This window comes from Leptodactylus fuscus, chromosome 7, assembly GCF_031893055.1.
Source record: "Leptodactylus fuscus isolate aLepFus1 chromosome 7, aLepFus1.hap2, whole genome shotgun sequence".
In the NCBI taxonomy this organism is placed as follows: domain Eukaryota; kingdom Metazoa; phylum Chordata; class Amphibia; order Anura; family Leptodactylidae; genus Leptodactylus; species Leptodactylus fuscus.
In genome coordinates this window covers 131,628,994-131,701,082 of record NC_134271.1, presented here as the reverse complement: position 1 = coordinate 131,701,082, position 72,089 = coordinate 131,628,994, and the positions used below count along the sequence as shown (strand labels likewise).

At 43.3% G+C, this 72,089-nt stretch overlaps 5 protein-coding genes and 1 pseudogene across 5 annotated transcripts; all 6 read left to right on the top strand.

Annotated features, from left to right (window-relative positions):
• Positions 1–3,254: 3,254 nt before the first annotated feature.
• LOC142214499 (olfactory receptor 6N2-like) lies at positions 3,255–4,220 on the top strand. The gene has a single exon (XM_075283447.1). The coding sequence runs from the start codon at positions 3,255–3,257 to the stop codon at positions 4,218–4,220; it is 966 nt and encodes a 321-aa protein (XP_075139548.1).
• A 9,302-nt stretch (positions 4,221–13,522) lies between these two features.
• On the top strand, positions 13,523–14,482 carry LOC142214498 (olfactory receptor 6N1-like). The gene has a single exon (XM_075283446.1). It carries the CDS (start codon positions 13,523–13,525, stop codon positions 14,480–14,482), a length of 960 nt encoding a protein of 319 aa, XP_075139547.1.
• Positions 14,483–32,717: 18,235 nt separating this feature from the next.
• Positions 32,718–33,665, top strand: LOC142214497 (olfactory receptor 6N1-like). The gene has a single exon (XM_075283444.1). The coding sequence runs from the start codon at positions 32,718–32,720 to the stop codon at positions 33,663–33,665; it is 948 nt and encodes a 315-aa protein (XP_075139545.1).
• Positions 33,666–40,907: 7,242 nt separating this feature from the next.
• LOC142214496 (olfactory receptor 6N2-like) lies at positions 40,908–41,855 on the top strand. Its single transcript, XM_075283443.1, has one exon. The coding sequence runs from the start codon at positions 40,908–40,910 to the stop codon at positions 41,853–41,855; it is 948 nt and encodes a 315-aa protein (XP_075139544.1).
• A 5,639-nt stretch (positions 41,856–47,494) lies between these two features.
• On the top strand, positions 47,495–53,857 carry LOC142214495 (olfactory receptor 6N2-like; annotated as a pseudogene).
• A 37-nt stretch (positions 53,858–53,894) lies between these two features.
• On the top strand, positions 53,895–54,842 carry LOC142214494 (olfactory receptor 6N2-like). Its single transcript, XM_075283442.1, has one exon. The coding sequence runs from the start codon at positions 53,895–53,897 to the stop codon at positions 54,840–54,842; it is 948 nt and encodes a 315-aa protein (XP_075139543.1).
• The last annotated feature ends 17,247 nt before the right edge of the window (positions 54,843–72,089 follow it).

Sequence of the window (72,089 nt, the reverse complement as noted above, 5' to 3'; positions counted from 1 at the left end):
CAGCACAGGTCGGGACCCTCCCACTAGGGGGAGAGGTCGAAATCCCGTTCGGCGGCACAGCCGTAACCCGGGTGTCTGTGCATGCATGGAGCGCATCACTTCACGCCGGCCGAGACGGCCAGAAAGAAGATGGAGAAGACACAGGAGCCCGGAGCAGCCCAGCCTCAAAACAGGAGCGAGGAGACAGGTAAGACAAAACGCTTCCTGCCCCCCAAAAAATAAACTAAGGAGGTAAGAGAAACCTCCTGCCACCTGTCCTGCACACAGGACAGAAAAAAACACAAGGGGAGGAGGTTCCTTTTTCCTTCTTATAGGTAGGGGGGGGGGGGTCAGTGTCAATTGATTAATTAAAATTCCACCTGTCCTAAACCACGCACAGGGGTAAGAATACCCCATCTGTTGTGCCGTGGTTTGGACGTGGGGGAATCATCTGTTGTTTTTGTTTTATTTTGTAACCCATTTGGTTAAAGGTAGTATGTGAGCTGGAAAATGGACATGAAGCTAATGACAGCAACTTTTTTTTTTTTTCAATGCAGATTGTGAGCCCATATAGGGATCACAATGTACTTTTTTTTTTCCTCCTATCAGTATGTCTTTGTAGAATACAAAATCCACACAAACACGAGGAGAACATACAAACTCCTTGCAGATGTTGTTCCTGGCAGGATTCGAGCTCAGGACCCCAGCGCTGCAGTGCTAACCACTGAGCCACCGTGTTGCCCCCGCTAATGACAGTAACTTGTGGAGATGCCCGCACTATTTCCAAATATACCTTTCATATTGTGGACTACTGTTCTGTTGGAGAATTTCTGTACAACGGAGCAGCAATCCACAATATGAAAGATATATTTGGAAATAGTGCGGGCATTTCCACAAGTTACTGTCATTAGCTTCATGTCCATGTTATCGCTGAAAATGTCAATTAAATTCATCAATAATGTCCCTGATTCACAATTTTTCTGTATTGCCTTTTGATAATACATTATATAAATACTATACTCCTAAGTAGTCAATGGGGATTAATTATGAAAAATTGTGAGAGAATCATCTCCCTGGAGACACTGGAGAGTATATTATAAAGCCCTAGAACATACACAGCAGATCATCGACGAGGTGACAGATGTATTCGACCCATAGAAGATATACTGGACTATATACGAGACTTCAATTCCAATGAGGTGAGAAAAATTTTGTATTGGATTCTCACACATGCTACTGTACGTGTTTGGAACTGCTATATCGGGGGCCACAACAGGGCGCAACATATTCTAAACTAGAGGAAAATATATTTTATGGATTTATAGCAATATGATATACAATAAATACTCCCCACTGAGGCCTTTCAATTTTGCCAATATCAAACATTTTCATTTTGAATTGGAATAACCATTTACAGCCTTTGTTTTGTTTGTTTTTTTCATTTTTTACAGGACATTTTTTCTTTTAATGCCATCGTTTTTTGTACATACGATGCATTGAAAAGCTTTCGCATATTTTTTGGGGTAGCGGTATTGAAAAAAAAACAGCAATTTGGATAATATTTACCAAGTGGTGTTAATTTAATTCTGCATATCAGTGCTATTACGGTTTAATACGCTGTTTTTTTTTTAGTTTTTTGGTACTATGTGAAACAAAAATACTTTGAGAGTAATAACTTTTAAGTTTTTCATCAAGAGAACATTATAAAGGCTTGTTTTTTTGTGGGATGAGCTGCGGTTTTCACTGGTTCCATTTTGGCATCCACATGAGAATAATAATGTAATAATAATAACTATGTAATCTTTGTTGTTATCGTATGTGGGTACGTATGTGGGCCACACCATCAATAAGGTATAATACTATATTTTTGAATAAGCTCATAGGAAATAAGCCTTGGTGGCAGATTAATGACTCCAAAATCAGCAACAAATGGCATTAAGGCTACAAGGTAGGAGAGGGCTTTCAAGTGGACACGCAACAATACTCGTTGTCAACAGTTTAAGAAAAAACACCATCACAAATAAATTCAATGTAAAATTATCTGATAAGCAATAAAATATTTATATTACTTTGTACAGCCTATAGGCTCTTATGATTACTAGAGATGAGCGAGTAGTACTCGATCGAGTAGGTATTCGATCGAATACTACGGTATTCGAAATACTCATACTCGATCGAGTACTACTAGCTGTTTGAATGTAAAAGTTCAATGCAGGAACAGCATTGATTGGCCGAATGCTATACAGTCGGCCAATCAACGCTGGTTCTTCTCCTACCTTTAGAAGTCTTCTCCGTGCAGCTTCCCTGCGGTGTCTTCTGCCTCTCAATTCACTCTGCCAGGCATCGGGCCTGGGCAGAGCCGACTGAGCATGTCCGCTTGTAGTGCGGACATGCGCCGATGCCTGGCAGAGTGAATTCAGAACCGGAAGACGCCGCGGGGACGCTGCAAGGAGAAGACTGCTCGGAGGATCCAGCCCAACCAGTTCGACCCTCACTCGTGGACTTGGTAAGTATAATTTGATTGAATGTTGCCTACCTCTAAAACGAGCATTTTCCCCCATAGACTATAATAGGGTTCGATATTCGATTCGAGTAGTCGAATTTTGAGGGGCTACTCGAAACGAATATCGAACCTTGAACATTTTACTGTTTGCTCATCTCTCGCTCATGATTACATATCTTATCTTAAGAAAAGAGGTCGTTGAGTTTAGAAAATCCCATCGTCTGGTACACCAATAGGGTTTTATGGAGGATGCTCTGTTCAGGAGCCACAAAGACATATTACATCAATTAGTTGGTTCCTATACGTTCCTCTATTTTTGATCTCATTCAATGCACGGCAAGCACACGGACCCCATTATAGTCTATGGGGTCCATGTGCTTTTACAGAACATTGCTTCCAATTGCGATTGTATTCCATCCAGGGAGACTCCATGCAGACTCTAACCAGACAGAATACATACGCTAATGTGAACCAGGGGTCAGTATGGTGGTTTCACTCCAGTCCATTTTGTAGCTGATAAATATATCCAAACATAAAAGTTCATATTATTGTACATATAAACTAAAAAAAGTAATATAGACATAGCAAGTATACATCAAGATCCTAGAGTAGTAAATAAACATCAAGGTCTTGCCAAAGTGGCTTAAGTTTGTGTTATTTTCTACTACGATTACAAAATGCCATAGGCTCTTGTGTTTTTTCTAATCCCTACAGATTTATAATATAAAATATATAATAGTAACAAAGGGCAGAGATTTGTACCCATTTATTAATGTGGGCTCTATATTTGAACAAGAGGAACGAGACTCAGTTCGATGACTTTCATCTTCAAGGATTTGCTAATGTGGAGGACTACAGCATTGGTCTGTTCTTCATATTTCTCTTTACCTATTTGCTCACTCTTTCGGGTAACATAATCATCATCTTGGTAGTCCGTCTTCACAAGCAGCTTCATACTCCAATGTATTTCTTCATTGTCAATCTGTCCTTACTGGAGATCTGGTATATATCAACTACGGTCCCAAAACTGTTGACTATTCTCGTGACCCATGATAAAAGAGTGTCGTTTCATTGGTGCTTTGCTCAGCTTTACATGTTCCATGGACTTGGCATGACGGAGTGTGCTCTGTTAGCTGTCATGTCCTTCGATCGATATTTGGCTATATGTAACCCTCTCCGATATACCAGCATCATGAATAATAAATTGTGTAGCTATCTAGCCCTGCTTTGTTGGACTTATGGGTTCATGGCGGCAACTCTACCACTTGGTTTTACCATAACGGTGCCATTCTGTGGCCGACGGTACATAGACCATTATTTCTGTGACCTTGCTCCCCTGTTGAGCTTGGCCTGTATCAATACCTCCCTAAATAATACAGTTAATGGCTGCGTTATTGGATTTGCTACTATGTTTAACTTTATTATTATCCTAATCATGTACATTAATATCATATATTCTATAGTCAGGATGAAGACGAACACAGGAAGAATTAGGGCCTTCTCCACCTGTTCATCTCATATCACAGTGGTCATGCTATTTTACAGCACTGCGTTTACTGTCTATGCTAGCCCCAAAGGCTTACACTCCGCCAACTATGACAAGATGTTTGCTCTGGTATATGCCATGTTCACCCCTTTACTTAACCCAATTATTTACAGCCTGAGAAATAAAGAAGTGAAAAAAGCAGTAAAAAGAATTTTTACATTAATATACAAAAAGCATACGGTAGTATCATAATTGTGGGAGACAGACCAAGAAATCTAAATGACTGCGAAGGAAAGTACTATGTTGTTCTTGAACTGTATGTATTTCCCAACAGCAAACCCTGTGGTTATGTGTGGTATTGCAACGAAATGAAAAGCAAAATAAAAAATGAAATGTATAGAAACGGTTAAGGTTAAAAAAATAAATAAAAGTCTATTTTTTAGATAAACATTATTAACATTCTAAATTTTAATTAATAGGCCTCTCTTGTTTTGGTCATTTCCTTTTTTGTTAGAATGGTCTCTTGATAAGCAGATGGCAAGAGTTTTAACTGGACTCTCTAAAAATGGCAGAAATCTGGAGAGGGGGGAATTCAGAAATAAATAAGTGCTGTAATTCTCCTGCAGCACCACCACAGGAGAAATGAGGTATTACACAGCTCTCCTTAATTTCAATGAACAGACCATAGATAGGTCAGATTACCAGGCCAGGTAATTGGCTTTGTCATCATCATGATATCTGCCCACAATGAGTATCAACCTCGTTCCTTAGCTGTGCCTGTGTCCTTTCCACCACCAACCTCTTTTCATCCTCTCTTCTCAAGTCCTGGCTCCTCATCCTCTTCCAGTTCCTTCTGCACACAACATTGTTAATGCAGGTCTTCAATAGTTTTCTGCCGTAGAAAGATGATATTGTGGTGCACATTTAGTGCGAGATCGTTTCTTGTGCCAAATGTTCTGCCAACCCTCGATCTCTGCCTCTGAATAATAATTATAACTCATCCCAGTTTTACACCTCATTTACTTTGGGTTTTAGACACCTCTAACAGCTTGGAGGTCTTGTATAATGCAGGGGTGTTGGTTAATATGCTGAACTGTGAGCCATAAATTTTGGAAGTTTACACCAAAATTTGGTCAGAAATGAAACCAGCTAAAAAGTGGTGTAAAACTAGTCTATAATAGTCTAAGGCTGAGTGCACATGGGTTTTTTGGTCCGGAAATTGAGGTGGAGGCTGCCTCAGATCCCGGACCAAAAAGCGAGTAGCCGCAACTGGATGCCGGTGCACTGCATTGGCATCTAGTCACATACTCCACTCTAGATTAGGTGAATCCGCCTGAAGAATGAGCATGTCCGTTCTTTTTTTCAATGGGATTTCAATGGGAGCCGTCTTTTTGGTCAGGATTTTGAGGCAGATTTGGCCTCAAAAACCTGACCAAAAACTACATGTGAAATCAGCCTATGGCCCCTTGGTGTGGGATTGAGAGCTATCCATGTATTTCCCAGACCCATTCTTTTCCATGGGCTCAAACATATGACCATGATTTTCATGGTCCCATGTGCAGACCGACAGTCCGAGCCGCATAAAATAGGACATGTCCTATTTCTGTCCTATTTTGCGGCCTGTGATTCGGTGGCTTCTATTAATTTATTGAAAGAAGCCGCATAAGAATGACCCATACATGGGCAGTACACAGAGACGTGTCTGTTGCGTGCAGCCTGTGCTTTTAATTCACGGCAGACTGGTTACAGCATGGTCGTCTGCAACTGGCCTAAGGCTAAGGCCCTATGATGCAAAAATACAGCTTTTTTGTTGCAGATTTTGCTACAGTTTTCTTTAGCCAAAGCGAAGAATGGCTACAGGAGCAATGGGAAATATATAGGAAGTTCTTATACTTCTACCTTCTGCTCAATCCACTCCTGGCACACAAAAAAAAACAAGAAAAAACTGCAATAAAAAAAAGCTCCGATTCATGAGGTCTTAGCCTCAAACAGTCTAAAAGTGTGCAAGATTTTCAAGATTTTTTTGGAAAACCTGGTGTAGACTGTTTTGTTAAACTTTGCGCTGTCTAAAAAGTGAAACACTTTGGCCCAATAATCCTATTATTGTCGCTAATTATATTGCCCTGTTCAGTTGTAGTTAATAGGGAGCAAAAAAAGTCAAAGGTATCGCACACACTAAGATTATATGTGGTACTAGCGAAAACAGGTCCTTCGACCCAAATATACTAGTGAAAATAGATTTTGCTGTACACACTTTTTTTTAATCAAAGGAATGTAGAGATTTATTTTACAATATAGTTAACGCCTATTGGTATAGAAAGACAGGCTAGATCAATTGGATATGACGTTTCAGTCCTTAGACCTTCATCAGAAGCGATCTAGTGTGGTAGCAGGATCAGTATAAGTGTCAAGGCTATCACCGGGCCCCCTAATGGCCCGGGCCCTGTAGCAGCTGCCTCCACTGCCTCTGCGGTAGTTACGCCACTGAGAGGGACCCACCTTCTCTACTACCCACTGTCCAAAATGTATCTACCTGGAACACACAGGTATAGGGTAGCATATATAGGTATAGATTATCCTGCCTGATATACAGAGCAGGAAGGAGCAGTGGGCCCCCTTACTTCTGTTGGGCCCGGCACCTGCTCAACTTTGCTGGGAGCTGACACCAACCAACTTGGTCCATGTGTAAGAGAAAGTACAAGTTTTAACCCCCTTACATACAGTATATTTTACTAGCTCAAGAATTATGGTGAAACATTTCAAAACATTGTGAGTAGAGATGAGCGAGTAGTGTTCGATCGAGTAGGTGTTCGATCAAATACTACGGTATTCGAAATACTCGTACTCAATCAAACACTACTAGCTGTTCGAAGTTTAAGGTTCGATGCAGAACCAGCGTTGACAGGCAGAATGCTATACATTCTGCCAATCAACGCTGGTTCTTCTCTTACCTTTAGAAGTCTTCTCCGTGCAGCTCCCCCGCGGCGTCTTCTGGCTGGAATTCACTCTGGCTAGGCATCCGGCCTAGGCAGAGCCGACTGTGCATGCATGGGCATGCCCTCGCATGCGCAGTCGGCTCTGTTCAGGCGTCGGGCTGGGCAGAACCGACTGCTCATGTCCGCGCATGACCACGCATGCGCAGTCGGCTCTGCCTAGGCCCCGATGCCTAGGCAGAGTGAATTCCAGCCGGAAGAAGACGCGGGGACGCTGCGCCGGGAGAAGACTTCAAGGAGAATCCAGCCCAACCGTCACTTGTGGACTTGGTAAGTATAATTTTATCGAATTTTGCGTACCCCTCAAACGAGCATTTCCCCCCATAGACTAAAATGGGGTTCGAAATCCATTCGATCAGTCGAACAGTGTGCGGCAGTTCGAATCGGATTTCAAACCTCGGACATTTTAGTGTTCGCTCATCTCTAATTGTGAGTTTTCTATAATAATTCTGACATATTCCGCAATTATTATTATTATTTCTCAATTACATATTTAACAAGAGCGCAAGGATTCATTAAATTAGGTTACTGTTATCATGTCATTATCACCTATACCCATAAGACACCAGATAACAAACAGCATAATGGCCTTGTGCTGTGGCTTTGGGACATATTTATCCTACAATAGTATATAAATGACAATACAAACCTCCCTTGGAAAGATTTGGTACCGCAGCTACAGGTGGGTACAGTCATTTACGATGTATATTTTAATTCATTACTGTGTTAGTTATTCTTTTGGGGGAAAAATGAAATTCACAAGAATTGAAAAAAATGACAAATTAAAGGCAAAGATTCTTCATCTACCATTAACTTGGAAGTGTAGTACATGCTGATATAGCTTCAATAAGAGATCTGATGAAGGGGTGGCACTCATAGAGTACCAAAAATACCCCGAAACGCGTCATCTTTTACAATAAATCTTCTCTTGTCTACATATCCGTGTATCAATATTTGTCTACACCGAGGGAGCGCGTGGCTGGTTTATACATTGATTAATTCTTTCCCCATTATATTTTGCATCATATATTCCGACCCAAGAGTCGTGGCCGTTGGTCGCTGCCTATTATACTCAGTCAATATTCTTATTTTGCGCCCTACCAGGCGTAACAATTGGAATTTCCTGAGGTTTCAAGGTCTCCTAATAAGTGCGGCCATACTTGATCAATTGCGTTATACGATGATACTATAATCAATTTTTCATCATTGGGGACACGGTTACCTATTTTGCCTACCTCATTGAGATTCCCACAACTCCAGTTCTGTTCTTTTAAAAATATGAATATGATATAAAAATATTAAATATTCACTGAAATGGTAACAATAAAAACTATGTCTTGCCCTGCAAAAAAAGAGCCCTAACACAACGCCATACATGGACATGTATAAACAAAGTTACAAATGGAAAAATAAAAATAAAGACATTAGATACTCATGTCTGAACACAGCTGTAATTGCAACACTAATGTATGTCAGCACTGTTCAAAGTTATGTGTCTCAGTGGTTCGAAGACCAACAAGGAGCTGGAAAGAAGGCAAGAGGGTTGCAGAGGCGAAGGATTGTCTAAGAATGTTGCAAAGTGATCCATTCTGTACTGCAGGTAAAACTGGATGTCACATCCCAAGTCTATGGGAGCAAACAGCGTTGATAAATCATCAGAAGGTGTCTTCATGACATACAAGCCTGCTGACCAGCTTCAGGTGATCCATTGACCTTGTACCACCACTCTGAAAGGCTATCATAGTGACCAGTAAGATGGCAATGGAGACGGGAATGGAGGCCCATCCTTTTCAACAATGAGCCCTGCCTCTTCCTTAGATACTATGATATCCAGATATTGGTCCATGGACCACAAGGGCAACGTCATGAGGACTTTCTTGAAGGGAAAGTGACACTGGTCCTATTCCTGGATTATGGCATTGTTAGACATAATCCTCCATTTTGCATCTATAATCCATTTTGTATTCTGTGAAACAATGAAATGGCAAAAAATCGGGTGAAAAGAAGCCCCGCTGGGTGAACAAAAGCTCTTTTCACCTGTTTTTTTTTACCATTTCATTGTTTCACGTATTATCACCACCCTCTGGGTTGGTGTGCGGGTTCAGCTGCAACTGAAGACTCAACAGCACATTCACCAGGGCGCCGGTCTTTTATTTAATTTTTATGTATTCCCATTTTGTATTCTAATATATATACTAACTATTAGATCAGAGCAGTATACGGATGCATAATCCGCCAAGTATAGAACCAGCGGGAAGCTACCGCTGCAACAGCAAGAAGTGCAAATGTTGCACAAGTATTAAGAATGACGTACACAGTATAACCAGCAACTCCACTGGAGAGATTTTCCCGATTAGACAACATCTAACCTGCTATTCAAATTTTGTAATATCTGCATCAAAACATCCAGCAGTCTAATATAGATTGTAACACTAATTTAAATATATTTCTAATAGAAACACATATGGTTCAAATGCCCATATGCTTACTGGTCGCTTATATATTGGCTTAGTGATCGCCTCTCGTCATTTCTGGGATATTTATCCCAGACAAAGAATTTTCCTATCCATGGACAGGCCACTGACTCGGCTGTGCTATTTCAGCCCTGCCGGTCAGTTGCGCATGCGCAGGTTTGTGCTCCGTCTCGGGTACATGATCGGCTCCCTCCGACTTGTCCCGAGACATGTACACAGGGTGAGTCGGGACGGCGCATGCGCACTGGCTTCTTCTAGACGCCGGGACTCTTCTCCACGTGCGGCAATCTGCGCACGCGCCTGGAGAAAGAGCGCGCGAGTATCCACTACCACCAATGGTATTTATAGAATTAGCCTCCGTCGGCTGGAGAAGCATCCAGCTCGACGTGAGTTAAGGTAAGGACACAAGGTTTCCTTCTATTATCGTCCTTTGACAGCTTGTTCTGTCTAATATGGCATTTTGAACTGAATTTCCTCTTATTTAATAGTAATCTTATAACTTTTAATGTATATGTTGGATGTGACATTGTGTGTCCGGTGGGACATATCCAGACCACCTGTTTTATATCTTGGGAACTATATCCAGAGAATTTGCTGTATTCTATTTATTTTATTCACTTGATAACCAATTGCTCTATATGGTATATTATGCTTAGTTGTGAACTAATCGCACTGTTCGCACATATGAATCGGTTTAATAGTCACTTATTGACCTTTGTTTTTATTGAATAGAACTACCATGTTTATACTCTTTAATGGGACTTTTTAATCAGCAAGACAGCCTTACTTTTATAGAGATGCATTTGATTTTATTATATATTTTCTATTTATTGTGATACAGTACATACACTTGAGAAAGGGCACTGATGCCCGAAACACGTTGTGTTTCTTTTACCGGAATAAAAGTCTTCTTATTATCCATCAACTGAGCGCGGTGATCCTCTTTGTAATCTGGTCCTCTTCCTATATTCCTGGATTATGGCATTGTTAGAGATAATCCTCCATTTTGTATCCATAATCCATTTTGTATTCTGTGAAACAATGAAATGGCAAAAAATCGGGTGAAAAGAAGTGCCACTGGGTGAACTAAAGCTCTTTTCACCTGGTTTTTTACCATTTCATTGTTTCACGTATTATCACCAACCTCTGGGTTGGTGTCCGGGTTCAGCTGCAACTGAGGACTCAACAGCACATTCACCAGGGCGCCGGTCTTTTATTTAATTTTTATGTATTCCCATTTTGTATTCTAATATATATACTAACAATTATATATACAGTATATGCTACGAGGTGAGGTCACTCTGAGTGTGAAAGGATGTAGACATGGACATGTCTGTAGATATTGTTTCTTATCATGAAGGCTGCAATCCAGAAGTTGTCTGGCACCTAGCATGTCTCCTTATCTCTCTTTCTATTATATACAGTGTTGGACAAAAGTATTGGCCCCCCTGCAATTCTGTCAGATAATACTCGTGTACTTCCAGATAATGATTACAAGCACAAACTCTTTGGTAATATCTTCATGTATTTTGCTTGCAATGAAAAAACACAAAAGAGAATGAAAAAAAAAAAAAATCAAATCATTGATCATTTTACACAAAATTCCAAAAATGGGCCGGACAAAAGTATTGGCCCCCTCAGCCTAATACTTGGTAGCACAACCTTTAGACAAAATAACTGAGAACCGCTTCCAGTAACCAGCAATGAGTTTCTTACAAGGCTCTGCTGGAATTTTAGACCATTCTTCTTTGGCAAACTCCTCCAGGTCCCTGAGATGTGAAGGGGGCCTTCTCCAAACTGCCATCAAGAGATCTCTCCACAGGTGTTCTATGGGATTCAGGGCTGGACTCATTGCTGCCACTTTACAAGTCTCCAGGGCTTTCTCTCAAACCATTTTCTAGTGCTGACCTGAAGTGTGTTTTGGGTCATTGTCCTGCTGGAAGACCCATGACCTCTGAGGGAGACCCAGCTTTCTCACACTGGGCCCTACATTATGCTGCAATATTTGTTGGTAGTCTTCAGACTTCATAATGCCATGCACACGGTCAAGCAGTCCAGTGCCAGAGGCAGCAAAGCAACCCCAAAACATGAGGGAACCTCCGCCATGTTTGACTGTAGGGACCGTGTTCTTTTCTTTGAAGGCCTCTTTTTTTTTCCTGTAAACTCTATGTTGATGCCTTTCCCCAAAAAGCTCTACTTTTGTCTCATCTGACCAGAGAACATTCTTCCAAAAGGTTTTTGGCTTTCTCAAGTAAGTTTTGGCAAACTCCAGCCTGGCTTTTTTCTGTCTCTGGGTAAGAAGTGGGGTCTTCCTGGGTATCCTACCATACAGTCCCTTTTCATTCAGACGCCGACAGATAGTACGGGGTGACACTGTTGTACCCTCAGACTGCAGGGCAGCTTGAACTTGTTTAGATGTTAGTCGAGGTTCTTTATCCACCATCTGCACAATCTTGCGTTGAAATCTCTTGTCAATTTTTCTTTTCCGTCCACATCTAGGGAGGTTAGCCACAGTGCCAATGGCTTTAAACTTCTTGATGACACTGTGCACGGTAGACACAGGAACATTCAGGTCTTTGGAGATGGACTTGTAGCCTTGCGATTGCTCATGCTTCCTCACAATTTTGCTTCTCAAGTCCTCAGACAGTTCTTTGGTCTTCTTTATTTTCTCCATGCTCAATGTGGTACACACAAGGACACAGGACAGAGGTTGAGTCAACTTTAATCCATTTCAACTGACTGCAAGTGTGATTTAGTTATTGCCACCACCTGTTAGGCGCCTCAGGTAAGTAACAGGTGCTGTTAATTACTATGATTTTTCAAACAGTACCGATACTTTTGTCCACCCCCTTTTTTATGTATGTGGAATTATATCCAATTTGGCTTTTTGACAATTCTTTTTGTGGTTTTCCATTGAAAACAAATTAAATGAAGATAATACCAAAGAATTTGTAATTGCAATCATTTTCTGGAAGAAAATGAGTATTATCTGACAGAATTGCAGGGGTGCCAATACTTTTGGCCAACACTGTATATAGTGTATATATAATGTGGAGGATGTCATATCGTGTATTATGTATTTTGTATCCCTCTTTGTCTTTTGAGAGGGGTCATCCCCCTCTCCTGGAAGCTATAATGACATGTAGCTTCCATTATGTTTCATCCAGTAGCCATGTGCCAGAATTATTTTACAACCTTACAACCAATCATGTTATGCTAATTATACTAGCCCAACCTGTTCTTTGTCTGTACTGTACTTAAACTACCTTTTCCCCGCTATTAAATTAAACTTACTTGATACAGTATCTCTGGACTTGACTCCTGTCAAACATATCTGGGGCATCATTGGTCTTGGAATTGAAAAGTGTCTCCTGAGTCTATTTCTGTAATCCCCATCAAGGGCCTGTCCAACTTCTACCTGGCTCAAAGAGGCTGAAGAATCAAAGAAAGTGACTTGGGGAACCTCTGACAACACTATCAGGTACCATGCAGGCCCCCTAAGTTCTGCACTATAATATTCTTGTAATTTTTTAAGACACTTATTTCTAATGTACTGGTAAGACGTTTTTTTTTTATAGAAAAATGAAAACATTTTGGCAGGTAATTCCCTATACATTAATGGATGGCTTTCCAGAAGTCTAGCGGTAAGATCCAGAATTAAAGTTAATTCAGAATTATCTCTTCCAAAAGGAAGAAAAACCTGTCTTAAAGAAATGGTCTGTAAGTCCATGTGCACCAAAAAGTAGCTGGAAAACACATTACTCCTTCTGACCCATATAACATCTATCGAGCTAATACCCTGCTTTGCAATGACCTTAAAACAGCAGTCTGGGGATGGGTCCATCTTGCTTTTTATAGGTTCCCTCTTGCTATTCTACCCTTGGCCAAAAGTAGTAATAGTAGTTGGGTTCATCAGTCTGATTCTATTAGGATCCATTGATATAAATTTTTTTTACAACAGCCATAGTGTTCATTGGAAAGATTTTTAACTGTTTCCTTTCACATTGTCTCTTTAGCGATATCTTTTGCCAACAGATATTATATATGTGATGGCGTCTGACTCAACCAAATGCGTCATTTGAACAAGATGTCGATAAATTACATTATGGAAAACCTCAACCAGACAAACTTCAAATACTTTGAGCTCCGAGGCTTTGCAGAATTTGAGGACTACAGTTCAATTCTGTTCATGGCCTTTTTTAATATCTACATTTTGACCATTATCGGAAACATGTTGATCATTTTGGTTGTATATTATAATGTTCCTCTTCACACCCCCATGTATTTCTTCATCACCAACCTGTCCTATCTTGAGATTTGTTATGTATCTACCACAACCCCCAATCTTTTGACTATGTTGGTAACCAAAAATAAGAAGATCTCATTCAACTGGTGCTTTTTTCAGATCTACATGTTCCATAGTTTGGGTATTGCAGAGTGTAACCTTTTGGCTATTATGGCTGTTGACCGATTTGTGGCCATATGTAAACCTCTCAGATATCATGTTATCATGAGTACCAGAATAACAAGATACTTAAGCTTGATGTGTTGGCTAAATGGATTTCTGATGGCCATCACCCCCATCACTATTACTTCTCAGGTTCCGTTTTGTGGAAGTTATTATGTGAATCATTACTTCTGCGATTTGGCACCATTACTCAGACTGGCATGTGGTGACATCACCTTTACAGTCACCATAAATAAAGTTATTGGTAGTTTTGCCACATTGTTCAACCTTGCCATTGTTGTTCTTATGTACATTAATATTATAATTTCCATTATGAGGATGAAGAATAATAGAGGATGGAAGAAGGCCTTCTCCACTTGCTCCTCACACCTGACAGTGGTGACCCTATTCTATGGGGCGGCTTGTATTGTATATGCTGTTCCTAAAACACCTCATTCAGTAGAGTATGATAAATTATTTGCCCTGGTCTATGCCATGTTCACCCCACTTCTCAACCCGATCATTTATAGTCTGAGGAACCAAGAAGTAATATCTGGCCTAAAAAGAGGTCTAAAAAACATTCAGAAATATATCAATTAGAGATGAGCGAACACTAAAATGTTCGAGGTTCGAAATTCGATTCGAACAGCCGCTCAATGTTCGTGTGTTCGAACGGGTTTCGAACCCCATTATAGTCTATGGGGAACAGATACTCGTTAAGGGGGAAACCCAAATCCGTGTCTGGAGGGTCACCAAGTCCACTATGACACCCCAGGAAATGATGCCAACACCTCTGGAATGACACTGGGACAGCAGGGGAAGCATGTCTGGGGGCATCTAACACACCAAAGACCCTCTATTACCCCAACATCACAGCCTAACAACTACACACTTTACACACTCAATACCACCTCTCTGACAGTAGGAAAACACCTTGAAACATGTGTATTTGGCACTTGCAGTGAGGAGAGCTTGTCACCAGCAGTGAATTTGGCCCTTGTAGTAAATTGAGCCTCTAACCAGCAGAGTTTGGGCAAATTCATGGTGGAGGGAGCCTCTAAAAACCCCAGTTTGGACCAATTCATGGTGGAGGGAGCCTCTAAAAACCCCAGTTTGGACCAATTCATGATGGAGGGAGCCTCTAAACAGCCCAGTTTGGGCAAATTCATGGTGGAGGGAGCCTCTAAAAACCCCCAGTTTGGACCAATTCATGGTGGAGGGAGCCTCTAACCAGCCCAGTTTGGGCAAATTCATGGTGGAGGGAGCCTCTAAACAGCCCAGTTTGGGCAAATTCATGGTGGAGGGAGCCTCTAAAAACCCCAGTTTGGACCAATTCATGGTGAAGGGAGCCTCTAAAAACCTCAGTTTGGACCAATTCATGGTGGAGGGAGCCTCTAAACAGCCCAGTTTGGGCAAATTCATGGTGGAGGGAGCCTCTAAACAGCTCAGTTTGGGCAAATTCATGGTGGAGGGAGCCTCTAAACAGCCCAGTTTGGGCGAATTCATGGTGGAGGGAGCCTCTAAAAACCCCAGTTTGGACCAATTCGTGGTGGAGGGAGCCTCTAAAAACCCCAGTTTGGACCAATTCATGGTGGAGGGAGCCTCTAAAAACCCCAGTTTGGACCAATTCATGGTGGAGGGAGCCTCTAAAAACCCCAGTTTGGACCAATTCATGGTGGAGGGAGCCTCTAAAAACCCCAGTTTGGACCAATTCATGGTGGAGGGAGCCTCTAAAAACCCCAGTTTGGGCAAATTCATGGTGGAGGGAGCCTCTAAAAACCCCAGTTTGGACCAATTCATGGTGGAGGGAGCCTCTAAAAACCCCAGTTTGGACCAATTCATGGTGGAGGGAGCCTCTAAACAGCCCAGTTTGGGCGAATTCATGGTGGAGGGAGCCTCTAAAAACCCCAGTTTGGACCAATTCATGGTGGAGGGAGCCTCTAAAAACCCCAGTTTGGACCAATTCATGGTGGAGGGAGCCTCTAAAAACCCCCAGTTTGGACCAATTCATGGTAAAGGGAGCCTCTAAAAAGCCCAGTTTGGACCAATTCATGGTGGAGGGAGCCTCTAAACAGCCCAGTTTGGGGAAATTCATGGTGGAGGGAGCCTCTAAACAGCCCAGTTTGGGCAAATTCATGGTGGAGGGAGCCTCTAAAAAGCCCAGTTTGGACCAATTCATGGTGGAGGGAGCCTCTAAAAACCCCAGTTTGGACCAATTCATGGTGGAGGGAGCCTCTAAAAACCCCAGTTTGGACCAATTCATGATGGAGGGAGCCTCTAAACAGCCCAGTTTGGGCAAATTCATGGTGGAGGGAGCCTCTAAAAACCCCCAGTTTGGACCAATTCATGGTGGAGGGAGCCTCTAAAAACCCCAGTTTGGACCAATTCATGGTGGAGGGAGCCTCTAAACAGCTCAGTTTGGGCAAATTCATGGTGGAGGGAGCCTCTAAACAGCCCAGTTTGGGCAAATTCATGGTGGAGGGAGCCTCTAAACAGCCCAGTTTGGGCAAATTCATGGTGGAGGGAGCCTCTAAACAGCCCAGTTTGGGCAAATTCATGGTGGAGGGAGCCTCTAAAAACCCCAGTTTGGACCAATTCATGGTGGAGGGAGCCTCTAAAAACCCCAGTTTGGACCAATTCATGGTGGAGGGAGCCTCTAAACAGCTCAGTTTGGGCAAATTCATGGTGGAGGGAGCCTCTAAACAGCCCAGTTTGGGCGAATTCATGGTGGAGGGAGCCTCTAAAAACCCCAGTTTGGACCAATTCATGGTGGAGGGAGCCTCTAAAAACCCCAGTTTGGACCAATTCATGGTGGAGGGAGCCTCTAAAAAACCCCAGTTTGGACCAATTCATGGTGGAGGGAGCCTCTAAACAGCTCAGTTTGGGCAAATTCATGGTGGAGGGAGCCTCTAAAAACCCCAGTTTGGACCAATTCATGGTGGAGGGAGCCTCTAAAAACCCCAGATTGGGCAAATTCATGGTGGAGGGAGCCTCTAAACAGCCCAGTTTGGGCGAATTCATGGTGGAGGGAGCCTCTAAAAACCCCAGTTTGGACCAATTCATGGTGGAGGGAGCCTCTAAAAACCCCAGTTTGGACCAATTCATGGTGGAGGGAGCCTCTAAAAAACCCCAGTTTGGACCAATTCATGGTAAAGAAAGCCTCTAAAAAGCCCAGTTTGGACCAATTCATGGTGGAGGGAGCCTCTAAACAGCCCAGTTTGGGCAAATTCATGGTGGAGGGAGCCTCTAAACAGCCCAGTTTGGGCAAATTCATGGTGGAGGGAGCCTCTAAAAAGCCCAGTTTGGACCAATTCATGGTGGAGGAAGCCTCTAAAAACCCCAGTTTGGACCAATTCATGGTGGAGGGAGCCTCTAAAAACCCCAGTTTGGACCAATTCATGGTAAAGGGAGCCTCTAAAAAGCCCAGTTTGGACCAATTCATGGTGGAGGGAGCCTCTAAACAGCCCAGTTTGGACCAATTCATGGTAAAGGGAGCCTCTAAAAAGCCCAGTTTGGACCAATTCATGGTGGAGGGAGCCTCTAAAAACCCCAGTTTGGACCAATTCATGGTAAAGGGAGCCTCTAAAAAGCCCAGTTTGGACCAATTCATGGTGGAGGGAGCCTCTAAACAGCCCAGTTTGGGCAAATTCATGGTGGAGGGAGCCTCTAAACAGCCCAGTTTGGGCAAATTCATGGTGGAGGGCGCCTCTAAAAAGCCCAGTTTGGACCAATTCATGGTGGAGGGAGCCTCTAAAAACCCCAGTTTGGACCAATTCATGGTGGAGGGAGCCTCTAAAAACCCCAGTTTGGACCAATTCATGATGGAGGGAGCCTCTAAACAGCCCAGTTTGGGCAAATTCATAGTGGAGGGAGCCTCTAAAAACCCCAGTTTGGACCAATTCATGGTGGAGGGAGCCTCTAAAAACCCCAGTTTGGACCAATTCATGGTGGAGGGAGCCTCTAAAAACCCCAGTTTGGACCAATTCATGGTGGAGGGAGCCTCTAAACAGCCCAGTTTGGGCAAATTCATGGTGGAGGGAGCCACTAAACAGCCCAGTTTGGGCAAATTCATGGTGGAGGGAGCCTCTAAAAACCCCAGTTTGGACCAATTCATGGTGGAGGGAGCCTCTAAACAGCTCAGATTGGGCAAATTCATGGTGGAGGGAGCCTCTAAACAGCCCAGTTTGGACCAATTCATGGTGGAGGGAGACTCTAAACAGCCCAGTTTGGGCAAATTCATGGTGGAGGGAGCCTCTAAACAGCCCAGTTTGGACCAATTCATGGTGGAGGGAGCCTCTAAACAGCCCAGTTTGGGCAAATTCATGGTGGAGGGAGCCTCTAAACAGCCCAGTTTGGGCAAATTCATGGTGGAGGGAGCCTCTAAACAGCCCAGTTTGGGCAAATTCATGGTGGAGGGAGCCTCTAAACAGCCCAGTTTGGGCAAATTCATGGTGGAGGGAGCCTCTAAACAGCCCAGTTTGGGCAAATTCATGGTGGAGGGAGCCTCTAAAAACCCCAGTTTGGACCAATTCATGGTGGAGGGAGCCTCTAAAAACCCCAGTTTGGACCAATTCATGGTGGAGGGAGCCTCTAAAAACCCCAGATTGGGCAAATTCATGGTGGAGGGAGCCTCTAAACAGCCCAGTTTGGGCGAATTCATGGTGGAGGGAGCCTCTAAAAACCCCAGTTTGGACCAATTCATGGTGGAGGGAGCCTCTAAAAACCCCAGTTTGGACCAATTCATGGTGGAGGGAGCCTCTAAAAAACCCCAGTTTGGACCAATTCATGGTAAAGGGAGCCTCTAAAAAGCCCAGTTTGGGCAAATTCATGGTGGAGGGAGCCTCTAAAAACCCCAGTTTGGACCAATTCGTGGTGGAGGGAGCCTCTAAAAACCCCAGTTTGGACCAATTCATGGTGGAGGGAGCCTCTAAAAAACCCCAGTTTGGACCAATTCATGGTGGAGGGAGCCTCTAAAAAGCCCAGTTTGGACCAATTCATGGTGGAGGGAGCCTCTAAAAACCCCAGTTTGGACCAATTCATGGTGGAGGGAGCCTCTAAACAGCCCAGTTTGGGCGAATTCATGGTGGAGGGAGCCTCTAAAAACCCCAGTTTGGACCAATTCATGGTGGAGGGAGCCTCTAAAAACCCCAGTTTGGACCAATTCATGGTGGAGGGAGCCTCTAAAAACCCCCAGTTTGGACCAATTCATGGTAAAGGGAGCCTCTAAAAAGCCCAGTTTGGACCAATTCATGGTGGAGGGAGCCTCTAAACAGCCCAGTTTGGGCAAATTCATGGTGGAGGGAGCCTCTAAACAGCCCAGTTTGGGCAAATTCATGGTGGAGGGAGCCTCTAAAAAGCCCAGTTTGGACCAATTCATGGTGGAGGGAGCCTCTAAAAACCCCAGTTTGGACCAATTCATGGTGGAGGGAGCCTCTAAAAACCCCAGTTTGGACCAATTCATGGTAAAGGGAGCCTCTAAAAAGCCCAGTTTGGACCAATTCATGGTGGAGGGAGCCTCTAAACAGCCCAGTTTGGACCAATTCATGGTAAAGGGAGCCTCTAAAAAGCCCAGTTTGGACCAATTCATGGTGGAGGGAGCCTCTAAAAACCCCAGTTTGGACCAATTCATGGTAAAGGGAGCCTCTAAAAAGCCCAGTTTGGACCAATTCATGGTGGAGGGAGCCTCTAAACAGCCCAGTTTGGGCAAATTCATGGTGGAGGGAGCCTCTAAACAGCCCAGTTTGGGCAAATTCATGGTGGAGGGAGCCTCTAAAAAGCCCAGTTTGGACCAATTCATGGTGGAGGGAGCCTCTAAAAACCCCAGTTTGGACCAATTCATGGTGGAGGGAGCCTCTAAAAACCCCAGTTTGGACCAATTCATGATGGAGGGAGCCTCTAAACAGCCCAGTTTGGGCAAATTCATGGTGGAGGGAGCCTCTAAAAAACCCCAGTTTGGACCAAGTCATGGTGGAGGGAGCCTCTAAAAACCCCAGTTTGGACCAATTCATGGTGGAGGGAGCCTCTAAACAGGTCAGTTTGGGCAAATTCATGGTGGAGGGAGCCTCTAAACAGCCCAGTTTGGGCAAATTCATGGTGGAGGGAGCCTCTAAAAACCCCAGTTTGGACCAATTCATGGTGGAGGGAGCCTCTAAAAACCCCAGTTTGGACCAATTCATGGTGGAGGGAGCCTCTAAAAACCCCAGTTTGGACCAATTCATGGTGGAGGGAGCCTCTAAACAGCCCAGTTTGGGCAAATTCATGGTGGAGGGAGCCTCTAAACAGCCCAGTTTGGGCAAATTCATGGTGGAGGGAGCCTCTAAAAACCCCAGTTTGGACCAATTCATGGTGGAGGGAGCCTCTAAACAGCTCAGTTTGGGCAAATTCATGGTGGAGGGAGCCTCTAAACAGCCCAGTTTGGACCAATTCATGGTGGAGGGAGCCTCTAAACAGCCCAGTTTGGGCAAATTCATGGTGGAGGGAGCCTCTAAACAGCCCAGTTTGGACCAATTCATGGTGGAGGGAGCCTCTAAAAACCCCAGTTTGGACCAATTCATGGTGGAGGGAGCCTCTAAAAACCCCAGTTTGGACCAATTCATGGTGGAGGGAGCCTCTAAACAGCCCAGTTTGGGCAAATTCATGGTGGAGGGAGCCTCTAAACAGCCCAGTTTGGACAAATTCATGGTGGAGGGAGCCTCTAAAAACCCCAGTTTGGACCAATTCATGGTGGAGGGAGCCTCTAAACAGCTCAGTTTGGGCAAATTCATGGTGGAGGGAGCCTCTAAACAGCCCAGTTTGGACCAATTCATGGTGGAGGGAGCCTCTAAACAGCCCAGTTTGGGCAAATTCATGGTGGAGGGAGCCTCTAAACAGCCCAGTTTGGACCAATTCATGGTGGAGGGAGCCTCTAAACAGCCCAGTTTGGGCAAATTCATGGTGGAGGGAGCCTCTAAACAGCCCAGTTTGGGCAAATTCATGGTGGAGGGAGCCTCTAAACAGCCCAGTTTGGGCAAATTCATGGTGGAGGGAGCCTCTAAACAGCCCAGTTTGGGCAAATTCATGGTGGAGGGAGCCTCTAAAAAGCCCAGTTTGGACCAATTCATGGTGGAGGGAGCCTCTAAAAACCCCAGTTTGGACCAATTCATGGTGGAGGGAGCCTCTAAAAAGCCCAGTTTGGACCAATTCATGGTGGAGGGAGCCTCTAAAATCCCCAGTTTGGACCGATTCATGGTGGAGGGAGCCTCTAAAAACCCCAGTTTGGGCAAATTCATGGTGGAGGGAGCCTCTAAACAGCCCAGTTTGGGCAAATTCATGGTGGAGGGAGCCTCTAAAAAGCCCAGTTTGGACCAATTCATGGTGGAGGGAGCCTCTAAAAACCCCAGTTTGGACCAATTCATGGTGGAGGGAGCCTCTAAAAACCCCAGTTTGGACCAATTCATGATGGAGGGAGCCTCTAAACAGCCCAGTTTGGGCAAATTCATGGTGGAGGGAGCCTCTAAAAACCCCCAGTTTGGACCAATTCATGGTGGAGGGAGCCTCTAAAAACCCCAGTTTGGACCAATTCATGGTGGAGGGAGCCTCTAAACAGCTCAGTTTGGGCAAATTCATGGTGGAGGGAGCCTCTAAACAGCCCAGTTTGGGCAAATTCATGGTGGAGGGAGCCTCTAAAAACCCCAGTTTGGACCAATTCATGGTGGAGGGAGCCTCTAAAAACCCCATTTTGGACCAATTCATGGTGGAGGGAGCCTCTAAACAGCCCAGTTTGGACCAATTCATGGTGGAGAGAGCCTCTAAAAACCCCAGTTTGGACCAATTCATGGTGGAGGGAGCCTCTAAACAGCCCAGTTTGGACCAATTCATGGTGGAGGGAGCCTCTAAAAACCCCAGTTTGGACCAATTCATGGTGGAGGGAGCCTCGAAACAGCCCAGTTTGGACCAATTCATGGTGGAGGGAGCCTCTAACCAGCAGAGTTGGTGGAAATCAGGGTGGAGGGAGCCTCTAACCAGCAGAGTTGTGGGAAAGCAGGGTGAAGGGAGCCTCTAACCAGCAGAGTTGGTGGAAATCAGGGTGGAGGGAGCCTCTAACCAGCAGAGTTGTGGGAAAGCAGGGTGGAGGGAGCCTCTAACCAGCAGAGTTGTGGGAAAGCAGGGTGGAGGGAGCCTCTAACCAGCAGATTTGTGGGAAAGCAGGGTGGAGGGAGCCTCTAACCAGCAGAGTTGGTGGAAATCAGGGTGGAGGGAACCTCTAACCAGCAGAGTTGGGGGAAATCAGGGTGGAGGGAGCCTAGTATTAGCAGAATTGTGCAACGCTTATGGTGGATGAGTATGAGGATGCGGAGGAATTGGAGAGGTTGAGCACAGACATGGAGTTTCATGTTGGGGTGCTTTACACAGGTGGGCACGAAAATGAAGGCTCTATCCAGTGGTGGTTCATTTTTATCAAAGTGAGCCGGTCGGCACTCTCAGCTGACAGACGGGTGCGCTTGTCAGTGATTATGCCACCGGCTGCACTGAACACCCTCTCAGATAGGACACTGGCGGCAGGACAGGACAGCACCTCCAAGGCATATAGGGCAAGTTCAAGCCACAGGTCCAACTTCGACACCCAATACGTGTAGGGCGCAGAGGGGTCGGAGAGGACAGGGCTGTGGTCGGAAAGGTATTCCCGCAACATGCGCCTATACTTCTCACGCCTGGTGACACTAGGACCCTCCGTGGCGGCACTTTGGCGAGGGGGTGCCATCAAGTTGTCCCAGACCTTAGACAGTGTGCCCCTCGTTTGTGTGGACCGGTGAGAACTTGGTTGCCTACTGGAGGAACTGCCCTCCCTGCCGCCAACGTCACATGCTGGAAACATCTCCATCATATTCTGCACCAATTGCCTGTGGCAAGCATTGATGCGATTGGCCCTCCCCTCTACCAGAATAAAAGACGAGATGTTGTTTTTATACCGGGGGTCAAGGATAGCAAAGATCCAGTACTGGTTGTCCTCCATGATTTTGACAATACGCTTGTCGGTTGTAAAGCACCCCAACATGAACTCAGCCATGTCTGCCACAGTGTTAGTTGGCATGACTCCTCTGGCCCCACCGGAAAGTTCAATCTCCATTTCCTCCTCATCCTCCATGTCTACCCATCCGCGCTGCAACAATGGGACGATTCGAAGTTGCCCGGAAGCCTCCTGTATCACCATCACATCATCGGACAACTCTTCTTCCTCCTCCTCCTCCTCCTCCTCCTCCTCCTCCATTAAACGCAGTGAAGCGGACAGATGTGTGGACCTACTCTCCAGCTGTGACGGATCGGATGCTATCCCTAACTCCTCTGTGTGATCTGAGTTATCCCTGATGTCAATCAGGGATTCTCTCAGAACACACAAGAGCGGGATTGTAAGGCTCACCATCGCATCCTCAGAGCTCACCCTCCTTGTGGACTCCTCAAAGACCCGTAGGATGTCACAAAGGTCTCTCATCCATGGCCACTCATGGATGTGAAACTGAGGCAGCTGACTTTGTGGCACCCTAGGGTTTTGTAGCTGGTATTCCATCAAAGGTCTCTGCTGCTCAACCACTCTATTCAACATCTGAAACGTTGAGTTCCAGCGTGTGGGGACGTCGCACAAAAGCCGGTGTTGTGGCACATGCAGGCGTTGTTGGAGAGATTTTAAGCTAGCAGCGGCTACTGTCGACTTGCGAAAGTGGGCGCACATGCGCCGCACTTTCACCAGTAGCTCTGGAACATTGGGGTAGCTCTTTAGGAAACGTTGCACCACTAGGTTGAAGACGTGGGCCAGGCATGGAACATGTTGGAGTCCGGCAAGCTCCAGAGCTGCTACCAGGTTCCGGCCGTTATCACAAACGACCATGCCTGGGCCCAGGTGCAGCGGCTCAAACCATATTGCTGTCTCATCAAGGAGGGCATCCCTCACCTCGGAGGCAGTGTGCTGTCTGTCCCCCAAGCTGATCAGCTTCAGCACAGCCTGCTGACGTCTACCAACGCCAGTGCTGCAACGTTTCCAACTCGTAGCTGGGGTCAATCTAACAGCGGAGGAGGAGGCGGTGGCGGAGGAGGAGGCGGTAGAGGAGGAGGAGGAGGGGGGTGTTCTTCTCGTGTCCCTGCCAGGAATGTTAGGCGGGGAGACGAGGTACACCGGGCCAGTTTGGGAAGCAGTCCCAGCCTCAACTACATTCACCCAGTGTGCCGTCAGTGAAATGTAGCGTCCCTGTCCGCATGCACTTGTCCACGCGTCGGTGGTCAAGTGGACCTTTGTGCAAAGCGCGGAACTAAGGGCCCGCCTGATGTTGAGTGACACGTGCTGGTGCAAGGCGGGGACGGCACACCGGGAGAAGTAGTGACGGCTAGGGACGGCATAGCGAGGTGCCGCAGTTGCCATCAGGTCCAGGAAGGCGGGAGTTTCAACAAGCCGGAACGCCAACATCTCCTGGGCCAGCAGTTTAGCGATGTTGGCGTTCAAGGCTTGCGCGTGTGGGTGGTTAGCAGTGTATTTCTGCCGCCGCTCCAATGTCTGAGAGATGGTGGGTTGTTGTAAAGAAGCGCCTGATGGTGCCTTTGATGGTGCAGGAGAAGGAGATAAGACAGGAACAGGGGAGGATGAAGGAGAAGTCAACAAAGTGGCGGAGGCAGATGAAGTGGTGTCCTGGCTCGTCCTCTGGAGTGCATCGCCAGCACAGTCAGCAGTGGCAGTGGCAGAGGCAGAGGCAGTGGCAGAGGCAGTGGCAGTGGCGTGAACGGCAGGCGGCCTTTGTCCTGCCGTTGCTGCCTGCCACTGATTCCAGTGCTTGGATTCCAAATGACGGCACATTGAAGTGGTGGACAAGTTGCTCTTCTCAGAGCCCCTATTCAATTTCGAGAGGCAAATTGTGCAGACAACACTATATCTGTCCTCGGCGCATTCCTTGAAAAAACTCCACACCTTCGAGAAACGTGCCCTCGAGGTGGGAGTTTTTCGGGGCTGGGTACGAACTGGAACATCTTGGGAGATTCCGGGTGTGGCCTGGCTTCGCCTAAGCTGCTGACCTCTGCCTCTGCCTCTAGCTACCCTTTTTGGTGCTGCACCTGCCTCAACATCCACACTACTTTCCCCGCTTGACATCCCCCCTGTCCAGGTCGGGTCAGTGTCCTCATCATCCACCACTTCCTCTTCCAACTCCTGTCTCATCTCCTCCTCCCGCACAATGCGCCGGTCAACTGGATGCCCTGACGGCAACTGCGTCACATCATCGTCGATGAGGGTGGGTTGCTGGTCATCCACCACCAAATCGAACGGAGATGGAGGAGACTCTAGTGTTTGAGCATCTGGACACAGATGCTCCTCTGTTAGGTTCGTGGAATCGTGACGTGGAGAGGCAGGTTGAGGGACAATGAAAGGAGCGGAGAACAGCTCTGGGGAGCAGGGACAGTTGGGGTTATTGTTCTGTGAAGCTTGGGAATTTTGGGAGGAAGGAGGACAAGACTGTTGGGTAATAGGAGGAGAGGAGGCAGAGTCTGACTGGCTGCTGGACAATGTGCTGTAAGCGTTCTCTGACAGCCATTGCAAGACCTGTTCCTGGTTCTCGGGCCTACTAAGGTTTGTACCCTGCAGTTTAGTTAATGTGGCAAGCAATCCTGGCACTGTGGAGTGGCGCAATGCTTGCTGCCCCACAGGAGTAGGCACGGGACGCCCTGTGGCTTCACTGCTACCTTGCTCCCCAGAACCATTCCCCCGACCTCGCCCACGGCCTCGTCCACGTCCCTTTCCGGGAGCCTTGCGCATTTTGAATTCCCAGTTAGAAATTGGCACTATATACCAGTAGCAAAAATTGTGGGTGCACGTAACCCCAATATATTCTTTGAATTCCCAGTCAGACAATGGCACTATATACCAGTAGCAAGAAATGAGGGTATTTATAACCCCAATATATTCTTTGAATTACCAGTCAGAAACTGGCACTATATACCAGTAGCAAGAAATGAGGGTATTTGTAACCCCAATATATTCTTTGAATTCCCAGTCAGACAATGGCACTATATACCAGTAGCAAAAATTGTGGGTGCACGTAACCCCAATATATTCTTTGAATTCCCAGTCAGACAATGGCACTATATACCAGTAGCAAGAAATGAGGGTATTTATAACCCCAATATATTCTTTGAATTCCCAGTCAGACAATGCCACTATATACCAGTAGCAAGAAATGAGGGTATTTGTAACCCCAATATATTCTTTGAATTCCCAGTCAGACAATGGCACTATATACCAGTAGCAAGAAATGAGGGTATTTGTAACCCCAATATATTCTTTGAATTCCCAGTCAGACAATGGCACTATATACCAGTAGCAAAAACTGTGGGTGCACGTAACCCCAATATATTCTTTGAATTACCAGTCAGAAACTGGCACTATATGGCAGTAGCAAGAAATGAGGGTATTTATAACCCCAATATATTCTTTGAATTCCCAGTCAGACAATGGCACTATATACCAGTAGCAAGAAATGAGGGTATTTGTAACCCCAATATATTCTTTGAATTCCCAGTCAGACAATGGCACTATATACCAGTAGCAAGAAATGAGGGTATTTGTAACTCCAATATATTCTTTGAATTCCCAGTCAGACAATGGCACTATATACCAGTAGCAAAAATTGTGGGTGCACGTAACCCCAATATATTCTTTGAATTACCAGTCAGAAACTGGCACTATATGGCAGTAGCAAGAAATGAGGGTATTTATAACCCCAATATATTCTTTGAATTCCCAGTCAGACAATGGCACTGTATAGCAGTAGCAAAAATTGTGGGTGAACGTAACCCCCATATATTCTTTGAATTCCCAGTCAGACAATGGCACTGTATACCAGTAGTAAAAATTGTGGGTGCACATAACCCCAATATATTCTTTGAATTCCCAGTGAGACAATGGCACTGTATAGCAGTAGCAAAAATTGTGGGTGCACGTAACCCCCATATATTCTTTGAATTCCCAGTGAGACAATGGCACTGTATACCAGTAGTAAAAATTGTGGGTGCACATAACCCCAATATATTCTTTGAATTCCCAGTGAGACAATGGCACTGTATACCAGTAGCAAAAATTGTGGGTGCACGTAACCCCCATATATTCTTTGAATTCCCAGTCAGACAATGGCACTGTATACCAGTAGTAAAAATTGTGGGTGCACATAACCCCAATATATTCTTTGAATTCCCAGTGAGACAATGGCACTGTATACCAGTAGCAAAAATTGTGGGTGCACGTAACCCCCATATATTCTTTGAATTCCCAGTCAGACAATGGCACTGTATACCAGTAGTAAAAATTGTGGGTGCACATAACCCCAATATATTCTTTGAATTCCCAGTCAGACAATGGCACTGTATAGCAGTAGCAAAAATTGTGGGTGCACGTAACCCCAATATATTCTTTGAATTCCCAGTCAGACAATGGCACTATATGGCAGTAGCAAAAATTGTGGTTGTATATAGCCCCAATTCTATTGCTAGGGGACTTGCAGGGTATTTCTGAGGTGAAGGTGGGGGGGCACACCGTTGGGACGGTGATTTGGGGTGTATATATGGGGTATACGGGAATACACTGTCAGTGTGTTCCATTCAGGATCCTGGGAAAGCTGGGTTGCGGCGATTGAGCCCGTCAGTGCCACGTTACACTGACAAGCTTCTCCCTGGAATTGAAGTTATATGTAAGCCCAATATATTCTTTGAATTCCCAGTGAGACAATGGCACTATATGGCAGTAGCAAAAATATTGGGTGTATATAGCCCCAATTCTATTGCTAGGGGACTTGCAGGGTATTTCTGGGGTGAAGGTAAGGGGGCACACCGTTGGAACGGGTATCGGGGGTATATATCGGGTATACGGGAATACACTGACAGTGTATTCCATTCAGGATCCTGGGAAAGCTGGGTTGCGGCGATTGAGCCCGTCAGTGCCACGTTACACTGACAAGCTTCTCCCTGGAATTTAGCTCTTATAAGAGCTGTTGTGGTTGTCTTCTCCTTCCTATCCTAGCCTGTCCCTGCCTACCCAGAATCTAAGCCCTAGCTAACTGGACGGAAACCTCCGTCCCCGGTGAATTGCAAGCTCAGAATGACGCGAAGCTGGGCGGCGCTGTTCTTTTAAATTAGAGGTCACATGTTTTCGGCAGCCAATGGGTTTTGCCTACTTTTCTCAACGTCACCGGTGTCGTAGTTCCTGTCCCACCTACCCTGCGCTGTTATTGGAGCAAAAAAGGCGCCAGGGAAGGTGGGAGGGGAATCGAGTAATGGCGCACTTTACCACGCGGTGTTCGATTCGATTCGAACATGCCGAACAGCCTAATATCCGATCGAACATGAGTTCGATAGAACACTGTTCGCTCATCTCTAATATCAATGAAAGGTAACAATTAGTGATGCCAAATGCCAAAGAAGACAAGGTAGACTTTTAACTTTTTTATGTGTGTCCTTAACCTTTCAACTTACTTCAAGATAACCTAAGATGAATGGTGCAAAATTTGTCATTGTACAAAGTTTGCAACAGAGTAATACAAGGTTTCTTTTTTTACCCCCAAAGTTGACCATTTGCCTAGGATGGGGTGTGTGTCTAACTGACACATGGCTGGTAAATCCTTCTTTCCTCCTCCTCTGGAGCTCTCATGGTGATCTCATGTTGCTCGTTCCAGTCCTCCACCCCCTACTCTGGCGTCTTCTACTTTCTGGTGCTTACGGACCCCCACTACTGCTCTCTGCTTGGTGCCTATGTGATCTGGCATTTGCTTGGCTCCTCGTCTGTTGAAGACTGTACGTCTTCTGGTGGCTTCATCGGTGCACCCTGTAAATCTGTGGACCATTTGGTGCCTGTGGTCTACTGACTTGACAATTACCTAAATAGAAATGACCTACTGTGTTGTACAGGTTGATCAGAATACAAGGGTACCGAGTATATCCCCGTGTTGTAAAAGCTTTATTTTAAAATTTGTCAATTATGATAAGTTTTGCATTGTTATATTTATATTACCAAACAAAAATTCCTACTTTTAATTTAATTTTTTCTTTCTTCTGAAAATGCATTGCCATACAGACACAAATTTTTTGGAATCTCAAAAGGTATGGTCTTACTTTCAGCCATCATACTTTTTAGTGCCGCACAGCTCACACCTGTGACTTTAATGTTGCTATGTCTACAAGTAAAGCTCTGTCTGGGTCTGCAGCCAGTCACCTCTTTATGATGCTGAGCCAACCAGAGGGCGGCCTCATTCTCCAATATTGAGTAGAGGGGGGCATTTAAACTGTGCCTTTTGGCTACTCAGGTCCCTGCTATTAATTGTAGTTAAATTTGGGTTCTCAGAAGTTACGTTCTATGTTACGTATTCCCTGGTTATTGATTTTAGCTTATTTTCCTGATTATCCTGGTTTTCCTGGTCTTTGTCTGCAAGTGCATCTAATTTTCTTACATCAACTTTGTTGTGGTATCCCATATCCCTGATTGGTAAATTCCAACTGGCCTTGCTGCGGGCTCTGGTGAAGTCCTTAGGGGTAGCCTTAGACTCTGCCAACCAGAACAGTGTAGGATTTTCGGTAACTCGCTTTGCTTGCTCTTTATACAATATACCGATATATTGTGTCTGTAAAGAAAAGTTAATATTTTTGCTTCCTATGTAGTAGGTTGTGTAGTCATGGCTTGTAAAGGCATAGACAACATTGAATAACAGTCTCAGAAGTACCGGAGAGGGACCCTGCCCCACTGTTCAAAGGAGAGGGACCCTGCCCCACTAGCCAAAGGAGAGGGACCCTTCCCCACTGTCCAAAGGAGAGGGACCCTTCCCCACTGTCCAAAGGAGAGGGACCCTGTCCCACTGTCCAAAGGAGAGGGACCCTGTCCCACTATCCAAAGGAGAGGGACCCTTCCCCACTGTCCAAAGGAGAGGGACCCTTCCCCACTGTCCAAAGGAGAGGGACCCTGTCCCACTATCCAAAGGAGAGGGACCCTTCCCCACTGTCCAAAGGAGAGGGACCCTTCCCCACTGCCCAAAGGAGAGGGACCCTGCCCCAGTGTCAATGGTGTATCTACCTGTACAAGTATAGGACACCGTACTTTTGTTTAGATTATCTTGCCTGATATACACAGCGGGAAGCAGCAGTGGGCCCCCTACTTCTGTTGGGCCTGGCATCTGCCCAACTTTGCTGGGAGCTGACACCAAACCTGATTCTTAGTCCATGTGTAAGGAAAAGTATACGATTTAACCCCTTACATACAATATGTTCTAACTAGCTCAAGAATTTTGGTGAAACGTTTCAAAATGTTATGAGTTTTCTCTAATAATTCTGATATATTCAGCACAATTTCTCCGTTACATATTTAACAAGACCTCAAGGATTCATTAAATTATGTTACTGTTATCATGTCATTATCACCTATACCCATAAGACACCTAATGACTAACAGCTCTTTGGCCTTGAGCTGTCGCTTTGGGACGTATTTAACCTTCACTAGTATATAAGTGACAATACGAATCCCCCGCCATGATTTGGTACAACAGCTACAGGTGGGTACAGTCATTTACTATGTATATTTTAATTCATTACTGTGTTAGTTATTCTTTTAGGAAAAATACAGAATGAAAGAAACGAGAATTTTAAAAAAGTGTCAAGTTAAAGGCAACGACTCCATATTTACCATTAAAATGGAAAATGAAGATTGTTAAAACTGTAAACTAGTCCTATGAGGGATCCAAATATACCATTGCCCAAAACTATAGTAAATTTTTCATTATTAGGGACACAGTTACATATTCTGCTTACCTCACTGATATCTCCATATATTTAAAAAAATATGATATAAAAACATCAGATATTGAATAAAATGGTATCAATAAAAACTGCATCTTGTCCAACAAAAAGAGCCCTAACACATCACCATATACGGACCTATAAAAAAAGTTACAAATGTAAGAAAATGAAGATAAAAATATATTTTTTGAAAGTTTTACTTTTTTAAATGGAAAAAAAAAATATTAAAACTATATTTTATTTCACCATTTTGTATATGTGTATGTATACAATAACAGTTCAGCGCCACATTGATTTGGTGATGGAATCATTGGTAAGGCCATTTTTCTACAAGACAACATATATGTTACGATGATCTTCAGTATCTCTGGACTTGACTCCCATCAAGCACATCTGGGGCATCATTGGTCAAGAATTGCAAAGTGTTTCCTGAATCTATTTCTGCATTCACCATCAAGGGCTTTCCAAATTCTACCGGGCTCAGAGAAGCTGGAGACTGAAAGAAAGCGCCTTGAGGAACTTCTGACAACACCATCACGTACCAAGCAGGCCCCCTCAGTTCTGCACTAGCCCAGGGGGTGTATTTGGTTGAGTCTAAGGCCACCACTGACTCCATCCATTATTCCTACTACTCTCACCCTCTGGATCCCTCTAAAACAATTAAAATCTAAATTTGATATCACTGTGAATTAAATGACCCCCAGTATATGGATCGCGTGATTTTTAACACATTTTTAGCTTTCCAGTACATTGCACAGAATATTAACTAATGATTAGAGATTAGTGAGTAGTATTCGATCAAGTAGGTATTCGATCGAATACTACGGTATTCAAAATACTCTTACTCGATCGAGTACCACTCGCTATTCGAATGGAAAAATTCGATGCAGAACCAGCATTGATTGGCCGAATGCTATACAATCGGCCAATCAACGCTGGTTCTTCTCCTATCTTTAGAAGTCTTCTCCGTGCTGCTTCCCCGCGCCGTCTTCCGGCTCTGAATTCACTCTGCCAGGCCCGATGCCTGGCAGAGTGAATTCAGAGCCGGAAGACGCCATGAGAACGCTGCATGGAGAAGACTTCTCTGAGAATCCAGCCCGACCCTCACTCGTGGACTTGGTACGTTCAATTTGATCGAACGTTGCCTACCCCTGAAACGAGCATTTTCCCCCCATAGACTATAATAGGATTCGATATTCGATTCGAGTAGTCGAATATTGAGGGGCTACTCAAAATGAATATCGAATATCAAGTATTTAACTACTCGCTCATCTCTACTAATGATATTAAAAACTAAAAACTCTTGCAAAAGGTAAGAGACACAGAACACATGAAAATACATGAAATATACCATGAAAATATAGAAAGTAAACAAAAATAAAAAAAATTGTTGTAGCTGGAAGGGGTTAATGGAATATTCTTTTAATTTTTTAAGCCCCTCGGACACTTATTTTTAATGTATTGGTTTGATGAAAATTCTATACATATAAGTCGTCCTTGATAGAAAAATGAAAACAGTTTGGCAAGTAATTCCCTATAGATTAATGTTGGTTTTTCAGAAGCCTAGTGGTCAGATCCAGAATTAAAGCCAATCCAGAATATCTCCTCCAAAAGGAAAAAAAGACCTATCTATGGAATGCAGTTTCATTTTCCAGAATCATCGGAAGGGCATAAATGGTCTGTAAGTCCATGTACACCAAAAGGTAGCAGGAAAACTTTTTACTCCTTCTGACCCATGTAACATATATCGAGCTAATATCCTGCTTTGCAATGACCTTAAAACAGCTGTCTGGGGATGAGTCCATCTTGGTTTTTATAGGAGCCTTGGCTTTCATCTTGGCCAATAGTAGTTGGGTGCAACAGTCTGATTCTGTTAGGATCCATTGATATCAAAACTTTACAACAGCCATACTGTTCATTGGAAAGATTTTTAACTGTTTCCTTTCACATTGTCTCTTTAGCGATATCTTTTGCCCGCAGATATTATATATGTGATGGCGTCTGACTCAACAAAATGCATCATTTGAACAAGGCGTAACCAAATTACATTATGGAAAATCTCAACCAGACAAACCTCGAGTACTTTGAGCTCCGAGGATTTGATGCCTTTGAGGACTACAGTCCAATTCTGTTCACGACATTTTTTATTGTCTACATTTTGACCATTATCGGAAACGTGTTGATCATTTTGGTCGTATATTATAATGTTCCTCTTCACACCCCCATGTATTTCTTCATCACCAATTTGTCCTGTCTTGAGATTTGGTATGTGTCTACCACAACCCCCAATCTTTTGACTATGTTGATAACCAAAAATAAGAAGATCTCATTCAACCGCTGCTTCGCTCAAATCTACATGTTCCATAGTTTGGGTATGACAGAGTGTAATCTCTTGGCTATTATGGCCGTTGACCGATTTGTGGCCATATGTAAACCTCTCAGATACAATGTCATCATGAGTACCAGAGTATGTAGAGACTTAAGCTTGATGTGTTGGCTAACTGGGTTTCTGATGGCCATCCCGCCCATAACTTTGACTTCTCATGTTCCGTTTTGTGGAAGTTATTATGTGAATCATTACTTCTGTGATTTGCCATCGTTACTCAGTCTGGCATGTGGTGACATTACAGTTACAGCCATTATAAATAAATTTGTTGCTGGATTTGCCACAATGTTCAACCTTGCCATTGTTGTTCTTATGTACATTAATATTATAATTTCCATTATGAGGATGAGGATTAATAGAGGATGGAAGAAGGCCTTCTCCACCTGCTCCTCACACTTGACAGTGGTGACCCTATTCTATGGGGCGGCTTGTATTGTCTATGCTGCTCCAAGAACATCTCATTCAATAGAGTATAATAAATTATTTGCCCTGGTCTATGCCATGTTCACCCCATTTCTTAACCCAATCATTTATAGTCTGAGGAACCAGGAAGTGATATGTGGGTTAAAAAGAGGACTAAAAAACATTCATAGACATATCATTGAAGGATAACAAGATACGAGAGATAAGATAAAATAATCCTTTAATAGTCCCACAGTGGGGAAATTTCAGTAAGTTACAGCAGCATAGTAATACAGATACAGGATAATACACAGTAATATATTAAAGAAGTAGACACACATATGCTGAGAAGAGAAGATATACTAGGAGTCCATAGCAGCTAAGGAAGAGACAAAAGAAGGAAGACTTCAGGATCCTTTAGTTCTCTGTGCGAAGTGATCTTCACTTGGTCTGATGTAGATTATGTAGCCTGACCGCGGTTTGGAGGAAGGACCTACAATAGCACTCCTGCTCACACTTGGGGCACTTACAGTGCTGCCAAGTAGAGATGCCAAAGTAGATAAGGTACACTTGAAACTTTTTTTGTGTGTTCTTAACGCTTCAACTTACCTCAAGATATCCTGAGATGAATGCTGCAAAATTTGTCAATGTACACAGCTTGCAACACGCTACAAGATTTCCATTTTTCCCCCCCAAAGTTGACGATTTGCCAAAGATGGGGGTATGTGCCTGAGTTTTACATGACTGGTGAATCCTCTTCTCGCTAGTTCTAGGCTTCCACTCCTGACTCTAGTTGTGAGTTGGCACATGTCTGGCATCTTGTGCTTTCTGTTACTTATTCTGGTGCTTACGGACCCTCGCTACTGCTCTCTGCTTGGCGTCCATGTGATCTGACATTTGCTTGGCTCCCTTGACACACCCATGCCTCGTCCCTGTCCCTTCTCACTTTTGGAAAAGTGAAGAGACTGGTGCCAAAAACACTACTTGCCACTGAAATAGACTAAAATAACTGTGAGTTGTTACTTTTCTGGTGTTTTGTTTTTTTTCATGGTGTAACATTAATAATTCAAATAGGACTTGTTATATTTACTGACTTAGGATTGATGGATTAGGGTAGGTACGTTTTTCTTTATATCCTTGAGGTATTAGGGAGGGTTCACACGGTATAACGTGCCGCGTGAGCTTTTGCGGGCCGTTCACACTCCCATTGATTTCAATGGTAGCGGGACGTTACACCATGTGAACCCTCCCTTAATATGGGTAGTGGCTTCAGTGTTAAAAATTTTCATTTCATTTTTAGAGCGCTAACCCTAGTACTTTTAGTTTTGTTTTTCATTTGCAGGTCAAATTTCTTCATGAAATCTTTGAGGTAATAAGACTAAATGAGGGGAAGACTAAGTATTAATGTAAGCAACCATTTTCTTGTTGCTCCTTGTCTTCATTAACCTTGCACATGTTTTTAGCTTGCTTCAGATAGCAGATAACAGAAGTGTTCTCTGAACTCCTGCAGAGAGAGGTTGTGCAGGGATGTAGAGGAGAGCCTGGGCAGATCCCTGTCTGGTATGGAGACCCTCCGGTCAGACTAGCATTATGCCACTATGCTTCAACCTAATTTGTGAGGAGAAGGGCTTTTTACAGAAACCCTATAGTGAAGATACAGAAAGAGCACCATACTTGTATTCTGAAGCTAAACCGTATAAGGGCCTTAGAGTTACGACTCTGCCCGATCCACAGGGTGGAAAGGGCAGGCTGCATTAGGGTCTATGAACTGTCAGCTCGCCCCAAACTCACAGTGGTGAAAAATGATAATAATTGGACCTCCTCCAGTGTAACTTTTTGTTTTCATTGTAAACTCAAGATATGGGCAACCTTGAGTCTCCTGACTCTTAACCCTGCATTAATATCAATGGCACACCAACGCCCATCAAATTCAAGAGGGTTGAAGACTACTAGAACATGTCTTTGGGAAGAGATTACCTCCACCTTCAGGTATGCAACAGGCCCCCTCAGCTCTTCAGCAGTCTTCAGAAGTTCCAAACACCCTTACTCCCATCCTCTGGGATCTCTCCAACAGGTTGATGCAGATATCACTTTTGCCATTACAAAATGTGATTCAAGATCTTCATTGACCTTCTCAACTATCTGTACCTCCCACTGTCACTGACAGCCAGGAAGACTGGTGTAGATGTCTGGTGTCTAGAGCATCTGATTATTTGGGGCACAGAAGGGGGTGGCTACACCAGTAGCAACAAAATATTGTTATATTTTTTTTCTACACTTGTTCTTTTGGTGGTAGAATGAGAAGAGGAGATGACTGGGGGCAACCATACATACATAGTCAGTAGTTGGTTTGTCTTGCTGTCAGTTGAGTGTGGCACTGACAGTGTGGCACACTGACTGATAGAGAATTTAAGTCTGTTTCTACTTTAACAAGAACTACAGTAGGCCTGATCACAGTGCTGAGAGAGTCTCATCATGTTTCGATGTAAATGTACCAACATATGAAAGGTGGAGCATTGTCAATCAGCCCCAGGCTCAATTGCAATACAGTGGAGAGAGGAGGATGGAGGCACCATTACCTAGGTCTCAGCTCTGCATTTCCCAGCAAGGTAGAAGGACAATTGGGTTCTGGCCGGCACATACACCAGTACATCACAACTATGGAAAACTCTGCTGTCTCTACTATGCTCATTACATTTCTGATCCAATTTTTGTATGGGAGATCCACAAACAGCCATGTTGAATTAAGTGGAGAGAGCCATGCCGGTTCACTACCTCTCCATTAACATCAGCCATATCTTTCATGCTTTCAATAAAAGTATTTTATGACTACAATGCAGTATTCTATTAATACAAAGTACTGACTCATCAGTAAATGGCGAATGTTACACAGGGGTGGACAACCCCTTTTGGTACGATTGCTCCCATTTTTGGGTATGCCATGCACCCTTTGTTCCCACATCAATTATAGAACAGGCAAAGAGGGAGATTTGCTATCTTTCCTGGGAGCCCAGGAGAAACTCATTACTGACTCATTGATAAATAGCCAGTCCCCACTGTCACCATTAATGGATCTATTCATTGGTATCAGACAGAGGTGCGTGAAAATCCTCACAGATCCAATATTTTCCAAACTTGTACAAGAGAAATTTGTATGCCTCAACATCACCCACTGCACTGAGTGCCCTCTATGATAGTACACCAGAGGGTACACAAGACAATACACCGCAGGGTACACAAGACAGTACATCGGAGGGTACACAAGACAGTACATCGGAGGGTACACAAGACAGTACACCGGAGGGTACACAAGACAGTATACCGGAGGGTACACAAGACAGTACACCGGAGTTTACACAAGACAGAACACCGGAGGGTACACAAGACATTATACCGGAGGGTACACAAGACAGTATACCGGAGGGTACACAAGACAGTACACCGGAGTTTACACAAGACAGTACACTGGAGGGTACACAAGACAGAAGACCGGAAGGTACACAAGACAGAACAACGGAAGGTACACAAGATAGTACACCGGAAGGTACACAAGACAGTACATCAGAAGGTACACAAGACAATACAACGGAGGGTACACAAGACAGTACACCAGAGTTTACACAAGACAGTACACCAAAGGGTACACAAGACAGAACACTGGAAGGTACACAAGACAGTACACCGGAAGGTACACAAGACAATACAATGGAGGGTACACAAGACAGTACAAAGGAGGGTGCACAAGACAGTACACCGGAGGGTACACAAGACAGTATACCGGAGGGTACACAAGACAGTACACCGGAGTTTACACAAGACAGTACACCGGAGGGTACACAAGACAGAACACCGGAAGGTACACAAGACAGAACAACAGAAGGTACACAAGACAGGACACCGGAAGGTACACAAGACAGTACACCAGAGGGTACACAAGACAGAACACCGGAAGGTACACAAGACAGTACACCAGAGGGTACACAAGACAGAACACCGGAAGGTACACAAGACAGTACATCAGAAGGTACACAAGACAATACAACGGAGGGTACACAAGACAGTACACCAGAGTTTACACAAGACAGTACACCAAAGGGTACACAAGACAGAACACTGGAAGGTACACAAGACAGTATACCGGAAGGTACACAAGACAATACAATGGAGGGTACACAAGACAGTACAAAGGAGGGTGCACAAGACAACACACCAGAGGGTACACAAGACAGTACACCGATCAACAACTGAGCTACTTTCTGCAACTAATCAAATCTGTTATACCAGAAGTCCTTTATGTCAGGACTCAGGAAATCTGCAAGAGAAAGGACATCACCACCACTGTAAATTATATTATACAATGCGACAGCAGTACTGCAAAAATGCTAGTTTGCCACAGGAAATTTGGCATCTATAGGTGATGCTGGTACACTGCATGCAACAAAAGATTAATGGTGTAAAATGTTGACTTGTTGCATGGGATGGGAGTTATTCCTCATTATGGAACTCACCACAGACAGTATCCTTCTGTCACCCACCACCTGTACTGGGTCCAGGGGGCTCCCCAGGACAGAGCTGGCCCTTCTGATCAGCCTGTTAAGTCTATTTCTGTCCCTGGTTGATCTGCTACTCCCCAGTAGGCCACAAAAAAGAAGATGACTGATGCCACTACAGAGTTGAAAAAGGCCCTAAGAAGTGCCCCCTGGACTCCAAAGGCCCTCAGCCTCCTGAGCAGGTAGAGTCTGCTGTGGCCCTTTCTGTGCAGCGCATCCAGGTGATCAGCCCAGTCCAGCTTATTATTTAGGAGCACACCCAGGTACTTATAGGTCTTGACTATCTCAATGCCCGTCCCCTGGATTTCCTCTACTTTTGGAGCATATCTCTGCTTGTGAAAGTCCACCACCATCTCCTTGGTCTTCCCGGCATTAATCCTGACGTATTTCCGCTGGTACCATTCCACAAAGTCCCGGTTTAATTCTCTGTATTCCCTGTTGTCTTTGTCTGTGATGAAGCCTACTATTGCAGAGTCAAAATACTGTAACATAACCAAAATTATGATGGTAGGCAACAAAGTGAGCACACTTGTGTATCATTTGTCTTTACCGGCAGACTATATATACAGTGTGTAAGAGTTGTGATTGTTGTGACACAGTACACTAACAGCATTGGTTGTTCCCTGGCCCTACCTTACATATTGACACTCGTATTCACTCTTATCTCCACATCCATGGTTGGGCATTTTATAACAGCTATGACTAACCACTGAGTCATTAGTGACCTCCCACTACCTGCCTTGCATTATGGGAAGACTCATAGCCCAATATCTTGTGACTCTCCTTCCTTTCTAGTGTCCTTTCTGTAACATGGCTTGCATCATTTCAAGCGATTAGTCCAAAAAAAATTTTTTTAAATTCAGAATCCGAAATTTTGGAGAATTTTAGACTGAATTTAATTTGTGTCCAATAAATTCACTCATCTCTATTTGTGAGTTTTCGGTAATAATTGAGACATATACAGTTTATCCGGTACATAGTTAACAAGGCTCCAAGGATTCATTAAAGTAGTTTACAGTTATCATGTCACTGTCACCAATACCCACGAGGCATCAAATGAAAAACAATGTAATGGGCTCATGCTGTAGCTTTGGGATACATGTATAACCTCCATTACTATATAAATGGTAATCCAACACCCCCATAATGATTTTCTGCAACAACTGAGAATAAGGTGGGTCCAGTATTTTATTTTAATTATTATTATTATTATTATTATTATTATTATTATTATTATTATTATTATTATTATTATTATTATTATTTATGTTACATTTTTAGTGCTTTCCTTTTTGTGTATCGTTCCTTTGGGTAACGTGCAGAACGAAAAGTGTAGTCAAATAGTTAATAAGGGTTAAAAATATGTAGATTCATCAAATTCAGCTTATTTCCCAAGAACGTTGATCCAGAAGAAGGTAAAAAAAACCTATAATGTTGATTCCAATTATGCCACAGTAAGGGTGCATTCACACTGAGTAAACGCTAGCTTATTTTGTAGAGTAAAATTACACTTGTAAATTTTGCTATCCCATTGACTTCAATGATATTTTTTTACAAGTGTAAAAATACGCCTGTAAAAAATACGCCTGTAAAAAATACGCCTGTAAAAATACGCCTGTAAAATGTCATTGAAGTCAATGGGATAGCAAAATTTACAAGTGTAATTTTACTCTACAAAATAAGCTAGCGTTTACTCAGTGTGAATGCACCCTAAGGGAAATATTCCTTCTTGACCCCAAATTTGGCGATCGGTATAAATTCCTGGATCAACCTCTTACCTCCAAATATCCCCATCCTATAATTTATAGTTAGGGTCCATTCACACGGAGTAAGGTGCCACGTGATCTGGCACGTACACGGCGTGTGAGACTTTTTGCGCCGTAAAAGCTCCCATTGATTTCAATGGGAGCCTGGATCGTATACGCCGCGTTATTTTGCGGCCAGATCGTGCCAGATCACGCGGCACGTTACTCCGTGTGAATGGACCCTTAGATTGATTATAACTCTCAATTTTATGGTTTTATTACATTTATATTCAGATATTCTACCTCTTGGGGGTGAACATTCCATGGTTTTATTATTCTAACTGTACAGAATCCTTTCCTATATAGATGCCTAAACCACCCATAAGGAATATCACCTGGTCCATTTCTTGGACAGAATGTTCATTATGTGCTCGTTCCTTGTTCTGACCACGCATAGATTTGTACATATAAATCAGATCACATCCAAGGAATCTTTTTTAAAACTGAACAAGTGTAATGTTTGTGTCCTCTTATTTTAAGACACAATATGGACCAGATGATGACCCCAATGGGCCAACTACAGCAGGAACTGTGCTCACTCTCGGGGTGACTGTAGTTCCTGCCATAGTTGACCCATTTGGGTCATCTGGTGTATATTTTGTCTTCAGTCTACACCTCAGGGTGTTGGTGGGATCCTGCTGCCGGTTGTCCCAGAGAGGAACCATCTAGTAATCGGTTCCAATGAGGTCTATGGTGGTTGTGGCTATACACACAACCCACTAAGGTGAGCGTTATACGTTCTCATATCACTGCTTGAATCTTAATTTTAAGGGTTTTACACTATGTACTGCTCGGTGTTAAGTTAATTTTGGGGCAGCACGGTGGCTCAGTGGTTAGCATTGATGGCTGGAGTCCTGGGTTAGAATCCTGCCAGGAACATCTGCAAGGAGTTTGTATGTTCTCCCTGTGTTTCCGTGGATTTCCTCCCATACTCCACACATATGAATAGGGAAATATGTATATTTTGAACCCTATAAAGTTAATTTTATATTTTTTAACGTGTTTCTCTACTGATATCTTTTGACCCCAGATACATATGTGAGCATGGTTGACTCAACAAAACTCATCATGTGAAAAAGGTGTCACCAAATTATATTATGGAAAATCTAAACCAGACAAACCTCAGATACTTTGAACTCCTTGGATTTGTTGTCTTTGAGAACTACAGTCCAGTTCTGTTTATGGTCTTCTTTATTATCTACATTTTCACCCTTATCGGAAACATGTTGATCATTATAGTCGTATATTATAACATTCCTCTTCACACCCCCATGTATTTCTTCATCGCCAACCTGTCCTGTCTTGAGATTTGGTATGTAACTACCACAACCCCCAAGCTTTTGACTATGTTGGTAACCAGAAATAAGAAGATCTCATTCTACTGGTGCTTCGCTCAGATCTACATGTTCCATAGTTTGGGTATCACAGAGTGTAATCTCTTGGCTATTATGGCCATTGACCGATTTGTGGCCATATGTAAACCTCTCAGATACAATGTCATCATGAGCACCAGAGTATGTAGAAACTTAAGTTTGATGTGCTGGATAACTGGATTTTTGGTCGCTCTCATCCCGGCAAATCTTACTTCTCAGGTCCCTTTTTGTGGAAGATATTATGTGAATCATTACTTCTGTGATTTAGCGCCATTGCTTACTCTGGCATGTGGTGACATCACCTTTACAGTCACCATAAATAGGTTTGTTGGTGGTTTTGCCACAATGTTCAACCTTGCCATTGTTGTTCTTATGTACATTAATATAATATATTCTATTCTGAAGATAAAGTCTAATACGGGGCGAAAGAAGGCCTTCTCCACCTGCTCCTCACACCTGACAGTGGTGACCCTATTCTATGGGGCGGCTTGTATTGTCTATGCTACTCCTAAAACCCCTCATTCAGTAGCGTATGATAAATTATTTGCCCTGGTCTATGCCATGTTCACCCCATTCCTCAACCCGATCATTTATAGTCTGAGGAACCAAGAAGTAAGATTTGGGTTAAAAAGAGGTCTAAGTAGCATACAGAGACATATCAATGAAAGGTAATAAGTAGTGTGCCTTGTTCTTCAAGATATCTTGAGATGAATAGTTTGAAATGACCATTTTACTCACAACAGAGTAACGCAAGGAAGGGAAGGAAGTATATGTTCCTATATGTTCCTCACCTTCCTTGTCCACATGTACTTCTTTGTTGAATACTAGATGTTGTTGTCTAGTTTTACAAGTTTAGACAGTTCTGGTCTGTTATTGCACATAATGGTCTGTTTTTGCCTTTCTCTTGATATCTACATCATATAGGAAATTGACATACTTCTCTTTCTTCCCATTGATTGTGTAAATGCCCAATAATAATTATATAAATCAATAGCAATGTTCATAATAAGATGTATTAATAAAGCATTATTCCAGAATTTTCTGTATGATCTTTTTTTCTCAAAGCTATTAACTTACAATTTTTTATATAAATGGAAGTAGTAAGGAGATTCAGTAGACACTCCATCCACTGTCTATGGGGCAGATGTAAAGAGCTACAAACTCTGCTAGTCCAGTACATTTTAGACACTGTTATCATTATACTCCGCTGTCTTTTCAGACCCCAGAGTATAATGATCGGAGAGCCAGGAGAGGTGAGGGAACATAAAAAACATTGGTATTTACCTCTCTTGTGCTCCAGGCAGGCTTTGGAAGTCGCACAGGCCCGGCTCACGTCATGCATGCGATGCTGGCCTAGGTCAGGTGACGTCTGGTCCATCATTGAACATGGTGGGGGGTGCGCCGGAGTCCAGGAGAAGTAACAGTGTTTTTTTATGTTTGTATCCTCCTCTGGGTCTCTGATCATTATACACTGGGATCTGCAGGGGTCACTATGGGGCATAATACTGTGTGCAGGGACCACTATGGGGCATAATACTGTGTGCAGTATGGGACATAATACTGTGTGCAGGGGCCACTATGGAGCATTATACTGTGTGTAGGGGCCACTAAGGGACATAATACTGTGTGCAGGGGTCACTATGGGGGATAATACTGTGCGCAGGGACCACCATGGGGCATAATAATGTGTGCAGGGGTCACTATGGGACATAATACTGTGCGCAGGGACCACCATGGGGCATAATAATGTGTGCAGGGGTCACTATGGGGCATAATACTGTGTGCAGGGGCCACTATGGAGCATTATACTGTGTGTAGGGGCCACTAAGGGACATAATACTGTGTGCAGGGGTCACTATGGGGGATAATACTGTGCGCAGGGACCACCATGGGGCATAATAATGTGTGCAGGGGTCACTATGGGACATAATACTGTGCGCAGGGACCACCATGGGGCATAATAATGTGTGTAGGGGTCACTATGGGGCATAATACTGTGTGCAGGGGCACTATGAGGTATAATACTGTGTGCAGGGGCCACTAAGGGGCATAATACTGTGTGCAGGGACCACTATGGGGCATAATAATGTGTGCAGGGATCACTATGGGGCATAATACTGTGTGCAGGGACCACTATGGGGCATAATATTGTGTGCAGGGGCCAGTATGGGACATAATACTGTGTGCAGTGGCCACTATGGAGCATAATACTGTGTACATGGGCCACTATGGGACATAATACTGTGTTCAGGGGCCACTATTGGACATAATACTGTGTTCAGGGGCCACTATTGGACATAATACTGTGAGCAGTGGCCACTATGGAGCATAATACTGTGTGCAGGGGTCACTATGGGGAATAATACTGTGTACAGGGTCCACTATGGGGAATAATAGTGCGTGGAGGGGCCACTATGGGGCATAATACTGTGTACAGGGGCCACTATGGGGAATAATAGTGCGTGCAGGGGCCACTATGGGGCATAATACTGTGTATTGGGGCCACTATGGGGCATAATATTGTGTGCAGGGGCCACTATGGGGCATAATACTGTGTGCAGGGGCCACTATATGGGGCATAGTTGTGTGCAGGGGCCGCTATGGCACATAATAGTGTGTGTAGGGGCCACTATGGGTTTGTGTGAAGTAATGTGGTTCATTCGTGCTGCGGGGGGGAAAGGGGGTTTTGGAGGTGGTTAGTGGGGGTAGGGGGGGTCATGTCAAATGTTCGCATTGGGGCCCAATGCCACTGCGGCAAGCCTCTGAAATATAGTATTTATACCGTGCATTTCCGCCTTTTACCCCTTGTGAATGTTCAAATATAAAGGCTACATTAATTTATTATTTAAAAACACATGGCATTTGTAAAGTTCACATCTATTTTGGTTTAATTCCTACTCCAATAGTCTTTGCATCCACTCTTAACCCTGCAAAGTATCATTTATTAGGCGCTGCTCCACTGATTCTGGAACGGATGGAATTTTTTTCTCTAGCCCCCAACATTTCCGAGCAATCAATGCTGTTAGTTTTGGTAGCTGATATGTTATTTAGACTCTGTACTGTTAGGAGGGCGGTGTCAAGTAGAAGCAGACAAAGGATGTGACTCTGAGCTCTGACAATGGCTGTCTCTGGTTGGAGCTCTGAATCACACCCTCTGCCTGACATCGCCCCTTCTGACATTACAGAGCTTAAATGGCACATCAGTCCCCAAATGTACCTGTACCTATTACTCAGGAACTGTGTGAATTCAATGGAGCAGCACCTAGTAACAGATTAAAAGTACTTAAATTGGTGGAGGTGGCGAAAGACCCTCTTTAACCCTTTGAATCACAGGCATTTTTCGATTTTCATTTTTGAATGCCACCTTCCAAATCCCACAAATTGTTTTATTTTTCATTTCAAAGAGCCATATGGAGGCCTAATGTTTGTGGGATAAATTTTACTTTGTAATGGATCCATATAATATTCTGTATGATGTTTTGGGATTCTGGAAAATAACTGTGTTTATGTAATTTTCTTACAAGCTTAGTTTTTACAGATTTCACTGAAATTTCATATTATCTGTATTCTGAGGGTAAGGATTTTGGTCAGGATTTTTAGGCCAAATCCACCTCAAAATCATGACCAAAAAGACGGCTCCCATTGAAATCAGGAGCAAGATGCTCATTCTTCAGGCCATTTCGCCTGAAGACACACGGCTGAATGTTGGTGCAGTGCTCCGGCTTTCAGTCGCAGCTACCCGGCTTTTGGACCGGAACCTGAGATGGCCTCCGCCTCTGGTTCCGGTCCAAAAAATCCCATGTGAACTTACCTTAAGGGTTGCTACAATTTCAGGGGTCACAAATTTATATGGTTTTATTTATATTTTAAACCCATAAAAAATTCCAAGAAAAAAATTCCCTAGAGCTGCCATATTCTGCCACCCTTTTTCATATTTTCATATATGTACACATAGGGTGTTTTTTTTTGTTTGTTTGTTTGTTTTTCTGGGCCAGAGAGAATGTCTATTACTTTTATTTAAAAATAAAAAAAATCCATAAAAACTTGGTTTAAAAAAATAGGTCATTTTTGGTGACACTTTCCCAGTAAGCCCTTCTTACATACAGTATATTCTGACTAGTACTCATATTGACTTGATACAAAACACTGTGGGATTTCATTAATGCTCTGATACACATTTTCTCCAAAACACGTTTAATAAGTCCACAAGGATTCATTCAATTAATTTACGCAAATCATATAATTTTCACCGATACCCATTGGACACCAGATGACAAACAACATGGTGACCGTGGGCTGCAGCTTTGGGACGTGTTCACCCTCCACTTCAATATAAATGGTGTAAAATCCCCCAAAGATAATTTGCTGTAACAGCTGAGAATAAGGTGGGTACAGATATTAGTTATGATTTTTTTTATGTATTATTGGGTTCTTTTATGTATTCTTTTTGGAAAAGTACAGAATGTGAAATGAAGAAAAGAAATACAGTTTCAAAATTAAAGGTAAATTCTTTATACATGATAACGCACAATAAAAATGAAAAATTTGATGATTTTTGAAATTCTCAATCAGTTCTTTGAAGGGACTGTAATACTATAAATGACAAGTAATTAGAATTGACTTCTAAAAAAGTAATGACCACCACATTAATCCTCTGAAACTTCTGCCCCAATGCTTCTTGAACACCCTTCTCCATGGCCTCGCAGTGAATACTCTCGCCACCTCCAATCTACCTTAAGCTGTGCTACTCGCTTAATCCACCTCTCCCCACTTTCTTCATCGGCAGCTCCCCTCTGCCAAACTATTCTCTAGCTACCCATTGCCTAGCCAATAGAGTTCAAATCACTAACACTAACATACAAAGCCATCCACATCATGTCCCCTCCATATATCTCTAACCTAATCTCCCTCTACCTGACCACACGTAACCTCAGATCCTCCAAAGACCTCCTACTCTGCTCTGCTCTTTTCTACTCTTCACACAACCATATCCAAGATTTCTATTGTGCATCCGCCACAACTGGAACTCCCTACCAAGACACATAAGACTGACTCCCACAATCACAGGCTTCAAGAAGGTTCTGAAGACTCACCTATTCGAGAAGGCCTACAACCTCCAATAATGCTACTGTAACCACATCCCCATCTGAACAGTCTCTCCCCTCACCTTCTGTCTCTATCCCTCTTCCCTCATAGATTGTAAGTCCTTGTGGGCAGGACTCTCTACTAGAGATGAGTGAACACTAAAATGTTCAAGGTTCGAAATCCGATTCAAACAGCCTCACACTGTTCAACTGTTCGAACGGGTATCGAACCCCATTATAGTCTATGGGGGGAAATGCTCGTTTCAGGGGTACGCAACATTCGATCAAATTCTACTTACCAAGTCCATGAGTGACGGTCGGGCTGGATTCTTTCCCTGTGCAGCGTCCCCGCGTCCTCTTCCGGCCTTGAATTCACTCTGCTTAGGCATCGGGCCTAGGCAGAGCCGACTGCGCATGCTCGCACTACAAGCGGACATGCACAGTCGGCTCTGCCTAGGCCCGATGCCTAAGCAGAGTGAATGCAGAGCCGGAAGAGGATGCGGGGACGCTGTGCAGGGAGAAGACTTCTAAAGGTAAGAGAAGAACCAGCGTTGATTGGCAATGTATAGCATTCTGCCAATCAACGCTGGTTCTGCATCAAATCTTAACTTCGAACAGCTAGTAGTATTTGATCGAGTACGAGTATTTTGAATACCGTAGTATTCAATCGAACACCTACTCGATCGAGTACTACTCGCTCATCTCTACTCTCTACCCCACTGTGACAGTCGGTCATTGTTAGTATTATATCTGTTTGTATATTTTGTGTATCGTATGTAAACCCTCAAAAGTACAGCACCATGGAATTAATATAATAATGTAAAGCACCATGGACTTAATATAATAATGTACAACACAATGGGATTAATATAATAATGTACAGCACCATGGAATTAATATAATAATGTACAGCACCATGGAATTAATATAATGATGTAAAGCATACTGGAGGTGCTATATAAATAAATAATAATAATAATAATAATAATAATAATCTGTATGTCCAAACCCCGCTCAAAACAGAAATATGATTGTACAATGAATGGCCGCAGCTAAACTTTCATGCCTGCCTCTGGTTCCGATGTTTCCATCTGGTCCTCAACACTGAGATCTATTTACATGGCTTTTCAAGGAGATGACCTATACCCAGATCACAATGGAAGCTAATCGCTCAGATCACAACAGAAGCTAATCACTGGCCTCAGTTATCTCATCCCGAATACCATTATGGCCATGATGGAAAGTCTCAATCAGACGAGCTTCAAGGACTTTGAGCTCCTCGGATTTGTTGCCTTTGAGAACTACAGTCCACTTTTCTTTACAGCCTTTTTTAATATCTACATTTTCACTCTTATCGGAAACATATTGATCATTTTGATTGTATATTATAATGTTCCTCTTCACACCCCCATGTATTTCTTCATCACCAATCTGTCCTGTCTTGAGATTTGATATGTAACTACCACAACCCCCAAGCTTTTGACTATGTTGGTAACCAGAAATAAGAAGATCTCATTCTACTGGTGCTTCGCTCAGATCTACATGTTCCATAGTTTGGGTATCACAGAGTGTAATCTTTTGGCTACTATGGCTGTTGACCGATTTGTGGCCATATGTAAACCTCTTCGATACAATGTCATCATGAGTACCAGAGTATGTAGAGACTTAAGCTTGTTGTGCTGGATAACTGGGTTTCTAGTCGATCTCATCCCCATGACGCTTACTTCTCAGGTTCCATTTTGTGGAAGTTATTATGTGAATCATTACTTCTGTGATTTAGCGCCATTACTGAGTCTGGCATGTGGTGACATCACGCTTACAATCACCATAAATAGATGTGTTGGTGGTGTCATTTCAACTATCAACCTTGCCATTGTTGTTCTTATGTACATTAATATAATACATTCTATTCTGAAGATAAAGTCTAATACAGGAAGAAAGAAGGCCTTCTCCACTTGCTCCTCACACTTAATAGTGGTGACCCTATTCTATGGGGCTGCTTTTATTGTCTATGCTACTCCTAAAACCCCTCATTCAGTAGCGTATGATAAATTATTTGCCCTTGTCTATGCCATGTTCACCCCATTCCTCAATCCAATCATTTATAGTCTGAGGAACCAAGAAGTAAAATCTGGGCTAAGAAGAGGTCTACAAAGCATTCAGAGATATATCAAGGAAAGGTAATAAGTAGTTATTACAAAGTAGATAAAGAGGACCAGGAACAAATACATGTGGCTTTGTCTATCCTTCCCTTTCCTCTTGCCTTAAAGGGGTTGTCCCATCTCAAGGCTCCTATCTATACTGGCAGCTTATGTAAATTGAAGACTTTTCCTAAATATATAGTTTTTGAAATTCTGCTTTGTTTGCCTGCTATGTGACCTTATTCCCCCCATTATTTACACAGCGTTGCTATAACCACGGACCTGGGAGCTTGCACAAATCCCGCCTCAAATTCCGGACCAAAAGACGCTGTGTGAACATAGCCTTATCATAAATCTAAATAACTAGAATAGAGGAGAATGAGACTTGGAATGCCAAAAATCATAGCACCTACCTATCGTGGCTCTATGGTAAGGTACGCCATTGCTTATGGAGTCTCCCCTGTTCTGCAAATATATCACAGCACCTGAAAACAATTCCAGCAAAATGTGGCGTCCAAAATACCTATCCCACTCCTTCCCCTCTGCTCACTGCTCACTAGTTTATGTCCTCATGTGGGTATTTTCAAAGTCTGGAGACATTGTGTAAAACAGGGGTGCCCAATACGTCGATCGCAATCTACTGGTCGATTGCAAAGGACATATGAGTCGATCGCGGAATGCAGGGATCCCCGGTGTCTGCTTGTTCACAGTGCAGGCTGAGAGTCATCTCCAGATACTGGCAGGCGGGGCTGCCGCAGCCCCAGCCTACCAGTGTCCAGAGATAACTCTCAGCCTGCGCTGTGAACAAACAGACACCAGGGATCCATGGGCAGCCACAGAACGCCGCTGTCTCCTGCTCTCACGATCTGCCCGGCCCCGCCCACATGCCAGGCCACACCCACATACACGCCCATCCTGCCCTGGCCCCGCCCACAGGCCCACCCCATCTCCGCCCATAGGCCCGCCCCGGCCCCGCCCTAGTACATCTTTTGCCTTGATCAGCTAATAAAGTAGCTCACACGCTGAAAAAGTGTGAGCACCCCTGGTGTAAAAAAAATCCTTGAACCGCAAAATAAAATAAATTACTTGATGTATCTTCCAAAATATGGTATTTTTTTTGTGTTTGTGTGTGTGTGGGGGGGGGAGGGGGGCAGGGTGATCATCAGCATGGTACCTCTCCGCAAGGCATATGGCACCTGTGAAATATTCCAGCAAAATCTGCCCCCCAAAAGCCAAGTGGCTTTTAACTGTATGCCATTAGGTGGTGCTTTTTACCTTTAACCCCTGGGGGAAAAAAAGAATAACCTGGGGAGATAGTGATTTAGTATAGGAAAAATGTTCTATGAAACACCTGTATGGTCAATATGCCCACTATACCATTTGATGAAGTCCTGGATTTGGAGGTGCCAAATTAGGGTCTTTTTTTTCTTTTTTTTTTTTTTTTGGGGGGGGGGGGGTTGGTACATCAAAGGTTCTGCAAATGCAACATGAAACCTGAAAACAATTCCAGCTTAATAGACCCTTCAAAAGCCCAATACAGTTGTTTAACTTCTGCACCCTAACATATGCATAAACAGTAGTTTACACCCACAAATGGGACATTTCTGCACTTTCAAAAAATTGCATAACAAAATTTGGGAAGGATATTTTACTTTTGTCCCTTGTAAATTTGTAAATTTTAGGGCTAAATGAACATATTTTTGAAAAAAAAAAAAGCTGCAGTTTCTAAATTTCATCTCCATTTTGTTTTAATCTTTATAAAACACTAAAATTGTTAATGAATTTCCTAAATGCTGTTTCAGGCTAAGGCCCCACGTGGTTCTTCCTTGAGGTTTGTGTAGGGAGTTTTGTAAGGAGTAGAGATGAGCGAGTACTGTTCGGATCAGCCGATCCGAACAGCACGCTCGCATAAAAATGAATGGACGTAGCGGGCACGCGGGGGGTTAAGCGGCCGGCCACCGTCAAAGCGGCAGTACCAGGTGCATCCATTCATTTCTATGGAGCGTGCTGTTCGGATCGGCTGATCCGAACAGTACTCGCGCATCTCTAGTAAGGAGTCTTTTTTTGTGGCACAAGGTCTAGTTTTTAATGTATAGTATTTTGGGGAACGTCCAAAACTTTGTTAATTTTTTATACAATTTTTTTATGGGTAGCAAAACAGGAAAAAGGATGATTCAGATATGTTGATTCTTTCAACACCACGGCATTCACTGTATAGGATATATAGTTTTATATTTCAAGTATTTTTGGATTTTTTTGTTCTATTCTCTTTTAAGGGAAGGAGAGGAATATGTATTTTTATATTTTTTTTTTCATATTTGTAAAAACTTCTATTTTTTTTTTTTAGCTCCCCTAGGAAAATTGCCAGTAGACTTGTATTACAGGACATTAAAAAATAATGTAAACATAAAACAAACATATGATGAATGTTAGTTATTGACTAATTTGAGTGGTATAGGTATCTGTTTGGGTAGGGGAAAATTAAAAAATTTTGAAAATCAAGAATATTTCAAAATTTTTGTCAAATGTCAAAAACAAAATTTCCTACTTTAATGTTAAGTGCAATCCGTCCTGGGCCCCAATCTGTAGTGGGGCTCCAACTTACAATGTGCAATACAAGTATCTTCTTCTGCTGTAGAGATGTCATTGGGCCCCCATAGGCTCCAAAAACTAGTAGTGTTATATTTTCACCCCCTATAGCTACACCCCTACTGGTCAGATTTGAAAAAAGGGGCTCTATCATGAAGTCTAAACCTAGCTAAGGTGGTATGGGGTTAAAGTATCACGCAAAAATTTTCAAAGGATAAATCCATAGTCCTTGTATTTTATGGGATGGCATACGTTTTTAGCCTCCCCGCATAGAGTATATTTTAATTAGTGCTAACATTAAGATGAAAGACTATTATCTAATAATTTTGACATATACATTATCTACAATTCATATTTAACAAGACCACAAGGGTTTATTAAATTAGTTTACCATTATCACCGATCCCCAAAAGACACCCAATGACGAACAACGTAATGGCCTTGTGCTGTAGCTCTGGGACACATTCATTACCTCCACTACTGTATAAATGGCAATACAACCCCCCTGCCATCATTTCCCAGAACAACTGAAGATGAGGTGAGTACAGTTATTTATTAAGTACTTTTTGTATTTTACTAGATTATTTTATTCTTTTGGGAAAAAACATGAGAATTTATACAAGATAGAAAAAAAATTGTTGAATTAAATGGTTTAATGTATTTACCGTATATACTCGAGTATAAGCCGACCCGAATATAAGCCGAGGCCCCTAATTTTACCATAAAAAACTTGGAAAACTTATTGACTCGAGTATAAGCCGAGGGGGGGAAATGCAGCAGCTACTGGAAAATTTCAAAAATTAAAATGGTCGGAGGTTTTTGGGTGCAGTAGTTGCTGGGTGCTGGGGAAGGGGAGGGGGTGTTTTGGTTGTCTGTCTGCCCCTTCCCTGAGCTTGAGGACTGTTTTTTCCACCCCACTTGGAATTCAGTCTGGCTGAATATAGGGGATCTACAGTGTTCCTATTAACCCCTTCCCGATAGAACAGGAGCACTGCAGATCCCCTATATTCAGTAGACCGGGCACTCTCAGACACAGGGATACCTAATGTGTATGTGTGTCACAGTCATTTTCTACTTTTATATGTATTCTAGGGAAAGGAGGGATTTACAACTTTTATTTTTTATTTTATTTTTTTTAAAAGCTTCTTTTTCCCCCCCACTATTTTATGGGAGATTCTTTACATTGATATTGCGGCTGTACATAGACTCCCTCCCACCCCTCCTAAAAAAAAAAAAAAATGAAAAAAAAAATAAATTTTTTTTGATGACTCGAGTATAAGCCGAGGGGAGCTTTTCCAGAACAAAAACAGTGCTGAAAAAGTCGGCTTATACTCATGTATATACAGTAGTATTAAATTAAAAAAAAAAACCTCTAGTGTACAATATTCACAAAAAAACATTAAGGGCAGCCCAATAACACTTTTCCCTGCATGACTATACCAATAGAATAAATGACCTTTCACCACTGGGAACCTGGTTATACATTTTGCAATTTTTAGCTCAGGAACTTCTAGTTATTCTGTTTAGAGAATATGTGTATATAGAAGATTATTACTTCTAGATAGGCCCAGAAGTTTTTTTATGATTAAAAGGTCAGAATAGGGGAAAGTAGCTCGGGATCAGCAATGGTGTGGACCCAACCAGTCAGAGATAAGGACACAATATCTAATGCAAACAGGTTTATTTGGGGAAAAAAAAAAAAAATTAAATAAACCTTCACTTCGGGTACAAATAAACAAAATATCTCAGCACGGTCTCACCAGATTCTCCGTATTGTAGGACAGACCCAGGCTCCTCGCTCCTAAGATCTGCCCTGAAGTGCAGGGTCTGTAGCCTTTTATGGCCCAGTAACGAGCCCAGGACCCATACCTGGGCTGAGGCCTACTCAAGACCCACATTGGACCACATGTATGTCAAAAACCTGGGGGAGATATATCATGACTCCAGCTCTCTGCCTGTCACCTTCTCACAATACACAAATACAAACTTCTCACCCTTGGCCTATAGTAGTAGCAACCTAGTCAGTACCAGTCACAGTCAGGTACCATTAAGATCAATGGATATTAAAGGGGCTCTATCACTGAATGTGCTCTATTTTAGATAAACATATGCCCGAATAGCATTTAAAAAGGCTATTCAAGTCCTGATAATCATTTGTTAAAAGACACCCCCCCCCCCCCCGTTTTAGTGAATTATCTTTTAAACTTATATGTAAATGAGCCCTCCATGCACCATGGGCATTCCCGTGCACCCCTTACGTCATACCCTGTTCACGCCCTCCCCTCTTGGTTCTTGTATGTAAGTCCCTCCTCCTGCTTTCGATTCATAGCCTCTGTCTCTTCCTTGCTAGTGGCACAGGACCTGTGATGATGTCACTACTGTTCTGTGATTGGCTTGTCCCTGTGATGTCATCCATCACAGGGACAAGTCAATCACAGGGCAGTAGTGACATCATCACAGGTCCTGTGCCACTAGCAGAGAAGAGACAGAGGCTGCGAATCAAAAGCAAGAGGAGGGACTTACATACAAGAACCAAGTGAGGAGGGCGTGAACAGGGTATGACGTAAGGGGTGCACGGGAATGCCCACGGTGCACGGAGGGCTCATTTACATATAAGTTTAAAAGATAATTCATTAAAACAGGGGGGGGAGGGTCTTTTAACAAATGATTATCAGGACTTGAATAGCCTTTTTAAAGGCTATTCAGGCATATATTTATCTAAAATAGCAAAAATCCAGTGATAGGGCCCCTTTAACATAAGCTTTCCAATGACCATGCCTTATAGAGTGTTTTCTTACTAAGATTTTTTGCCCGCAGTTTTATATCTGATGAGGACTTACTCAACAAACTCTTCATCTGACAAAGGCACCATTCATCACCATCAGCACCATTACATTATGGAAAATCTCAATCGGACAAACCTCAAATACTTTGAGCTCCTCGGATTTGTTGCCTTTGAGAACTACAGTCCATTTTTGTTTACAGCCTTTTTTAATATCTACATTTTCACCCTTATCGGAAACATGTTGATCATTATAGTCGTATATTATAACATTCCTCTTCACACCCCCATGTATTTCTTCATCACCAATCTGTCCTGTCTTGAGATTTGGTATGTAACCACCACAACCCCCAAGCTTTTGACTATGTTGGTAACCAGAAATAAGAAGATCTCATTCTACTGGTGCTTCGCTCAGATCTACATGTTCCATAGTTTGGGTATCACAGAGTGTAATCTTTTGGCTATTATGGCCGTTGACCGATTTGTGGCCATATGTAAACCTCTCAGATACAATGTCATCATGAGTACCAGAGTATGTAGAAACTTAAGTTTGATGTGCTGGATAACTGGATTTTTGGTCGCTCTCATCCCGACAAATCTTACTTCTCGGGTCCCTTTTTGTGGAAGATATCGTGTAAATCATTACTTCTGTGATTTAGCGCCATTACTCAGCCTGTCATGTGGAGACATCACGGTGACAGTCACCATAAATAGATGTGTTGGTGGTGTTGCCACAATGTTCAACCTTGCCATTGTTGTTCTTATGTACATTAATATAATATATTCTATTCTGAAGATAAAGTCTAATACAGGACGAAAGAAGGCCTTCTCCACCTGCTCCTCACACCTGACAGTGGTGACCCTATTCTATGGGGCGGCTTGTATTGTCTATGCTACTCCTAAAACACCTCATTCAGTAGAGTATGATAAATTATTTGCCCTGGTCTATGCCATGTTCACCCCACTTCTCAACCCGATCATTTATAGTCTGAGGAACCAAGAAGTGATATCTGGGCTAAGAAGAGGTCTACGTAGCATACAGAGACATATCAATGAAAGGTAACAGGTAGAGATGAGTGAGTAGTATTCTATCGAGTAGGTATTCGATCGAATACTATGTTAACCGAAATACTCATACTCGATCGAGTACCACTCGCTGTTCGAATGGAAAAGTTCGATGCAGAACCAGCATTGATTGGCCGAATGATATACAGTCGGCCAAACAATGCTGGTTCTTCTCCTATCTTTAGAAGTCTTCTCCGTGCAGCTTCCCCGTGGTGTCTTCTGGCTCTTCATTCACTCTGCCAGGCATCGGGCTTGTAGTGCGGACATGCGCAGTCGGCTCTGCCCAGGCCCGATGCCTGGCAGAGTGAATTCAGAGCCGGAAGATGCCGCGGGGACGCTGCATGGAGAAGACTTCTCGGAGGATCCAGCCCGACCCTCACTCATGGACTTGTTAAGTATAATTTGATCGAATGTTGCCTACCCCTGAAACGAGCATTTTCCCCCCATAGACTATAATAGGGTTTGATATTCGATTCGAGTAGTCGAATATTGAGGGGCTACTCGAAACGAATATTGAACCTCGAACATTTTACTGTTCGCTCATCTCTAATCGTAACACACATGGGGAGTCTGCTGTGGTAGTGAAACAATACAATGAGTCAGAATTGACAGCGAATGCTCAACATCCCTGCAGAGTCACAATAGGAAAATATGAGTTTGGTTGTGTTCAGATGTAACTGATTTCTAGTTTGCTTAGTCAATGCAATTTTTCATGAAGCCAATTCATGAACACAATATCACAACATGCTAGAAAAATCCTTTAAAAGCTGCAATTCATATCCCCATCCACACATGCAGCGTGGCCACACATAGACACTTGTAGGATAGTTTGCATAGTCTTTTGAGTTAGTCACGAGATCCTGTTGCTATTAGGATAGGTGCTTAAAGGGGTTATTCATATTCTAATAAGAATAAGCCATCAATATTGGATCTGCAAGGGTACGATTTCCGAGTCCCCAGCCAATCAACTGTGCTGGGACAGTGTGGATAGTACTGCAGTACCTAAAGCAGCCACTAGAGTTTATATGGCTAGTGAGCAGCACAACTCCCGGCATGTAAACATTACGAGAAGCTGAATCAGACCCACATAGGGCTTATTGTTTGTGGGACAAAGTCTATATCTTAATGGTACCATTTATTATTCTGTACGATGTTCTGGAAAAAAAAATTCAGTAGTAGGTCTTTTAAAATTAAATATCACCTGTGTTTTATGGGTCGGTATGATTCTGGGAATAATAAATTTAGAAAAATTTCTTGGATCTTCTTGATTACTATAAAGCGAAGATTTTAGGATTTATCAGGAGCCCAGAATATTGTATGCGAGTGGCATGTTGTACGTGATTTTCACAGCTGTAAAATTCTAGGTTATAGGGGACATAACTGTTTCTTTGTCTCTTTGTTTTCTACTGACTATGTCACCTAAAAAAAAAAACATGGATGGCCTGCTAAAATTTTTTGCTCAATTCTTCATTACAAAATATACTGAATAGAGATGAGCGAGTAGTATTCGATCGAGTAGGTATTCGATCGAATACTACGGTATTCAAAATACTCGTACTCGATCGAATACCACTCACTATTCGAATGGAAAAATTTGATGCAGAACCAGCGTTGCTACAAGAAAATGGCTGCTTTTACTGTAAGCAGCCATTTTCTTGTAGTGTGGACATGCGCAGTCGGCTCTGCCCAGGCCCGATGCCTGGCAGAGTGAATTCAGAGCCGGAAGACGCCGCGGGGAAGCTGCACGGAGAAGACTTCTAAGGGTCAGTTCACACGTGAAAACCGCCTAGCTTATTTGTGCGAGGTAAAAAACCTCGAGGAGTTTTTTTGACGCTGTTTTTTGCATTCCACGCGGTTTTTGACGAGGTTTTTGACGCGGTTTTCGCTAGAGGTTTTTGCTAGGGTTTTTTTTTCCTATATGTGCTATAGAAACTGCAGGCGAAAACCGCGCGGTTTTTTGCAAAAAACCGCGCGGTTTTGTGTGCAAAAAACCGCGCGGTTTTTTACCGCGCGGTTTTCGCCTCCCATTCACTTCTATGCAATTCTTCAGGCGTTTTCCGCCTGAAGAAAGGTCATGTCGCTTCTTCAGGCGGAAAACGCTAGGAGGAAAAAAAAAGCTAGTGGTCTACATAGACCACCATGTTAAAGGAGAGGTTTTTGAAGCGAATTCCGCTGTCAAAAACCTCCCCTTTGCCCACGTGTGAACTAGCCCTAAAGGTAGGAGAAGAAACAGCGTTGATTGGCCGACTGTATAGCATTCTGCCAATCAATGCTGGTTCTGCATCGAATTTTTCCATTCAAATAGCGAGTAGTATTCGATCGAGTACGAGTATTTTGAATACCATAGTATTCGATCGAATACCTACTCGATCGAATACTACTCGCTCATCTCTAATGGTTATGTGTCATTAGTTTTCAGTCTGTGAGTTTGTAGTTATTGGACTGTATTACTGTAGGCCACATGCTGATATGTAGTGACGCAGTGCCATCTTGTGAACATATTAGTGTATTACACTGCAAAAGTACAATTTTGCAGACGTGTTTGTGACCAGAGCAGCTGAGCTAAAGGCAGTTTTCTCTTACTGTCTCTTTGGGTAACTACCGCATTTTTAGGCAAAAATCAGGTGACCTTCCGACCTTCCTTCCTTCCTTCCTCCCTTCCTCCCTTCCTCCCTTCCTCCCTCCCTCTTTGCAGCGTCTGGTGCTCTTATCTGTCGTCATGTACCCGGGGTCACTGATGTGTCCTGCGATTCTATGTCCTAATCAGGGGCATAAATACTACAGTAGCAGCCATAATAGCTGCTAAGTGTCTAGGGGTCCACTTTAACCACTGACCAGCAATGTAGACACATCAGGACCCCTGCTGCACTGCTCATCTCAGAGCCTGGAGCCTCAGCATTTTCAGGTGTTGCATTGTGGAAGTAGAGGCTAATTATGACTCCCCTATATAAAACCTAACCCCTCATTCACATCTGCGTTGGTATTCCGTTCAGGGGAGTCCGCATGGGGACCCCTCGGAATGGAATACCGAATGCATTTGCAAGCAGTGTGCAGAGAAAACACATGGATTCCCATAGACTATAATGGGGTCCGTGTGCATGCCGCCAGATCTCCGCAGAGAATATGCGAGGAGGAAAGTACTTTACAATCTACTTTCCTGCAACATGATTCGTGTGGAGATCTTGCGGCAAGCACATGGACCCCATTATAGTCTATGGGGTCCGTGTGCACACCACTTGCAAATGTGTTCAGTAGGCCGTTTGGCGGGGTCCCCATGCGGACTCCCTGAACAGATTACCGAATGCACAGAAGGCACCATCACCTACTGGATCCAAAGCATACCAGTATACCAGACAGCACTTTTATGGAATGCATATTTCCTTCTTGGGAACACATGAGGTACTGGGAATGCATCTTTTTTTCTGCATAGAGACATCGGGAATACTTATATGACTTTTGGCGAGTGCCCAAGGGATCTGGAAATTCACTATTACAAGGGGTAATAGAAAGAGTACAGATAGGAAAAAGAAACAGAGAAGGAAAAGAAGCCACCAAAGGATATAGGCGATATATTGTCCTAGGTCCAGTCTATGCACATTCAACGGCTAGACAACTCAATTGTCCTCTCCTAATGTCACCTTTGCACGTGGCATGTCACTCAATCCTTTTACCCTGTTACCAACAGATTCAGAGGGGAAAGGAAGGACAACAGTCAAACAACCTGTACACAAAAGTATTCTCTGACGGAACAACATGATTGTAAACAACTGATGAAACATGAAACCCCAGGATTTGGTCATGTAAATTATGAATTTATTGCTAACCCTGATTTCAATTTCTTTTTAAATGGCTCTTGATTTGGGAGGGATGGCAAGTTTAGATGGCAAGTTCTATACTTGATATGCCATGAAAAGAATATACTTACATTTGTGAAGCATCGCAGCAGCAGATTCCTCTCTGTCCCCACACAGTACGATGTTAGCGATGACTAACTGCTGGGAGGGGGAAGGGGAAGTCCGGGCAGAGGTTTCTTGATAGGAGGGCAGCGAAAGCTACTGTTGCTGCTGCACATGGTGTCCTCTGGATCTATACTTTCCCTATATTAATAGGGAAAGTATCCCACTGGCAGGAGGCCCCTGTGTGTGTGTCAGGGCCCTGGGAAACTGCTGGCAGCTGGCCATCTTTAATCATTACAGTGCTGACGGCAGCCTATGGCCCCGAGTTTACCGATCCGGCCCCTGCCACTATCAGTGCTCATTTTGTCAATGCAAATGCATTACTCAGGGGCCCGACCTGGACCCTGAAAAATCCCGATTGGACCCCTGAACAATGAATCTGCATTGGGAAAATGAGGACTGACAGTCAAGGCTCGGGGCCCACCGGGAGATTCATCGGTTCCCCGGTGGGCCAGTCCAACCCTGAACACACTGACCGAGTATGTTGTAGCATTGTATAATTAATTGAGAAAAATACTCGGTAATGTCTATTATTCTTTTCGAGACCCTGAACTAGTAGCAGGATCACACTCCCTGAAACTAGGACAACGGATAGTAGTAAAAAGATACGAGAGAAAGAGTCTTGACCCAAGGTTTGATTAGCCCTTACAAGTATCGCTGACAATATCCACTTGATTCAAATTGGAAGGAAAACATGCCTGGACTCATGCCAGTCTTTGCAAAAACGTTATTACCCCTGGCAGTGATATGGACACTGAAACTGATGATTCTGTAGTCCAGGAAAAAGCTAGAACCTCCTTTAAAGACTTTAGGAGAGAACATATAATGGTTGATTGGTCCTACTACAGTGGTAAACCATACAGAGGATGGCCTGAAGAAGGTAATACAGACAGAAGGCAAGGTACACGTTGCTAATTAGATTTGCACTATATGAAATATCATCTTCTCTCTCAGCCGTTGAAATTTGGGCAATTTGGGAATCATTGGGCTGTGGGGAGTAAAAAAGATTGTCTTTAAGTACACAAGAGGAAGTGCAGGCATCTGGGAACAGGAGCAGGCATACTTTAAAAAAAAAAATCAGTTATGCCACTGGGTTAAAGCAACATTTCATAGGAAAAAACGTGTCTTCCATTTTCACAGCCCAATTCTTTGAAACACATGACAGGTCAAAGTACTCACTATACACCTTCATAGATTCCTAGAAGGGTGTAGTTTAAAAAATTAAGTCACAAAATCTCAATAGCGCTCCTTCCATTCTATACTCTACTGTGTGCCCGTACATCAGTTTACATCCTTTAACCCCTGGTAGAAATGCAAAAAATGGGGTTAAAGCAGCAGTTTATTGGAAAAAATGCTACTTTCCATTTTCATGGCCCAATTCTATGAAACACAAGAAAGGTCAAAGTACTCTCTATACCTCTTCATACATTCCTTCAAGGGTCTAGTTTATAAAATAATGTCACTTGTTTCACAGTTTTGACACCTTGGGGGCTTTGCAAATGAGAAATACTGGCTGAAAACTATTCCATCAAAATCTGTCCTCCAAAAGCTCTCTTCATTCCAAGTGCTGCCATGTGCCCATACATCAGTGTACCGGCACATATGGGGTTCTGTTTTTTGCTCTGCAAATGAAACGTGGTGCCTGAAATAACTTCCTGCAAAATCTGCCCTCCAAATTCTCCATAATGCTTCCCATTTTCACGTCCGAATGATGTGAAACACATAAAAGGTCAAAGTATTCTCTATATCCTTTGCTAAATTCCTCGATGGGTCTAGTTCATAAAATGGGGTCACATTTTGGGAGTTTCCACAGTTTTGTCACCTCAGGGGCTCTGAAAATGGGACACGGTGCATGAAAGCTATTCCAGCAAAATCTGTCCTCCAAAAGTCAATAAGCGCTCTTTCTGTTCCAAGCACTGCCATGTGCCTGTACATCGGTGTACCAGCACATATGGGGTATTGTCGCTGTTTAGGAGAAATAGTGTAGGAAAATGTGGAGTGCAGTTTTTGCTTTAATCCCTTGTGAAGATTAAAAATGTGGGTCTAGTTTTCCAGTTAAGGTCACTTGGTAGGGGTTTCTACTTTTCTGACACTTTGAGGGTCCATTCACATGGAGGAAAATGTAAGGAATTTGATGTGGAATTTCAGCACTGAAAAAACACCTCTGATTGAAGTCAATGGGAGGCTTTTTTTTTCAGCTCTGAAATTCCACACCAAATTCCTCACCATTTTCTTCCATGTGAATGCACCCTAAGGGTTCTGCAAATGCAGCATGGTGCCTGAAAAACATTCCAGTAAAATTTGCTCTCCAAAATCCCAATAGTGCTCCTCAAGTTCTTCACCTTACTGTGTGCCCATACATCCGTTTTCATCTACATGCGGGGCATCTCTACATTTAAGAGCAAATGCTTAAAGTATGTTGTACATTTTTTGTATAACTCTTTATAGAATTGCAAAAAAATGGGGTTAGAATGACATTTCATAGGAAAAAATAAATTCCTTACTGGGTCTAGTTTACAAAATAGGGTCACATTTTGGGTGTTTCCACTGCTTTGAAGGGTCAAAATGTTATTTTATGATCACTTTTCTTTTTCATCCACATTACCGACTTGGCATTATTTCTGCTCTGCGGTCTCAGGACCTTGGTTTAAGATAGTCCTATTCCACTTCGAGGATTCTATTGATTATAAGACATTCTCTTCTTTCTTTCACTGATTTGCAATCTAAATTTAACGCCCCCCTTTCTAGTGAGTTCTTGTATATTCAGATTATTTTTCAGAGTCCTCAGTCCCCATGTCCAAGTTCTTGAAGATACTATGTAAATCTGAATCCTCTACAGCAGGCTTCATTTCAGATATTTATCATATTCTTTCAGATCCCACCACAGAAAGATATCTCAGACACCCATATATGCAAAAGTGAGAAGGGTATGGACGAGCTGTGTGCTGACCGCCGGCCCTGAATTAAAGGCATATGTGGTGTACAGGGGACATGCGGAGGTCACCCATGTGCCGCCTGTGCATTGGTCGCTCTTCCGTGCCCCCTTTCAATAAATGAATAAGAGCCATGGAAGCAGGGCTGCAAAATAGGACAAGAATAGGACCTGTTCTATATTTTGTGGCCCAAACTGTCAGCCCAGACACATGACCATGTCATTCACGGTCATGTGTACAGGCCCATAGAAATGAAGGTGTCAATGTGCTATTTGGGAAAAACCCCGATAGCACACTAACCGTGCACAAGATCGTCTACTTTAGTAGTGGTTTTAGTAGTCATGTGAGTGCCCTGAATATCGGCTTTGCTATTGTTATTGATATTGCAAAATTGCCTTATACAATCTTTGGAAATGGATCTCCTAGGCCTTGGTGTCCAAACTGTGACTCTCAATCCCCTGGATGGTCATAAATAATGCAGGGCAGGGATAATATTGCTGTTCAGCTCTGTGTACCCGATATCACCACTGATAAACTGGTCGGATCCATCAGCTGCCATATCTGGACCAAGGTGTCTTATATCATTGAGTGAGTTTTGTTTTTTTTTATAGGGGTTTTCATGTTTCAAATGGGGCTAATTGAGGTAGAGGTGGATATTAAGAAATTTATTGATCAAAAGTCGGTCCTGTCTTCAGAAAAGTTATGCTAGACTATTCAACTTCAACTAAAAGTTTCTTTAACAACTGCTTCTAGAAATTCTCTTAAACTTTGAAAAATAAGATTATTCTTAGTTCATTCAGTAAACAATCTAAATGCTACTTTTTCTTGAACATAGTAATTTGAGAAACTCTTATAACGTTCTTGTAATAGAAACCAATGAGAGATGTGGTGAACTGACAAACAAGAGGGATATATAAGCAGCACAAGAGCCGGATCCTACTAGCACTTGTCTTCCTTGTATGTCTTCACTTGTTACAGGATACATGATGGAAGTTTCTACATTCCCTAATTGGATTGTGATAATAATTTTGATTCCTCTTCATATGTCCAAACCTGTAGAAGTCTACAGAATCAAGAGCAGCAATGAAAATGACTGTCCAATGGGTTATTCCAGAGATGGAGACATCATCATTGGAGAAGTGCTTCACATATTTTTATTGTGTAGCAAAGAAGATCAAAGTTTCAAGGAACTACCACCAGATACTTGCTGTGTACTGTAAGTTTCAATACAATGCCAATAAATGATACACATTGGGTCAAATAGACCTTATCGTGGTCTGGTTATCTTCTCATACATGTAGTGTTCTCTTGATAACCAGCCATGATGTCCTTATTGTGCTCGGGTTATATTTTCATACATGTAGTGTCCTCCTGATAACCAGTCATGATGTCCTTATTGTGGTCGGGTTATCTTCTCATACATGTAGTGTCCTCCTGATAACCAACTATGTTGTCCTTATTGTAGTCCGGTTATCTTCTCATACATGTAGTGTCCTCCTGATAACCAGCCATGATGTCCTTATTGTGGTCCGGTTATCTTCTCATACATGTAATGTCCCTCCTGATAACCAGCCATGATGTCCTTATTGTGGTCAGGTTATCTTCTCATACATGTAGTGTCCTCCTGATAACCAGCCATGATGTCCTTATTGTGGTCAAGTTATCTTCTCATACATGTAGCATCCCTCCTGATAACCAGCCATGATGTCCTTTTTGTGGTCGGGTTATCTTCTCATACATGTAGCATCCCTCCTGATAACCAACCATGATGTCCTTATTGTGGTCGGGTTATCTTCTCATACATGTAGCATCCCTCCTGATAACCAGCCATGATGTCCTTATTGTGGTCAGGTTATCTTCTCATACATTTAGTGACCTCCTGATAACCAGCCATGATGTCCTTATTGTGGTCAGGTTATCTTCTCATACATGTAGTGTCCCTGCCTGGTAACCTGCTCACAAGAAGGAAATCACAGCTGGGTCCCGGACCACAGAAAATTCATTGTTATCCATAGGCAACTGAAAAAGGCAGAAATAAGTAACCACCTAGATAGATAGTTTCAGGAAATGTTTGAAATTCTCCAAAAATAATTCACTTTTAATTGTCTTTAAATGAAAATATGGTTATATTTGTGGGAGCCCCCTATAAATAATGGATCTTCTTCATGATTATATAGTTAGGGTTTTAGGATGTATCAGGAGTCCAGGATGCTGTAGGCAGGTGGCATAGTGTACTCTCCTTACTGTAAAATTCTAGGTTATGTGGGAACTTATCTGCTTCTTTGTCCTTTGCTTTCAACTCATTATGTCACCTACAGGTCTATGCTATTTTATAATCTCACACAACCTCTTTTTAGTTTTTTTACCTTTGCTATTAAGTGAGAGTCTGGCAAAATATGGATCCATTAATGGTGATAGATCTGGTGGAAAAGTGAGATGGTGGATAGGTAATGCTTGTGGTTTTAGGAAGTAGGAGGACAAGAACGTCGTAGCGATAGCAATTCCAGCACTCCAGCAATTCCAGCATTCCAGCACTCCACATAATACGGATGATAATATTAGGGTATTGCCATTTTCTCCTTTCTTCTCTTCATTCCAGGCCGGTGTTCCAGTATCTTCAACAGCTTTGGGCTTCTATTTATGCAACTGAAGAAATAAATTTCAATATGGATATATGTTACAATATACCATTGGGTTTCCACGTATACGACTCCTGTGATAGCCAGACGCTTGCAATAAAGAGCATATTAAACATCTTGTCTGCTGGTGAGGATCTCATCCCAAACTATTCCTGTGGGAAGAGACAAAAACTTTCAGCTTTTATTGGTCACTTATTATCATCGTCAACATATACACTTGCACAAATAACTCAGCTGTATGGATATCCCCTGGTAAGTATCTAAAGTCCCACAGTATGGATACTGAACCTACATAAGTATACTTAAGGGAGTAGCAATGTATCTGTAAGGGTATATTTACATACTAGAGATTTGTTGTAAAAATTTCAGTGACTGTTCCATTCATCTAAATGGGACACCATAGACATCACAGAGGCAACTGGTTCCATTTCTGTGCACTGTATAGTAAGGAGGCCATACGTACCCTCAAGCAGTTAATCTTTGCAGGGTCTGGTTGCCTCCCACAGGGCCATAAAACAAAAACAAGCCCTTTAAGTCATGACTAGAGATGAGTGAACACTAAAATGTTCGGGGTTCGAAATCCGATTTGAACAGCTGCACACTGTTCAACTGTTCGAACGGGTTTCGAACCCCATTATAGTCCATGGGGGGAAATGCTCGTTTCAGGGGTAGGCAACATTCAATCAAATTCTACTTACCAAGTCCATGAGTGAGGGTCGGGCTGGATTCTTCTCCCTGCGCAGCGTCCCCGCGTCCTCTTCCGGCCTTGAATTCACTCTGCTAGGCATCGGCTCTGCGCAGTCGGCTCTGCCCAGGCCCGATGCCTGGTAGAGTGAATTCAGAGCCGGAAGACGCCGCGGGGACGCTGCGCAGGGAGAAGACTTCTAAAGGTAAGAGAAGAACCAACGTTGATTGGCAATGTATAGCATTCTGCCAATCAACGCTGGTTCTGCATCGAATCTTAACTTCGAACAGCTAGTAGTACTCGATCGAGTACGAGTATTTCGAATACCGTACTATTCGATTGAACACCTACTCGATCGAATACTACTCACTCATCTCTAGTCATGACCTGTTGGGGGGTAATTGAGGACAGGATATTAGAAACACAGACCTAATAGACACAGTACAGGTTTGTAATACCGCAATCGTTTCTTAAATTGATATTTACCCGTGTAGGGAATCCTTTAGGAAAAGAATAGGAAAATTCTCCTCTATGGACTGTAGTGTCTGGAAGTTGAAGAGTTATCATGATCCTAGGCCTGGGGTGACTTTTGGTCACATGTCAGTTGTTGTAAAATTACAGCCTATAACAGTCCCCTATAACCTCAATATTCCCCTATATAGTTTCAGGTGACCTTCAATGATTGTTCATACAGCCAGTCATAGCAGCCATACATAGCAGTCACAGCTAGTCCTTAGTGCCAAAGAGGGCCCAAAGGCCACTTTGACACAACAAAACGTCAGTATAAGCAATGGAACTTTTTCGGTGGGCGGGTGCATTATAGATTCTGATTTGTAGTCCGATAGGTTCAAGTTACAATTCTGCTTTACAAAGATCATCTAATGAATAACGTTCACCGTGAAGCCATAGTCTAATCTTTTAGCACTCGGTATGCACAGTAAGTATTATCAGCTATGACATTTATTTGTAGATAAGCTATGGCGCCATGGATCCTGTGTTTAATGACAGAATACGATTTCCATCAGTTTATCGGACGGTCCCGAATGAGTATCAACAGTTCCAGGTGATCCTACAACTTCTGCTACACTTTAACTGGACATGGGTTGGCATCGTGTCTACAGATGATGACAGCAATAACAAGGCTTCGGAGGAACTGAGGCAACTATTGCCAGGCAATGGGATATGTGTGGAATTTCTGACGAGGAAACAAATTGCTAATTTGAATAAATCATCATCGAATTTTATTATTCTATTTACGGATACGGAAACTTTTCTATTCTTGTTTGAAACTATCGAAAATGAAAGGCTACTTGTACCCAGTAAAAAGTGGATATTCTCTGCCGGCCTGAACATAAGTACTGAGCTCGAATACAAGAAGTCCCTATCACTTTTGAATGGTTCCTTACTAATATCAGTCCACAAAAAAACCATAGATGGCCGACGAGAATTTTTGCTCAATTTCTCAATACAAAATATACTGGATAGTCCCTTTTTGAAAAAATTTTGTATAATCCATGGAGGACTTGGGAAAGTTTTAAAGAAAGGGACACATGAGACATATAAATCAAGGTTGAAAACGTTAAAACGTGAAGACGCATTGACCCATTATTTCACGTATACAATTTACAATGCTGTTCACCTTCTGGCCAAGGCTTTACATGGAATGTATACAGATAGGATACTGGTCAAGCAATCTTCCAGTACAGTGATAAACAAGGTAGCATTATCCATTAACAGTGTGATATTGGTGTCACATGGTGTCACGAGGTCTACATATCCATAGTCTTGAATTTTTATCACTATGTGTTTTTAGGATTTACGAGGGGGGCCTTGTTTAAATAAGAATGCTGAGCTTTTAGTATAAAAGATGTATTGCTAAAACTCTGCCATGTAGTAGTCCATATGGATAGCAGCAGCTACCCACAATAACATCTGGTCCTAAGAAATCTTGCGAATGCAGTCAGGGCATCCATGAGATAACTTTAAAGGGATTCTACCACTAAAACGCAGTTTTTTCTGCTTTAGACGTCGGAATAGCCTTTGGATAGGCTATTCGTCTCTTACTTGTAGACGTGGTCTCCGCCGCGCCGTTCCTTAGAAATACCAATTTTTACCAGTATGCTAATGAGTTCTCCGCAGCAATGAGGGTGGGCCCCAGCGCTCAAATGGTGATGGGGGCATCCCCACTGCTGCCCAAGACCCTCTCTCCAGCGACGCCCTTCTTCTTCACCTGCATCCTCCCTGTCTCTGTCGTCTTCCTTCTTTGTCAGCTCTGACGCCTGCGCAGTCTTGCCCTGCCCTGCCCAGTGTCTCGCTGGCAGAGCCGAAGGGAAGGATGCAGGAGACAAAGAAGGAGTCGCTGGAGAGCGGGTCTCAGGCAGCAGTGGGACGCCCCCATCGCCGTTTGAGCGCTGACGCCCACCCTCATTGCTGCAGAGAACTCATTAGCATACCGATAAAAAACTGTATTTCTAAGGAACGGCGCGGCGGAGACCATGTCTAAAGGTAAGAGCCGAATAGCCTTTCTAAAGGCTATTCCAACGTCTAAAGCAGAAAAAAACAGCGTTTTAGTGGTAGAATCCCTTTAATGCTGGCAAGGCTCTTCTTTGTCACAGTATAACCCCCATCCTCAATTTATGGGTTGCATGGGTTATTTTGGCGGCAGGGAATTTGTCAAGGGTTCCCAGGGTTACCCTCACACAACTTTCTGGATTAAAAATGTGAGTTGTGGCAGTCATGGTTATTAATAAAAAAGCAAAAGCTCCCTAATAAACTAAATGTGCCAAAATTGTTGCCTTCTTAAACTTGTCCTACAAAAGAAAACCCTCATACAACTGCACATAAAATAAACTTGAGGCTTTCAGAATGCAAGGATACAAAATCACAACTCCTTCATAGGAGTCGAGAAGAAATTTTTTTCCCTGAATTGGGGCAATTGGCATGAGCCTCAAGGGGGGGTTTGCCTTCCCCTCGATCAATACTGTAGGGGATTGTAGGGTTATAGGTTGGAGTTGATGGACTGATGTCTTCATACAACCTCGTCAACTATGTAACTATGTAACTTTATATCCTCTTTTCCTTTTATCATAGTTTCACATTGACATCAAAGTTGTCCCAGGAGATCAGCCTTTTTTACCTTCCATCCTTTGTCTGACCCATGTGGGTACATTTTATAAAACGTATAGAAAGATATTTCACTTAGAAAACTCTACCATTTAACCCATTTATGCCGAAGGTTGTATTTTTTGAGTTCCAATAATGGAATGCTAGGCATAAACAGGTTAAGCCATTTATGCCTAGAGTTCCATTATTGGATCTCAAAAACATGTATTGGGTTGTGTGCAGGTAATGGGGGTAATAAATACCTTAATATTAGCGAATCACTGAGCCATAGTCGTTTGGTCGGTAGAAGTCCCACTTCTGACACCTAATCTGTGGGAATTGTAGTTAGTCTCATAATTTCCACTATCCGGGGAAGGTATCTATTGGTGGTTCCATAAAGTAGAGTATATGAGCATTAGCTGTGGAAATCATACAAATATAATGTTGTATAATATCTAAAGTTGATGAAACATAAAAAAAATAAGTAATTTATAAACAATTAATTATTCATATCTTTTTTTCCACAGCTAAACAATTGTCTAAAAAATAATTTGGGAGAAGACATATTTTTTATTCCGGGGGGTGATGTTGTAAATTGTTTTGATATTCAAAACTGGATCCTTTATTCGAACGGCACCGATGTGAGCAGGCATGTTGGTACATTCTCGTCATCGCTACAATTAGTAATAAAAACGAGCGATATTGTGTGGAATCCGCATTTTACAAAGGTAAAAATACAGTATTCCAGAGTCACAGATACATATAATAGACAGATTTACCAAATTTTTTTAATGGGGTGTCCATTAGGACATCCCCTGCCTATACTCCTATTAGGGTATAAGAAGACCATATTGTGGTATTTTACACTCAGGACAATGAGGCTCCCAGTATTGTTTAAATGCCAGGAGCCAGGCAGTGCACTAGCCATACAAATTTTAGCGGTGGGTTCTGGTACTAAAGCATTGTCCCACTGAAGTCTACAGTTGTATGGAAAGTGAACAGCATGGCTCCTGGTATGTAAACTATACTGGAAACTGGTCTGTCTCCGTACAGCAGATCTGTGAGAGTCCTGGTTGTCAGAATTCAACAGATCTAAAATGATAGCCTATCCTAAGGATAGGTGATCAATAGAAAAAGTTGTATAACTCTTTTGCCTAAACTTGAAGTTGGTTGACTACTTTATAAGGGTTTATTACTCGATGAGCACTGTCTACAGCTATAGAATCCAATAGGATGTGGCTTCCTCCCAACCCAGCAATCAAGTCATTTCTGTCATCGACCAGGAACTGCAGGAGCTGCATGGTCTTAGGGGACCCAGATCAACTCTCCATTGTATACTTGAAGGTTGAATTCTTTCTGTAACTTCACCTTACACCCATATACTGAAGGAGGGGAGTGGACGCAATGGCTTGTGCCTGTGACATTGGTAGTAGGAAGTGGTCTAGCAAGTAGGAAGCATAGGAGTAGGATGGATTATATTTGGTTCTGGAACTGGGATGGTATCAGTACTAGAACGTGGCCTTATTGCGTTGAAGGACTGTGGCTGCCATGGCTCAAAATATTGTACAAGTGGGCCATAAAAGCCATGTATTGTCACTAGCATATTTGTTGCACCATGCACTAGGTGTGGATGTAGCCTGGCTACAAGGAAGATCATGGGGAGGAGTACAATGGCCTTGATCACTTCTCCTGCCAGTGTCACTGCCAATACTTTTTTGCCTAACAAGGTGGTGATGTTTTTTATGTCAGCAAAGAGAGGCCTAGTTCCTACATTTGTGTCAGCATGGCAAAGCTAAATTTCTGCCTGCAGATCTTGTACAGTGCAATGGATTTCTTGTTTGGCAAGGTGCAAAGAATTCCCACATGGGAGGTGACTGCACATAGCTGCTGCCGCCAACATCAACAGTGCTGGAAATGTGTCTGCCATCACAACTACAACCACCCAATTTTAGAAAAAAAAAAAAACTTGACAAATTTAAAAAATCTCAGCAACATACACTTAAATGGGAACAAACTGTGACCAGGCCATGTGACAGATGAATATGTAGCTGAAGTTACATTCCAGGAACACTGCTACAGTTTCAAACAGCTGATTTGCATAACAATTGTATTATCTTGTTGTTCTATTGTATCATATGCTATATGTTTATATTTCCTTAAGATTCCACAGTCCCTGTGTAGTGAGACATGTCTCCAAGGGAAGAGAAAGGCTCTCCAAAGCAGAACATGTCTCTGCTGCTTTAACTGTGTACCATGTTCAGAAGGAGAAATGGCAAATTTATCAGGTACGGTCCAAACAAAGTGTAATCCTACATGATAGAAATATATATATGTATAGTGTCACGTACGGGCCTTCTTAGCATGTGACAGGGGTCAACTCAACTCGACTCAATCTTGGATTCACCCTTCACTCAGGCCACAAATTGAGCATAAGTCGCACCACAACACAATCCATTCACCCCAACTACACACTGTCAACACTGCTGGTTTAGGTGCAACAGCAACTTCACACACATGCGCAGGCGTCTCAAACAAATCTCAAAAATGTAATGGGTTCATAGAGCAACACAAAATAACCTTAAAGTAAACACTTTAATATGGAAATGGTTCATTGCTATATATACATTAAAAAAAATGACAACAAGAACACACAATGCAGACAGTTTTGAAAATAAAAGGGAATAAAAATAAATAATTGGTACTATTCCGTTATCGGGCCAGCACAGCTTATCAGCACCAGCATCGGGACAGCAGCAGTCAGCATTTCAGCATCGGGAATGACATCCGAGGACTGACTGCTGGACCGATGCTTGTACCCAACTCTCCTTTCATCTGCCCCGTACTCCTCTCTGGCCCAGCTCTCCTTCCATCTGCCCCGTACCCCTCTCTGGCCCAGCTCTCCTTCCATCTGCCCCGTACCCCTCTCTGGCCCAGCTCTCCTTCCATCTGCCCCGTACTCCTCTCTGGCCCAGCTCTCCTTCCATCTGCCCTGTACCCCTCTCTGGTCCAGCTCTCCTTCCATCTGCCCTGTACCCCTCTCTGGCCCAGCTCTCCTTCCATCTGCCCCGTACCCCTCTCTGGCCCAGCTCTCCTTCCATTTGCCCCATACCCCTTTCTGGCCCAGCTCTCCTTCCATCTGCCCCGTACCCCTCTCTGGCCCAGCTCTCCTTCCATCTTCCCCGTACCCCTCTCCCACACGACTAGGCCTGACCGACACTACTAGTCGCCGGGACGCTGCAGGACCTCTGGGTCACCATAGCTCCCCGCCATTACTATGATCGGCACGTCCCTGAATCGCCGCCGCCACTTTCAGGACCCTTTATTGAGCCCCAGTGTGTTTTCTTCCTTCCGGTCTCCGTTCTCTGTACTGGCCATGGCTTACAGTGCGAGCGTCTTTCTTTCCTCCTGAACGCGAACGGCCAGATTGAGAGTGCCCAGGTGAGGTCTAGTCATGTGGCAGGGAGAGAGGGTATGGGGCAATGTAAGGAGAGCTGGGGAGCAGCATTGGGAGGATGGATGGGGGCATCGATGTACTGGCTACTAGAGACAGGGCGCCAGCATCAGGCCAGCAGTCAGTCCTCAGGGTGGGCCAGAGAGGGGTACGGGGCAGATGGAAGGAGAGCTGGGCCAGAGAGGGGTACGGGGCAGATGGAAGGAGAGCTGGGCCAGAGAGGGGTACGGAGCAGATGGAAGGAGAGCTGGGCCAGAGAAGGGTACGGGGCAGATGGAAGGAGAGCTAGGCACAAGCATCGGGCCAGCAGTCAGTCCCATGTCATTCCCGATGCTGAAATGCTGACTGCTGCTGTCCCGATGCTGGTGCTGATAAGCTCAACTGGCCCAATAACGGAATAGTACCAAATAATATGATGTGATGACGTCAACACAAGGTCCTTCGTCATCTTCTAAGTAGTGATCTATGCAGAGCAGGGG

Bases quoted from the DNA above. Each gene is read 5' to 3' on its own strand.
- LOC142214496 (XM_075283443.1), top strand. From the start codon at position 40,908: ATGGAAAATCTAAACCAGACAAACCTCAGATACTTTGAACTCCTTGGA.
- LOC142214499 (XM_075283447.1), top strand. From the start codon at position 3,255: ATGTGGGCTCTATATTTGAACAAGAGGAACGAGACTCAGTTCGATGAC.
- LOC142214497 (XM_075283444.1), top strand. From the start codon at position 32,718: ATGGAAAATCTCAACCAGACAAACCTCGAGTACTTTGAGCTCCGAGGA.
- LOC142214498 (XM_075283446.1), top strand. From the start codon at position 13,523: ATGTCGATAAATTACATTATGGAAAACCTCAACCAGACAAACTTCAAA.
- LOC142214494 (XM_075283442.1), top strand. From the start codon at position 53,895: ATGGAAAATCTCAATCGGACAAACCTCAAATACTTTGAGCTCCTCGGA.